This window comes from Miscanthus floridulus, chromosome 17, assembly GCF_019320115.1.
Source record: "Miscanthus floridulus cultivar M001 chromosome 17, ASM1932011v1, whole genome shotgun sequence".
Classification (NCBI taxonomy): domain Eukaryota; kingdom Viridiplantae; phylum Streptophyta; class Magnoliopsida; order Poales; family Poaceae; genus Miscanthus; species Miscanthus floridulus.
In genome coordinates, this window is record NC_089596.1 from 5,320,944 (window position 1) to 5,393,032 (window position 72,089).

Here is a 72,089-nt window from a genome sequence, read left to right on the forward strand (position 1 = left end):
GATCATTTCATCATATGAGTTGATTGAAAGGGACAAATATGTAAAGTTGCTTGCTATAAGTTGATTGAATGGATAATTGATTAGTAATCAAGGTTGGATTGATTTGAGTTGGATAAATTCATGAGATGATTTTTAGTAAGTGGTTTGAATGGATATATGTCTTATGGAAGTATTCAAACAAGTTAGTTTCAAGTTTGATTCATATTTGATGAAGTATAGCTCAATTATTGAAATCTGTCCTATAATTGAGAATCTGAGCTAGCTGTGATCTTAGACATGTTTGAGTAATCAACACTTATTGGATTGGCATAAAAATTGATGTACATGCTCTAGACTTATGGTATAATATGGTGTACCATTTTCATGAGAATTGGATAAGAAATACTTCAGTTTTGGAGTGGATCTTGTTAGCTATAGTGCAACAGTTTTTAGCATGTAGCAGTGGTTGAAGAATTGAAATCTAGTAGCAATTTAGAAGTCAAATGAAGCTCAAATTTTTACAGCTGCTAGATAACTTAGTTAATCACATCTCCACCAAATTTCATAGCATTTGGATTTGTACTTTGGGATATATGCATTTTTATTTGAAGAGTACAAAATCTGCTAGAAAAGTGACAATTATTGGATTTATTTGGAATCACTTTGATTGAAAGGTCCTCAAATTGGAAACATGTTTATAAGTAATTGAGGCACCTAAGTTTGGTTTTGAGGTGATCTAAAAGCATGACAAGCAAAGAGTACAATGCCATTTGATTGTGGAGTGTACTTTGCACACATTTGATACTCAAGATGAAGATCAAGATCAAACTCAAGTTGAAGATAAAGTTTAAGTTCTAGATATGATTGGAGATCATTTGGTAGAAAGAAAAGAACTTAAACAAGTAGAAAGAAAAGGACTTAAAGAAGGAATCAAGGTTACTCATCAAGTTAAGTCCATCACTTGGATCAATCAATCAAGCTATTTCAAGTGAGTATCAAGAATGGTTCTTTGGAGAGAGGTCACTTCTCCCTAGTGTAGGGGCTTGCCGCCTATGTGTAGGTGAACCAAGTGTGGTACTTGGAAGGCTAACATGGAAGTGGTGATCCGAGGAACATTTGAGATGCTTAGTTGAAGCAATCAAAATGGTTGATTAAGAAAAGCAAGCAACACCCAAAAGAGAGCTAATCATATTATTTCAAGTGATATTCCAAATAGCTCTCTCATGTAAGCATTGATCAAAAGATGAAGCAAGCCAACCACAACAAGAAAGTGCACTTGATCATAAGTGGTATTCATTTCATATGGATGAAGAATGGAATTCAAAATGGTATCTATTGGTCTTCTCCAAGCTTATAATTGGACTTCACATTGCTATTGGAGTAATGAATTGGAATCTATGTGACTATCCTCTACTTCAACATAGCAAAGATATCATTGTAATGTGCATGATCATTTCATCTCTTACTAGTATGCGGTTAGTGCATGTAGTACATGCCTCATAGGATCATGTATAGCAAATAAAATGTTTAAATTCATAACCTACCACTATTGCTTGAATGATTACTTGATCTAGTGGTTAGTATATGAATTTGTTCATGAGCTAGTGAACCCAAGTACTTGATTTAATTTAGATTGCCAACAAGTGACAAGTACAACATTGGCAAGATAACCCTTGCAAGAGGTGTGAAGAAGCTTGTCATTGGTTCAAACCGGACTTGGAAGCTTAGGCATATCAATCTAGTTCAAGTCAATTTAAAAGCTCATGATAAGTGATAAGAGTACAAGCACAAGACAACAATACAAATGGATATATAGTTTGTTTGTTCTAAGTGGTATCTAGACTCAAGTATTTCATCAAGAATTCACTAGTAATGTATAGATCAACTCACAAGTAATATCCTGTAAGTGGTACTCATGAAGATAGCAAATGTTCAAGAAATGGTCAAAATTGACAAATCCAACAAGTGGTTCCATGCTAGAAAATTCTTTCAAGTGGTATCACATCTACAGATGATGGTTCCACAAGTGATCCTCAACTTTAAGTGATCATCAAATAAAGAATGCATCCCTCACCTACAAGCTTGTATTATATTTCATGTACATTGTGCTTGTGTAGTTGCTCTTGTAATTAGTTAGCTTGTGTAGCTTACTAGTTACCTTCTTGCTTGTGTAGCATAGAAGTAGCTCCCTTGCGTGGCTAATTTGGTTTGTGTAACCTTATTAGTCACATTGCTTAGTTTGTGTAGCTAAGTAATTATGCTCTCTAATTTGGCATTGGTTGCCTTGTTATTGAGCATTGCTAGTGAGCTTAGATGGCTTTGTGCTTTTGCTTACTAGCTTGTGTAGGAGCTCCCTTGTTGCTTCAAGTACTAGTGGCATAGGTTTGTGTGACCTTGCTTCTAGAATTGGTTAGGTGAGCTCTAGCTAGCCCAGCACCTTTGTTGCTTAATTAGTATCTTTGAAAGGTGCTAGAGAACATAAATAAAGGGGTGTAGTCTTGGCTAGACTGATAGTTTTAATTCCACACTTGTTTCGATTAGCCGACGCGATTAATTTTAGAAAGGACTATTCACCCCCCTCTAGTCTGCCATCTCGACCTTACAACCCGCACATGGGCGGATGGCTTAAGACGGCCAACTCAGATCTCCTGCTGCGACACGAGCACGTGCACGTGACTGGCGGACAGGAGGCATTGGCGAGATGCGCTTAACTCAGAGTGACTGGACCTGAGCTAGGCTCTCCATGGTGGCTAGCAGGACAAGGTAGGGCAGGGGAGCATCCCATCGCTTCTATAGTCGGGCCACTGATTTGACACGGCGGTAGGGCTCCAACACATGGACTACATGATAGGTAGAACAAGGGGTGGAGCGAGCCCCACGTCGACCACACACTGTAGCCACAACCATGGCGCGGACCAACGGCCAGCAACGCGCCTGCACCACCCATAGCAGTGACTGCGCCCAGGCTGCCAGCCAAACGGGACGGCGCACATGCAACAACGGACTAGCCGCAACTAGCCGAGACCGGCCCATGACCGCCGCTCTAGCCATGGCACGAGCTCGACACCCATAGCGCCTACGCGCGTGGTGACCGCGGCCATGGAAGCCAATTGCCAAAACAGTGATGAACACACTTTTTAAAGCATCACAAAGACCGCTAACGACTCCGGATGCAGTTCGACTAATTTCCCTAACCTAAAGCCAATAGTATCAACTTCTAGGCGAAGCAGTCACCAAGGTCAAGGAGCAACTCAAGGAGGAGATGCCTACATGCCAGCATGGGCTCATCACGCTGAACTCTAGTTCATGAATAGGGCACTGGAACATGATTCACCGCATGTTCTAAGGAGTTTTGGGAAATTTTTAAGGGTTCAAGTTGACATCCAACTCAACTACGACCTACACCTCACCCAAGTGCTAAGTTAGAAGCAACCAATGATACAAGAACATGATTTTAGTGCTTAACCATTTTTGTCGGAATTCAAATACCAAAATGGCATTGCCTAAGGCCATTTTAGACTTAGAAAATTTAAAGGCTTGGTTAGAACTAGCAACCACTGGCACTCTTGTCATGATTTTTAAAAGGTCTAAACTTTATTAACCTTAACCAACACCAACTTCACGCAATAGTCCATACTTTATACCAACCCGTAGGAGCAAGATATTTAAGCACTATTTAACTATTTTGCTCAATATAATTCATCAAAATGGTACTTTAAACATAAATTCAAGTGTTTGCCGACTTAACGAAAAGAGCTTATCTTATCGTCAAGTTTGATTTTAGAGCTCCCAAAACAATAGTTAACAACATCTATTTTCCAAAAGTTAAAGTTATATTGTCATCTACCAAGTTTATACTTCCAACTTTATTTAAGTGTCACATACATGTTCTATAGTATTTTGCTTAATAAAAATTGGTTCTAAACCCTAAGTGATATAACATGACTATTGAATCAACTTATGTTTAGCATTTCCGTTGATCGTCTTGAGCTACAGAAATTAATCTACACACTTTATCACATGCATTGACACATAAACATGATGCTCATGATATAGTTTAGCAAGTTGTTTAAGCGATAACACCGAGGGTGTTACAATTCTCCATCATCTACTATTTACCATAGCAGTAGGGCTCCTGGAGCTTCTCTTTGGGCTACCCCTCGTCTAGCATAGGTTCTACTACCTCATTCGTCATTCTTCCACCCCCATTGTAAGAACTTCAGAGCATTCAAGCGAGGAACACGCACTCGATCTTCTCTGAGACTGGACGTAGGGCTCCGGCCTAAACCAGTATAAATCCTCGTGTCTATTGGATGCTACCATCGTCTTCCTAGAGCAACACGGTAATCATATAAATTTACTAGTCTGGCTTACGAAACATCGACAATATGTGTACACAGTTTTTTAATTAAAAACTTCCTTTTTTCAATGTCAACCAAAAAATGTATTTTTTGGATGAACCAAAAAGATGTTGGAGTGTTGATAAAAAAGGAACGACTAGCACCTGTACGTCCGGCGCGAGGCTCGCTTCCAGACGTCGCTCCTCATAGCCCGCGCCTGCTCCATTCTACATGCCCACCTCGCTCGGATATGCGCTGGTCGAACGACTTGTCCCACCCATGCCGCCTCGTCCCCACTCGGTCCCACGTCACCCAAACATCACCAGCATCGAGAAGAGGAGACACCAAGGTGAGGTAGCAAAAGGTGAGGAGAGAGATGCAACACCCGATCTACTTTTGAAACATACATATGAAACATTTGCAATATTCATTCGAAAATAGTTGAAACACTTGCAACATACGTCTGAAACACTTGTAAAAACACCTTAAAATGCTTGAAAAAACTATTGCAAAATATATGCAACATTCAGATAAAACACATGCAACATATGTGTACAACCATTGCAACATTCAGGTAAACACACTTGCAACATGCGTTTGGAAAAACAACTGAAACATTGGGAACAAAAGCTTGCAACATACGTGTACAACAATTGCAACATATGCAACATCCAGATCTACTTTTGCACCATCCACATGAAACACTTGCAACATCTAGATGAAACATCTAAAACACTTGAAACATACTTTTGCAACACGTATTTCAATGTGCAATGTCACGTTGCTGCTTGGACGAATCATGGAGCTCGACATCGTCGCAGCACATGGAGCTCATCGGTGAGCCTCTGGGCGAGGGCCTGCTCGGTGGCCTAGGTGAGCACTTGTACGAGGCACGCGAGCACCCCTAGATGAGCACCTGCTCCATGCCCTGGGCCAGTGTACCCTAGGCATGGCATAGGATGGGCTTGGCGCAGCGAGGGATGTTCCCCACACCCTTTCGTCCTCTCTTTGTCTTCTCCATATCCGGTGCCGAGCGAGCGAGGTCGAGTGCGGGATGGTAGCTGCACCGAGTCAGCCGCTACATTGCTAGATAAGCACGCAGGTGGGGTGGCCTAGCCATGCCACCGTCGCCCAAGCGCTAGCGGGCAACAGTGTCAAGCCAACCGTGTCGCCGATCGAGCATGTGGGTGGGCGACCGCGTCGAGCCAACCATGCTATTGCCGGCCAAGCACGTGGGCGGCCGTCCACGACTAGCCAGCCTTGCTGCCGCCGGCGAGCGCGTAGGTGGGCTGCATAGGGGGAACTTGGCACGGTGCTCAGGCAGGGAACAAAGCTCCGGCCAGCTGGACCGGGGTAGGCGGCCTACAGGTGACGGCACGGCGTGCTGTGCGCAACGAGGCTGCGCTGACCTAGCAAGATATGGGTCCAGGGTGGGTATGGGGTATGACCCCCGGTACCCATATGATAAGACATGGGCCACACCATCAGTGGTGGCCTAGCCCACAAGATCAAGGCATGCGGCATATGGCACTGGTTGCGCGTGCACCGCAATGCTACAAGAAGATGCGATTTATTAGATATTGTATAATACCAAATAGGATATTTCTCTTGATATTGTATAATACCAAATAGGATATTTTTCTTGTAACCATACCCCTCCAGAGCATATAAGAAGGGGTAGGGGTCCCCTAGTCGACATCCCCATATGGATCCTAGGCTTAGCCTAAGGCATCTGATCATACACAATACAATCCACAAAGACACAGGACGTAGGGTATTACGTCAAGCTGATGGTCCGAACCTGTCTAATCGCTGTCTCTTGTGTTCTATGTCACCATCCGGCTCCCTCACACGCACCTCCACCGATTCATCTACTACCTTGGACATACCCCTTGATAGACTGTCGGACGTATTTTGTCGACAGTGGCATGCCAGGTAGGGGGTGTGCGTGCTGATCTTCTGCGAACCAGATGGGAATTTCTTTGCCAACAAACGTGGGTGTCCTCATGCTCGATGGATGATTCAGCCGCAACACGCAACGCTCCTGAATCACGCATAGCATGTTGGCGATGGCAGACCACCATGATGTTACGCTTCAAGCGGCGGCCAGGTACCTACTCTTTGATTGACTTAGCGGCAGGATGCAGAGGAACCATCTCAAAGACCTCCCAAGATTCAGTTGTAACACGACATGTCAGGCCCATGATCTACAGTAACATGCAAGGCTAATTTGCATGTATGGGTGTATGCATGTATACAACATATGCATGCATGAAGGATGTAAGCCCACACGCGCCAAGCTGCTTGATAACAAGCTAAGTCGTGTTTCTATTTTTAGATTAATCTTTCTATTGTATGTATGCTTCTACATCTGCCCTCATGATTATCCACAGCTTACACAGCGACATGACGTCTTGGTGCAACTCATCACAACCTCACGACAACATATCACGACATCGCTTGTACGGCATGTGAGTAGCCAATTCGGCCAGCCTATCGTGAAGGCTATATGAAGTTAGTAGCTACGGCGTGAGGCGTCAACTAGGAACCGCAAGGAATTCACCGACATGGCCTCGCAAACTACCAGGAACTGCAAGGAATTCACCGACATGGCCTTGCAAACTAATCAAGATGTGGCTCCATGTGGGCATGCACCACGATCGGTCGGATGTCGCCACACGGACTTCGCCTCCCCACGCAGATGGACTCCGTCAAGGCTCCGATTATGCCCGTTTGACTACGACTTTATGTAGCCGTCCGAGCTGTCAAGCGAGCCGTCCGAGCCACCAAACGAGACGCTAAGTGAGCCGCCCGAGCCATTCGAGCTGTTAAGCGGGCTGCCTGAGTCATAAGCAAGCCACCTACTCGAACATCGCGACACGCTACGTCAACGATCTCTCTGAATCTGATCGGCCAAAGGCCGACCAACAGCATGAGGACGACGTCGTTTGAACTACTCAATCCAACCACCTACCGCATCACAATGATTATCGCCGCGAAGAACGGTGTTGTGACAACCGTGACCGCCGCCATGACAATAGGCCAGAAAGCTCGAGGGCTGGGCAATTTCATCGACACCGACTAGACGTTCTGTCTAAAGCTAAGTCACGCTTTAATATTTTTCTAAATATTTCCCAACCTTCATATATCACCATGATATTTCTCTGAGCTATTTTCTCCATGTTTATTCTCCAAACGATTTTCTTTCATGTATACCATCTTAAAGATGGCATACAGCTAAGGCTAAGGCAAATACCCAAACAATCATGTTGGTGCTCGGATGTTCTCAGAGACGGTCCTATCTTCGACTTCTCCCTACACGTGCACGAGCGCCTGCCCTCTATGTTAGGGGTGGTCGACAGCGGTTCCCTAGCGACACCCTACTCTTCCTACACGCACACGGGCTCTGTCCTCCGCGTTATGGTTAACAGGCTAGCTAGGGCTGGAGACTCAGCTGCACACTAACTGGTTGGACGGTTTATATTATATATAAACACATCTTCAGAATAACACTAAGTATTAACACCAACTAATCATCGAGCTGCATACGCTATTTAATCACCATTGCTGATTCTTCTCCAGAGTTCATATATTTTATTTTTGCATCATGTACTACCCATTCTACACATTTGTTTCGCAGGGGCACGGTTCGATCAACGAGCTTACACTCAGGGACCGGACAAGATGATCATCGTCCGAGTGGTCGGACCACCTAATAGACGGACTTCACCGCTAACCAACTAGTTGGACTGCTCGGCACTCACTCTTGCTCGGCGTTCACTTCACCGTCGACTAGTAGGATGGACTGCTCATCGCATGGGCTTCATCGTCAGCTACGCTGGGGCTCGCCAGCTACGCTGGAGACTCCTTGGTGTTCAGATTCTTCGTGCAAGCATCGCCAGCTAAGCTGGGGGTTCCTTTGGTGATCGGATCTTGCTACGTCTCATCAATGTGCTATCAAGTTGCTCCATATTGTTCGGATCAGGGTGCTGATCTTGGACAGCATGTCCGAGGTCTTGTGAAGTACATGGCAGAAGATGTTGGCAAGCTTTCATTAAAATTCTTTGACCCTGCTACAAGATATCTTCAAAATCTTTCAGCAGGCTGGGGGACTACGTGTGTACACGTCATCTGGCGATGACTGTATTTATTTCTACACTAGTTTCCAGCGACATTGGGGACTGGGCCAGCACCTGAAGACTACTACTTTAAACCCTGGCACCACGTGACTACTTCACCTACTGCCAGGCTCGGGGACTAAGTGGGCACACTTCACCTCGCGGTGAATGCGCTTATTTTTTGACTTAATCTTTTACAAAGTGACTAAGTTCCTCCGCGCTGACTAAGTCAAGAACGCTAAGCATCTAACTTCGATGCCCGGAACCTAAGTGGGCACACTTCATCCAAGATGGAGACTTCAAAATTTTTATCATGAGCCCTTACATCCTTCGGGCAAACCTCAGCTTCGAGTAAGTCTAGGCTTGCTCACAGTTGAACTGTTCGGACGCCGTTCTGACTGCTCGGACAATAGCTCGGATGATAGTTCAACTGCTCGGACGCCTATTCAACAGCTCGAATACTCGCTTCAATAGCTCGGCTCCCAGTTAAACAGGTCAAACAGCTGTTGCTGATGATCAACAACAAGTTGGACAGCTCGGACAAGCTCAAGACGGTGTTACTCAGCGGATACAAGGAGCTCGGGGATTAGTTGTGGGGGTATGACCCCCGGTACCCATAGGAAAAGATATGGGCCGCACCATTAGAGGTGGCACAGCCCACAAGATCAAGGCGTGCGGCGCACGGCACTGGTCGACGTGCACCGTAAGACTACAAGAAGATGTGATTTATTAGATATTGTATGATACTTTTTTTTGTAACCCTATCTCTTCAGAACATATAAGGAGGGGCATGGGTCTCCTAGTCGACATCCCCGTACGGATCCTAGGCTTAGTCTAAGACATCTGATCGTACGCAATACAATCCACGAAGACACAGGACGTAGGGTATTACGTCAAGCTGACGGTCCGAATCTGCATAATCGTTGTCTCTTGCGTTCTGTCACCATCCAGCTCTCTCATACGCACCTCCACCGATTCATCTACTACTGTGGATATACCACTCGATAGACTGTCGGACGTATTTTGTCGAGCTAGAGTTGCCGCGAACGGGGAAGGAGAAAGAGAGAATGTCGGCGGGCACGTGTATGGCAGTGGCGGCATTGGAGCAGAGAGAGAGAGAGCTGCGCATCGTTGATGGGAGAAGGATGTCAAGTGGGCCCGATGCGTCATAGAGTAGATAGAGGGAGACTAGCATAGGCAAAAGTGTCCCTACGAAAATATGTTAGCCTTAAAGCGTTTAAAAGTGGGTTTAATATGCCTTCAGTATATAATGACGTATTTCAAAGTAGGAAACAATTGTAATGGCATTAGTATAGTTTTTAAAATAGTAATGGTGTGCTTAGATCTGATAAAAAAATGTTTGACGGCTAACAGTAACAAGAAGATCGATACCCGCGGCCGCTTCTCCTGGATCCCTCGGCCCTGGGCTTCTGGCAGCACGCCGTGCCGCGACACAACGACTTCACCCGTGCTCCTGCGCTGTGCCCCTCCCTTCCGCCTCCACGCTCCCGACGTCCACCACACAGCCCGGTCGAGTCAGCCGATCCCCCCATGGCGGCGGCAGTCGCGGCGGTCGCGGCTGCGACGACGGCGGAAGACGAGGCGCGCCTGCTGCGCCTGGAGGAGCAGGCGGAGCACGGCGGCGGCGGCGCCTGGGAGTACCTCTGCCTCGCCCGCCGTCTCCGCGCCCGCCGCCCCGCCCACGTCCTCCGCGTCGGCCTCGCCCTCCTCAACAACGCCTCCGCGCGCTCCGGCCTCGCCTCAGAACGTAACGCGCTCCGCCTTCTCTTCCCCTGACCCTCGCTGATCCGCCCCCGTTCCGATTGGTAGATGCATAGATCTCGCCCCCTGGTCTCGCATCCCGGCCGCCGGCACGATCTATCCGTCTCTCACGCGTGGTGGATTTGGATTGCCCTGCTCAGCCCTTCTCGATTCCGCCCCATAGATGCTTAGATCGCGTCATGCCTCTGCTGGATCTTTCGCATCCTCTGTGATTTTGCTAGTCGAAATTGCGAAAATATGGCCGCGAGCTTTGCAGCTTCCGACCCCTGGCCGTAAACGTGTGCCTGCTTTCTTTCGGTGCAGAGTGGACGCTCTACGAGCAGGTGGCCACGGCGGCCATGGATTGCCAGCGTCTCGATGTGGCAAAGGTGAGGTTTCTTCTGTAACCGTGTGACAGACACTGCTCTCAGGTTCAAGTTCCTGTTATCTGATGCCTGGCGGCATAACTTCAATCTAGTGGTCTTTTGATGGATTTGCAGGACTGTATTGGAGTCCTTTCAAAGCAATTTCCTGGCAGCACCCGGGTTGGTAAGTGTGGTTACTGAACTCAACTTTTAGAGAGACTATTATGGTTCCTAAACATACTATGCTCCAGATCAAGGAGGAATTTGTTTTAGTATAAATAAATATAGCTTGATCAAGAATTAAGCTGACTCGACATTAATCTTTGGAACATATATCATCTAGCATCGACCATAATTTTTGTAAAATACAGCTATCTGGGTTAGATTTACACCTGCACTGTATTGATATCATCATGATGGTTGTTTCATCCCCGGAAATACAGCCTGGCAAGTACAACTGAATGGGATCTAATGAACCTTATAGGTCTGGATGTTGGTTTATTTGAAGTTAAACAAGTATGTATCTATTCTACATTAATGTATTGTAACTAAGATTCCGGTAGAAAAGTGGGCAATTGGATAACATTGAAGGTGATGTGGCTCATCTAAGAGCATAATTTCTGATTTTCCGTTTCAAGTTCAAAAGACATGATATCTGCCGAGTTATGCTGCCATGCTGGGTACTTTGGTCAGTTCTCACCTTTCTTTATATATGCTAAACTAAACTCAGTGAAAGTGGAAGTGTGAATTTTTGAAGTTAAAGTGTTAAATAATTAGACTTGCATTCTATATTAATTATAAAGGCAAAGTGTTGATGTTTTAATTAAGAACATGGTAAGAAAAAGCAATTGGCTAGTTCAAGATTGTTGGTGATGTGATCTAATGATTGAGTTCTTAATCATAGTGCATACAAAAAAGGTTAAAAATAAATGTATACATCTAAGACTCAAATTCCTGATTTTTTATTTTTGTGCATGGAAGACTTGACATCTGTGAGTTCTATGGTGCTGGTACGATGGTCACCTCTCTGTATATGCTAAACTGGCTGTGCCCTAAAATGTAGCCCGGCTAGAAGCTCTTCTATTTGAAGCGAAAGGTGAATGGACTGAAGCTGAAAGAGCCTATGCGCTAATCCTGGAAAACAATCCATTTGACCAGGTATGCCATGCCGTGGTTCTGATGATGATTCTCGTTTTCCATGTTAAAGACTTGGTTTGCAGTAGTAGTGCAATCTGCCAATCTCCTCTGCCCGTTGAGCCTGTCAAATTCTAAGGTTCAAAGTTTTTTGAACTATATCTGATGCCATTTAACATTATTGTGAGTGCTTTCTGTGTTTGACAGATTGTCCACAAGAGGAAAATTGCTATTGCAAAAGCACAAGGTGATATGTTGATAGTGGTTGATTATCTCAATAAGTATCTGGAATTGTAAGTATCTGCATCCACTTTGTTTTAGGAGCAAGGTGTAGTTATCTGTAATTTCCTTTTGGTATAAAACATCAACTCTTTTCTTGTATTAGATTTATGGCAGATCATGATGCCTGGAGAGAACTTGCTGAAACATACGTTTCTTTACAAATGTAAGGTGTTTGATATCAATTCACTCTACATAATCTGCTAGATATGGATGCCACAATACTAAATTGTTCCCATTTCTTATCAGGTACAAGCAAGCTGCCTTTTGTTATGAGGAGCTAATATTAGCCCAACCAACTATTCCACTCTATCATATAGCCTATGCTGAGGTAATCTGAACAACTCAACGGCTCAAAGCAGCCCCTCTGCAAAAAGAAAGAATGAAAAAAAAAAGATTTTGCAATTATGCTTTCAAGCAAAGGTCTTAACATTATAACATGATGTGAAACATCCAAAATCAACTAAAGCATGCCAAGATATTGATGATGTCCAGACGGGTCTGGACGGAGGATTGGTTTATTCAAAGAGAATTATAATTTAGTAAATAGTGATATGTTGAAATAAAAGAAGGATTTGATATAATATATCTATTTCTTTCATGTGATTATGTTTCACAGTGACGACTTCCTTTAGATATGGACTGTAATTTTCAATAGATACAATGCATTGCATCTTTGTAACAACTGCGAGGCATACAATTAACCTTAACTAGTGAACTAACTTTGGATCCACCATACAGTTAATCACTTAATCTTACGTAGTAATTTTTGACACGCTTAGTTGTATTTCACAGTTTGTTTTTGTTGTCCCTCTGACTTGGAATTTAGAGTCAATCCCACTGTCCACATTACTTAGTTACACTCAACATTTCGCCTAACAAACCATAGGCGTTTCTTGGTTCAATGGGAAGCATAATTGATTTTGTGCTGCACCTGTATGTGGTTCTGCCGGTTTTTAAAAACTTTATCATACTGATTATTGAGTATATATATACTTTTGTTGTGAAGGTTCTGTACACTATGGGTGGCTTGGAAAATCTTCAGACAGCTAAGAAGTACTATGCATCAACAATCCAGTTGACTGGAGGCAAGAATACAAGAGCCCTCTTTGGTGTATGTCTGGTAAGGCCATACTAGTGTAGGAAAAACTTGAACTCTTAGTTGATTCTTTCTGTGTGATCCATTATTGATTCTCTCGCATATCTTAAACACCCAGTGTACTTCGGCAATCAATCAGTTAACCAAAGGAAGGAACAAGGAGGAAGAGGGATCGGAGCTGCAGAGCTTGGCTGCAGAAGTTCTGTTGAAGAATTACAAACAACAGGCTCCATCAAAGGTGCCCCTTATCAGCAGCATGTTGAAGAACATGAAACTCAGCTAATACCAACTAGCTTCGCACATTCACAGTGGCCCGGTTGATAGATAGTTAAATTAAATTGATGTGGCATAATGCTTGTTTTTTTTATGGCACCAACATTGCAAGGCTTAAAAATAGATGCTCCCAAGGCCATGGGTTGTACTTGTACAACACCTGTTTGCTTACCTAGAAATATGCATGGCTTCTTTTTCATTGGATGTCCTACTATAGATCAAGAAACCTCCGATTGTATTTCAGCACAAACAAAATTTTGAATCAGTCACTGATGAAGGTGTACTTGTTGGTTTTGATTGTTATCTGACTATTTGTTTTGTATATGAATCCTGACTCGGAGCATTTTATCTTTTTCCGTCACGTGTATTCTTGGTTCTTTGTTTGCACCCTGCAATGTGTTTTCGGAGATACATATTCCTAACATGGTCATCACATGTTTAGTCCTTTCAACCACTAAACTTCAAGTTTAATAACTGACTAATGTCACCCCTTGTATTTTTCGCCTAATGATGGTAAATCTGAGCCAGGAGTTCCTGAGTCTTAGCTTGTCTAGTCCGTCTCTGGTGTAACCTCTGTCAAAACTTGTTACACGCTGTATTTTCCTTGCATAAGAACCACTTGGCAGGTTGGCATCATGAATTCATGATTCATGACAAACATCAGACTTTTTCTTGAAAATTGTCTTAAGGTACAATAAGTACTTCGAGCTTGTAGAACCAAAACTACCGGCAAAGGGAGTATATAACTAACTAACAACAAAGCCTTTTGGAATTTCATAGAAATTCCATAGGAATTCCATAGTGTCCAGTTCATTTTTCGCAGGAAAAAACGCGAGAACCAGAAAAAAAAAATCCCGCTAAAGCGGGCCTGAAGGTGGACCGTGACGTCTAAGAGGGGGAGGGTGAATTAGACAACTTAAAAATCTAACTCTAAACTATGGTCTCTTTTTCTACTCCTAGCGAAATATATGCAATAGATAAACTATCTAAGTGTGCAACTACGGTTTTGCTAGTGTGTTGCTATCTCTACCGCAAAAAGGAGTAATACAATGAATGTAAATGCGGAAGCTAAAGAGCAAGGTAGAAATATGCAAACTCCCGTCGACGACTCCGGTATTTTTACCGATGTATCGAGAAGCACGCAAGCTTCCCCCTAGTCCTCGTTGGAGCCCCTCGCAAGGAATCCCTCGCAAGGGCCAAGCTCCCAGTCGGGTAACTCCGTGGATAGCCTCGGGCCTTTCCCACACGCAAGTGGGTCTCCGACGTGCCTTCCGGCAAGCCTCTCCTAGATGCTCCCCGCCGTCTTCACTATCAAGCTTCCGGCCAAAACGCCGCGGACCTTGTTCCCTCCGGTATATGGTGGCGGCCACACCACAAACGCGGTTGGTGTGATCTCGCAAGACTACAAGCCCCTCCGATGTACAACAATGGTGCGCGCAAGCACCGAGTGGTAAGAGGTATGCAAACCTCACTAAACACTAGGCCTAAATCTAGAGCAAGTGCATAAGCGGTGGTCTAATCAACCTAAACACTTCGCAAAGCACCTACGCTAATCACCTAATGAATCACTAAGCACTATGCAAGTGGAGATCACTAAAATCATGCATCAACACCCTTGATATGTTTCCTCAGCTCCACGCTTCTCAAATGGCTGGTTGGGGGTCTATTTATAAGCCCCACTGAGAAAGTAGTCGTTGGGGACGAAATCCTGCTTTTCTGCTACTGATCGGACGCTGATCACGTCCTGACCGGACACGTCCGGTCGTCCCGACCGTTGGAGCCGCGATCCACTGATCGGACGCTACCAGCGTCCGGTCGCATTTTCGCCGCTTTAGAACCTCTCTGTACTCGACCGGACTCTGTTGTCCTACGTCCGGTCGATCTGCCGCCAGCGTCCGGTCGCGCCTGTTGCCAAGCCTCTTGATCAGAGTGTCCGGTCACTTTCCTCCAGCGTCCGTTCATTTCTGTGAGCTCGTTTCTTTATGATCTTGCATACGGCTTAGTTCCTATCTTCATGCTTGGACTTTGCTTGATATCTTGGGTCTTCTCTTGTGCTTCTAAGGTCTTGCTTTATGGTGTTGATCATCGGATCATCACGTTGCCTTCGTCCAAGTCACGTCTTGCATCCTATTGAACTATAAAACAATCACTTGCAAATGTATTAGTCCAATTTGGTTGTGTTGGTTATCAAACACCAAAATTCAAAGTAAATGGGCCTAGGGTCCATTTTCCTTACAATCTCCCCCTTTTTGGTGATTGATGACAACACGACCAAAACAAGCAAATAATAAAAATTTGCAATTTAAAATCTATCTACTTGCTAGGATGCAATGCAAGGGGCAAGGTTATATGATGCTAAAAGATACTACTTGTAAAACTAAAAGATACTACATAAAAACTTATCTTGCCCTTGCAAAATGTCCCCATGTGGCATTATGAATTTAAGCCTTGCTTCCTACAAATTCTCCTCATTACATAGACTAATTCATAATCCACTATCCTCCCTTTTTCGGACCATTACTTATTAATGCTTGCTTTTGGTCCTTTAAATTCTCCCCCTTTGGAATCAAACACCGAAAAGGAAGACATTAGTAGCACAAGGGAGGGTCAAACTTTGTGAACCTTTATGTGTAGAGTGGAATAGGTCACAGAATTTGACTATCACATTATATATATTAAGCTCCCCCTAAATATATGCATACATATGGTAGAAAGCAAGGCATATGCATATTTGGTAAATTATTGCTCAAGGGAATTTAATCTATATAATGCTTGGAGAAAGCATATAAATATCAAAAGGAAATCAACATAATGATATCGGTTTAGAAATACCACATGTGGAAACCAATTTGATTTCTACCACTTGTAATAGGTGGTGGATATTTAAAGTATGATGCTTAACTCCGGGGACTCCATTTTTCTTGCAATGAGACTACTACACACATGATAAGCTTGAAAATATGTTAGTCTCAAAGCATCCAACTTATAGAGTAACCTCTCCCTAAATCTGTGCACACAAGTGTGGGATACTTGTAGAAGTCATGCACATTGATTTTAGAATCAATAATACCACTTGAAAGATGACATCTCATGAATGTGAGAATCATTTTCGAAGATGATATTCAGGAGAAATTATCTACAATTTGGACTTTGGCACATGAAATGAACAATCAAAAGACAAGCTATGTGCCGTGCTCCTAAACAATTTTAAACCATGTAGGTTTGCTCCAAGGGTTAAGAATGAAACCAAGCAAGCCTACCATAAGATATACCTAGTGTATGCATGACAAAAGATATAAGCATGCAAATACAAACATAGGCATGAAAAAGTAACTAGATGCTTAAAGATACTAATTTGTAAGTAACATTACTTAAAAGAAATGCAAATTGATACTACTTGAAGAAAATTGAATCTAGTTACCTAACATGGGAAGGGGAATTTGGGTCCATAGTATTCACTAACCCACTTGGCAATGATTTTGTCCATCATGATGCACCCCATGAAATGCATCCATACTTTGCCAAGTCTCCAAATTCCCTAAGTCCATTGGACTTCTCACTTCCCTTTCGGGATCCAAACCTTCTTGGTGCTCTTCATGTTGGAAATAATTTCCTTTGGCACCCAAAAATGTTTGACCTCATTGTTGGCTTACTTGTTCACCTTTATGGCCACCACCTTGTCATTTTTCTTCTTCTTTAATAAGTATGGTGTGGAGGCCTTCTTGTCCACCTTGTTGGTGTAGGTGTTGGAGAGCTTGCTTGTTTGCTTTTTCTCTTTCTTCTTTGCTCCTCCCCTATACTTCATCTTGTACTCATAGGACTTGTGGCCCTCCTTGTGGCACACATAGCAAACCACGGTTTGTCCTTTATCAAGCTTCTTCACTCCCTTGACGGTGTTATCTTGATAAAGTTGGGCTTGCTTCGCCTTGCCTTTCACTTGAGTCAAGTCCTTGGTGAGGCAAGCTACTTCTTGCTTGAGTTGCTCATTCTCCTTTGCAACCTCTTGTGTGCATGTATCTACAATAACTTTCTTAACACAAACTTGGTTGCACAAGGATGAGTCTAAACATAAATCATTACAAGAAGTAGAGGCATCCTTTTTAGACAAGTTAAAGATAGAACTTTTATTTTTAGATGCCTTGGAGGGGGTTGTACTGACGGCTTCAAGATTAGCAACTTTATTAGTTAGCTCATCACAATGTTTGCATATAGTTTCTATTTTAGCAAGCAAACTTTTATAAGCATCTTGTGAGCCAGCTAACTTTTCTTTTAATTTTTCATTTTTCTTTACAAGTTGTTCATCATTGATTGTGCATGTATTTGTTGTTGCACTAGCTTGAAGTTGCTCAATTTTAGTAGATAGTTCAACATTGAGATTAACAAAGTTCTCATATTGTTCAAGCAAAGTTTTATATGCTTCTTGTGAACTATCTAGCTTTTCTTTTAATTTATCGAGCTTTTTTTGTTGACTAGTGCAAACTTTAGCATAATTAAGATTTTGTTGCACAAGTTTATCATAAGAAGGCATTTTATCATCACTATCACTCTCACTAGAGGATGAGCTTTCGTTACCTCGTGCCATAAGGCACATACGAGAAGAGCTTGATGATGAGTGCTTGCGCCCTCGCCTCTTGTGATGGTGTTCTTCTTCACTTGAAGAATCATCCCATGACCTTATTGATGTGAGGGCTTGGTTTTTGTATGCCTTCTTCTTTGTCTTGGGTGTGGGCTTGTTTGGACAAACTTCCACAAAGTGCCCCAACTTGCCGTATCCATAGCATCCTCTCTTTCTTTGCTCATTTATTTGATTGGTGAAAATAAGATCTTGAATTTGGATGGGCACACCCTTAACATTGAGCCTTTGGATCATCTTCTCCACCTTGTTGATTAGTTTGATTGGTTCTTCATCAAGGTCGGAGGTGGAGGAGGAAGATTGATCATCATCACTTGATTCTTCTTCATCATCAGTCTCATCTTCTTCTTCATCTTCACATGAGGAGCTTGAGCTTGAGCTTGTCTCAACTTGCTTGCCCTTCATCTTCTTTTTCTCGCTACATGCGAGAGCTTTGCCTTTGTTTAGTGAAGAGGCTTCTTCTTGACCCATCTTATGTGACATTTCAAATACCACTATCTTGCCAATGACTATGCCCGGGGTCATGGTGCTCAAGTCCTCCATGTTGTGAAGGATGGTGATGATGCTTGCATATTTCTTTTGTGGTAGCACGGAGATGATCTTCCTCACGATGTCCGCATCATCTAGCTTTGTTAGCCCTATTAAATAGAGCTCATTGATAATTAGATTCAAATGAGAATACATATCATAAACAAGCTAATCATCATTCATTGTAAAGGAATCATAATTTTGTTTAGCTAGACAATGTTTTTGCTTATGGACATTTGATGTGCCGTCATAGAGCTCTTGAAGTTTTAACCAAATTTCATGTGCCGTATTTAAAGTGAACACTTGGTTAAACACATCCATACTAAAAGATTCAAACAAGCAATTTTTAGCTCTAGCATTGAAATGAATTTCCTTTTCTTCACTCTTCGTGGGTTTATCCAGATTCTTAATGGGTTTCATCCCGTCATGAGTGACTCTCCAAACTCCTAAATCAACCGCCTCAAGGTAGCAAGCCATTCTAGCTTTATAATAGGGAAAGTTAGTGCCGTCAAAGTGCAGAGGCCTAGAGGTATCCATCCTAACACTCTAAATGGCGTCGGCTCAACGACGGTTAAGCCAAAGGTCCAAATTGAGCCAACCTGGCTCTGATACCAATTGAAGGTGGACTGTGACGCCTAAGAGGGGGGTGAATTATGCATCTTAAAAATCTAACTCTAAACTATGACCTCTTTTTCTACCCCTAGCAAAACATCTGCAATAGATAAACTATCTAAGTGTGCAACTACGATTTCGCTAGTGTATTGCTATCTCTACCGCAAAAAGGAGTAATACAATGAATGTAAATGCAGAAGCTAAAGAGCAAGGTAGAGATATGCAAACTCCCGTCGATGACTCCGGTATTTTTACCAATGTATCAAGAAGCACGCAAGCTTCTCCCTAGTCCTCGTTAGAGCCCCTCGCAAGGAATCTCTCGCAAGGGCCAAGCTCCCAGTCAGGTAACTCCGTGGATAGCCTCGGGCCTTTCCCACGCGCAAGTGGGTCTCCGACGTGTCTTCCGGCAAGCTCTCCCAGATGCTCCTCGCCGTCTTTACTATCAAGCTTCCGGCCAAAACGCCGCGGGCCTTGTTCCCTCCGGTACATGGTGGCGGCCACACCACAAACGCGGTTGGTGTGATCTCGCAAGACTACAAGCCCCTCTAATGTACAACAATGGTGCGCGCAAGCACCGAGTGGTAAGAGGTATGCAAACCTCACTAAACACTAGACCTAAATCTAGAGCAAGTGCATAAGCGGTGGCCTAATCAACCTAAACACTTCGCAAAGCACCTACGCTGATCACCTAATGAATCACTAAGCACTATGCAAGTGGAGATCACTAAAATGATGCATCAACACCCTTGATATGTTTCCTCAGCTCCACGCTTCTCAAATGGCCGGTTGGGGGTCTATTTATAAGCCCCACTGAGAAAATAGTCGTTGGGGACGAAATCCTGCTTTTCTGCTACTGACCGGACGCTGATCACGTCCTGACCGGACGCGTCCGGTCGTCCCGACCGTTGGAGCCGCGATCCACTGATCGGACGCTGCCAGCGTCCGGTCGCATTTTCACCGCTCTAGAACCTCTCTGTACTCGACCGGACTCTGCTGTCCTGCGTCCGGTCGATCTGCTGCCAACATCCGGTCCAGCGTCTGGTCGCGCCTGTTGCCGAGCCTCTTGATCGGAGTGTCCGGTCACTTTCCTCCAGCGTCCGGTCATTTCTGTGAGCTCGTTTCTTTGTGATCTTGCGTACGACTTGATTCCTATCTTCATGCTTGAACTTTGCTTGATATCTTGGGTCTTCTCTTGTGCTTCTAAGGTCTTGCTTTATGGTATTGATCATTGGATCATCACGTTGCCTTCGTCCAAGTCATGTCTTGCATCCTATTGAACTACAAAACAATCACTTGCAAATGTATTAGTCCAATTTGGTTGTGTTGGTTATCAAACACCAAAATCCAAAGTAAATGGGCCTAGGATCCATTTTCCTTACAGGGCCTAAAGTTGGATCTATACCAGAGTTATAATTTCCGCCCAACGTGTAATGCAGATGGTACCTGTAATTAGGCACTAAATTATTTCTGCTCATGTAAAAAAACTGACATGAACAAAGCAAGCTTGTCCTCTCCCTGTCCATGAAAGAGCACTTCTTGTAATTGGAGATGGATGCTCATCGTAAGATACCGACCCAAGAAGTCAAACAAATTCAACTTTAACCAAATATATGTAATAAAGTTAATATTTAGTACATAATTAGTACTATCTCTATCCACAAAAGAATAAAACTATATGTTACGTGCCACATAAAGTGGTTCACGTTTGATCAAGTTTCTAGTTATGATATTCATATTTATGGCTCCAAATTAATTTATTACAAATACATTTCATAATTAATCTAATAGTATTTATTTGGCATCATAATATTGATATTTTTTCATCTATAATTGGTCAGACTTAAGGTACCAAAACTTGACACTGTGTTTGAATTGCATTCTTTCAGGGACGAAAGGAGTATCATTAGATAGATCATCAAATCTATTTTTATAATAAAGTTGTTTGGAGATACAAATGTTGCAAATATTTTATATAAATCTAGTCAAAGTTGAGAAAGTTTGACCTACAGTTTTCCGTAGCGACAAATCCAAGGGACCGAGGGAGTAGTTGCCAACCACCGAATATGATAACATACTTTCCACATTTTATGTCCATATTCTAAAATGAACATTAATATGGATTTAAATATCTTTAGATGTTACAAATCAGATCTGTGATCTAAATCTGAACTTGAATATCATGCGGTTGAATAATAAAAGCATATAGGGAACTTCAAATCACTATTATTTTCACAAATTTTTGATCTTGAATACTGTGGTATAGTGGTGGCTTGATTGGCTTGAGGTTGATACATGGCTTGGCATGCATGTCATATTGGCATGTATAACCAAGGTTACACATGCTTCTATCATGTCACATCACCATCCTCTCTCTTGCTAGAGACATGTGAGCAAGAGGCACACCTTTTCAAAAGGTAGGTCAACAATGAATACTCCCTCCGCTCCAAAATAAATGACATTTTTTAGCTTTAGACATTGTCGGTGTAGAAAGTGACCAACACGTAAATATTTATAGTTTTGTCGTACGTTGTGATCGGAGATGGCCTAGCACTCAAGGACATCCTTGGGGGGAAAGGACTCGCCATGGAGTTCGATCTCGCCAATCTGTCGGTGAAGCTCGAGGACGCCCAGGAGCGCGTTAAGTGCGTCCAACAGTTGGTCAAGGTCGACCTATAGCTCACCGCGGAGGTGAGTTCCCCGTGTTTGTTCTTGAGCTCTTAGTCTCTTGTTGGTAGCCTCAGCATGCTTGCTTCTCATTTTCGTAGGTTCTACAGGAGATGTCGTCCCGCAAGTCCCGTTTCCTCCAGATGGAGCATGCCCGGATGGCCGAGCTTGAGCGTCAGCTAGAGTCCGCCCGCCGCGAGTCCTAGGACCAGGCGGCCAAGGTGACCGCGGTGTGGGCGGAGGAGCAGCGTGTGGCGGAACGGGCGACCACCGCCGAGCGGGGGCTTGAGGCGGCGAAGGCCCGCCAGGCGGAGACTGAGGCGGGGCTGCAGAAATCCCTGGCGGACACCGAGGCGGCGCTCCAAAAATCCCTGGACTTTGATTGATTGCATTTGATATGTGCATATTCATGTGCTTGCTTGCATTGCATCCATTGCATAAGCTTTCAAATTTAGTATGCATGCTTGTGTGGTGTATGCTAGTTGTAGAACTTGAATGATGATTTGATAACTAGCATGCATAGGATGATAGCTAGACACTTGGTATGCTTTTCAAGTAATGCTAGTACCTTGCTTTTAATGTTGATCTCATAAGGTATCTAGTGCTTTTATTTTCAAGTGATATCTAGCTAACCATGGTGTTAAGGATGAACTTAAAGGTGCAACTCCGATTGGTACACGCTTCAAAGATTTATTCTATACACCTTAGTATCATTTAGTAGTAATTACTCTCCCACAATTTCAATCTATGCATATGTGCGAGCTTCAAATCAAACACTCTAGCACATATGTAGGGGAAGCTAATACTACCATCTCGGGTTTGTGGTACTTGTCCAAAATCATTTTCACATGGTAAAATCGCTTGGGCAAGCAACATGAATTCAAAAAAGCTTAATTTTCATATCTTTGTAGAGTTGTCATCAATTATCAAAAATGGGGAGATTGAAAGGTCCTTGTGTGGTTTTGGTAATTGAGTGACAACCCTAGGTGGACTAATTGTGTTTATGTGAGATACACATATGATTAGTCCACAAGTACATGTGTGTGAGCAACATATGCTGTGAAAGTGAAAATGGCTTGGAGATGTTGCAAAGCTCACACATGTGATGATGAAGGAGCTCATTGCAAATGAGACATGACATTGAGTCATGTGATCAAGGTGGAGAAGATCAAGACATGACTTGGCTTGATGGACCGGTCACAAGCGTGAAGGGCAAGTTGAAGGCTTTGGAGCGATGGACCGCGTGGCGGTGAAGCTTGAGCAAGACTTGGCGCCGATGGACGAACGCAACAGTGAAAAGCAAGTGAGGTCAAGATCGATGAACCAACAAGATCACGTGATGATATGAAGTGGATCATATCATTGTTGATCGTGTTGGTGCATGTGTTGCATCGACAATGGAGGAGATGAAATAGAATGCGCAAGGCAATGTTATAACCTAGGGCATTTCATTTCACCGGTCATATGTGTGTAGAGAAGTTGATGACCGGGTTTAGGATAGATGGCCATACTATCAAGAGGGGCAAACTTGTTTGCATATCGGTCATCTAGCACCACTCGAGTGATCTAACTTTGCATCGTCGCTAGGATTAAGTGGCGTGGCAAGTTGAGTGGCTAATCCTTTGGAAAATATTTTGTGAAAATGCTAACACACATACACATGGTGGTGTATACTTGGTGGTGTTGGCACATTTACAAAGGAGACGAAGTTGCAGTTGATGTGGATCAACTCGGTGAAGGAACGAAGGCAAGGGTTCGAAACTCCACAGGCGGAGTGTCCGCCCGTAGAGTGCAGACAGTTTGACGGTGCCACCGGCGCCCTATTCAGAGAAGATAGGGTCTCACAGAGTGGAGCGGATGCCGGTCACATGGTGACCGGACGCTGGGGTCCAGTGTCCGGTCAGTGGCGGCCGAGAGCGTGCAGGCATTGGTCTTCGACCGGATGCTGGCACTAGAAGTGACCGAACATTGGCAGGGTGTGTCTGGTCAGGCTGACGTACGGTGACATAGGCGACACATAAAAGTTAGAGAAGGACCGGACGCTGATGCTACGTCCGATCATGACCGACCGGACGCGTTCGGTCGCAACTGGTACCTTATTGGAAACGACCGGACGCTAGGGTTGCTACGTCCGGTCAGTTTAAGCAGCTGCGTCCGGTCATCACTTGACCGTTGAGATCAAGTGACTGAGGTTGAATGGAGGTGACACGTGGCGAGCATCCGTTGATTGGACGCTGAGGTCCTACGCCCGGTCGATACGACCGGAGCGTCCGGTCGTCCCGAGTTTTGCCCAGTAAAGGGGTAACGGCTAGTTTAGCCCGTGTGGCTATAAATAGAAGGTGGCCTCGACCATAGCTGGTGCTGAGCACCTCGAGGGACTTTGTGTCCATGCTTGTGAGTGCTTAGGAGCCCTCTATCTCACATATACTTGATAGTGATCATTCGATTGTGTGAGAGAGCGATTTTAGTGCGATTGCATCATGAGGTTGCATTGAGTGGCACTAGGTGATCGAGTTACAAGCCGGTGATGCTTGTTACTCTTGGAGGTTGCCACCTCCTATACGGCTTGGTGGTGGTCTCCGTCGAAGCCCGCAAGAAGCTTCTGCGGTGCTCCGGAGAAGAGCTTTATGAGGGGCATTGTGCTCACCCCGTGGGAGCCGCGAAGAGCAACTCTAGTTGAGCGTGTCATTGAGCTACCCTCACTTTCGGGGTAGGTTCTTACGGTGCCCGATGTGCGGGCTTGGCGGGTGATGCCAATTAGCCGCCGAACCACCAAGTGAGCGGTCGATACAACGGGGACTAGCGTGTTGGCAAGCACGTGAACCTCGGGAGAAAAATCACCGTGTCAACTTTGTTCTTCCCGTTGGTTTGCATCCTCGTTACACAAGCTTATAATTACTTTCATATACATTATGTTTGTGTAGTTGCTCTTGTAATTAGTTAGCTTGTGTAGCTTACTAGTTACCTTCTTGCTTGTGTAGCATAGAAGTAGCTCCTTTGCGTGGCTAATTTGGTTTGTGTAACCTTGTTAGTCACTTTGCTTAGTTTGTGTAGCTAAGTATTTGAGCTCTGTAATTTGGCATTGGTTGCCTTGTTATTGAGCATTGTTAGTGAGTATTAGGTGGCTTTGTGCTTTTGCTTACTAGCATGTGTATGAGCTCCCTTGTTACTTAAAGTACTAGTGGCATAGGTTTATGTGACTTTGCTTCTAGAATGGGTTAGGTGAGCTCTAGCTAGCTCGACACCTTTGTTTCTTAATTAGTATCTTTGGAAGGTGCTAGAGAACATAGATATAGGGGTGTAATATTGACTAGACCGATAGTTTTAATTCCGCACTTGTTTCGACTAGCCGACGCGATTAATTTTAGAAATGACTATTCACCCTCCTCTAGTCCGCCATCTCAACCTTACAGCCGGCCCAAGAGCTACGCATTCGTTCGGAGCATTCGTCTGCTGGGCCGAACCTTTGCAGGGAAGCCAGTCCATGAGGGCCCCCGTGTTTATGAACCCAACAGACATATTCTTTAACCGTTCGTATTATTTAAATTTTTATATAAGTATTATCTATTTTATAATAACTTTTTTTTATTATTGATGATACTTTAATAATAATTTATTTATTTTATAATTCATAAAAAATACAGCTGCAGCCTTTTGATCATAAGGTACTTCCTCTGTTTCTAAATAATTGTTGTTTTCGCTTCCTGAGAAACAACTTTGGCTAAATATATATAAAAATATTAATATTGATGATTCAAAATTAATATCATTAGATAGATCATTGAATTTATTTTCATAATAAATTTATTTAGAGATACAACTGTCGATGCGTAAAGTGACCAACTAGTAAATATTTATCGTTTTGCCGTACGTTGTGATCGGATGTGATCTAGCACTCAATGACACAGGGTTTAGACTGGTTCACGCAATGTGCCCTACGTCCAGTTTGAGTCGGTCGGTGACTTTATTCCTAAGTCCAGGTGATTGAAGTTTGCTGTGGGGTTACAAACGAGAGGGAGTAAGATAGATGTGTAAGAGGTCCGGTCGGACTTTGAACCGAAGGGCCGAGAGTGACGGGAGCTCCTACGTGCGCTAAGTATTCGAGCGTATGCTCTGTGCGGCTTTGGAATGTCCAAAGCCAGCAGAGAGTGAGTTAGAATAATCCGTCTGTTGTTCGTTGGGTTGTTTATGTGAATCGATCCTCTGAATCCATCGTCCTCCTTTTGGAGAGAGCGCATCCTCTTTTATAGATAAATGTGACGGCTTTGCAGGAGAGACTGTGAGAGAAAGAGTGTGTGTGCGTACCTAGTCTTTTTGCCCACGTCGTCGGGTACAAGGTGGTTTGTCGGTGCCCACAATACTGTTGATGGCTGGATGCATGTGGTTGGTTCCACTGCATTCTTCTGGTATGGCAAATGTCGACGCCTACTATACCGTAGGATAAATGTCAGCGTCCATAACACTGTTCGTGGTCTGACACATCTGGAAGGTTGCAGAGCACCCTTCTGACATGACCCGACAGTACTGTCCTACAGGTGTACAGGGTACGGTCCTCGTTATTGCGGTGGACTTGAGAGCCCTGCCTTACTTATTCCGCCTAATTCTTTGGGTTCTTACCGAGCGGGCGTCCCCGTTCGGTTGTTTTCCAGTCGGCTCCGACCGCGTTGGTCGGAGAAGAGCTGTAAGCAGAGGTTCGGTGTAGGCGGGCTAGAGGCGGACCGGAGTCGGAAGCAAGCGTCGCCCTCTCCTTGGCCAGGCCTTCCGGTCGGTGAGGCGGGCCGGAGTCGGAAGCGGGCGCTGTTCCTCCTTAGCCAGGCCTTCCGATCGGAGAGGCGGGCCGGAGTCGGAAGCGAGCGTCGTCCTCTCCTTGGCCAGGCCTTCCGGTCGGTGAGGTGGGCCGGAGTCGGAAGCGAGCGTTGTTCCTCCTTAGCCAGTCCTTCCGATCGGAGAGGCAGGCCGAAGTCGGAAGCGAGCGTCGTCCTCTCCTCGGCCAGGTCTTCTGGTCGGAGAGGCGGGCCGGAGTCGGAAAGCGGGCGCCGTTCCTCTCCTCGGCCAGGCCTTCCGATCGGAGAGACGGGCCAGAGTTGAAAGCGAGCACCGTTCCTCTTTGGCTAAGCCTTCCGGTCGGAGAGGCGGGCCGGAGTTGGAAGCGAGCGCCGTTCCTCCTTAGCCAGGCCTTCCGATCGGAGAGACGGGCCAGAGTTGAAAGCGAGCACCGTTCCTCTTTGGCTAAGCCTTCCGGTCGGAGAGGCGGGCCGGAGTTGGAAGCGAGCGCCGTTCCTCCTTAGCCAGGCCTTCCAGTCGGAGACTGGATCGCCCTTCTGGCCTGTCGTTAGGTTTTTTGGTCCGGCCCAGGAGTTGCGTGTCATTCGCAACGTCGTATGATGGGCCGAGCTTTTATTGGGAAGCAGGTCCATGAGGAACCCCGGGTTTATGAATCCGACAACAACCGTTGCATATTTTTTTTATAAATCCAGTCAAATTTATAGTACGTAAACCAAAATCAATATTTATTTAGGTACGGAGGAGTAGCTGCACCCTTTTTGACTAGAAGGCTCCTCTCCTCACAAATTCAATTTAAAGAGTTTTACCTGGGTCACGGTAGCCTGTTCGGAACTTATTTGTCCTCTACGTCGGCATTCTGTTTTGATCCTCACGGTTCGGAAGCCTGACACGTGGGGCTAGTCAATAAAAATGTCCAGAATAACCCCACTTGAACAGGCCACTCGTAACAGACGCTGCATCCAGCCATCCAGGTTCCAGGTGACAGACGCTTGTATCCAGTTGACTCCATTCCAATTCCAATTTCTCCAGCGCAGGGTGGGCGGGAAGACGAAAACCCCAACGCCGCCGCCTGCCGGAGTGGAAAGGGGTAAACCCGCCGCCATCGCATCCCACCCCACCCATCCGGTTTCGATTCGATTCGCTGGTGGTGCCCGCAGCGGAGGGGATGGCGAGCTCCTACTCCTTCCCCCTGTTTAAGCCGGGGGAGATCGTGCCGGCGCTGCCACAGCTACGGCATCGCGCCCAGCCCCAACCTCTGCGCCGAGGACGTCGTCCACCCTCAGCCCGGCTTCGTCGCCAAGGTCCTCTCCCTCTTCCTCGCCAACGTCGTCGAGTACGCCCCCGCCGCTCTCCGCCCCCCCCCCCGACCTGTCCCGCCTCACCTGGATCCGGCCTCATCTCTGCGTTTGCTTGCTTTGGTTTTTGGGAAGGAATTGCAAAAATGAAACTCGAAAGACTGACTCTTGATTACGATGATACTCGGGTGGATGACAAGTGGGTCTATGAATTAGGGTACTGTCAAATCTGCAAATGACACTTCTATTTTTGCAAATCGCGCTTTTTTTTGGGGTGGTGGGGTGGGGGGGGGGGGGGGGGGGGGGCATTTTGCTTGTTGCAGCGACGAGCCCGACGAGCAGGTACAGTTCCAGGCGCTGCAGGTGCTCGACAACCCGGAACACCACATGCGTGCCCTACGGTACTTGCAGATCTACAAGAGGGCCAACGCCTTCCTCTAGTCCATCCAGTTCCGGGACCTCAATCTCCGCGACCTCCTCCGCACCGACGGCCCCCGTGTCGTCGACATCCTCAGCGCCCTCATCAACTATCTCCTCTTCAGGCAGGAGAAGCTCACCTTGCTTCAGCCCATCGTCCAAGAGTACGGCGCGCCTGATGAACAGCACACGGAGCTCCTAATTTTTTACTATTTTACCCTTTTTTTAAATAAAATTCACATTTGGCCTCGTGATAGAATTAAACTCATCTTTGGACCTTAGGGGTCGGCGCCATGAGTTCTGGCGCCGAGGTAACACGTCTCAACGCCACAGATCTTGGCGCCGAGGTGCCTGACCATGCACAGAAGAAAATCCTACGTAGCCGGTACCTCAGCGCCAGAATACATGGCGCCAAGCCGCTGAGCTTGGCGCTGAGGTACCGGCTTCCAAGCATACGGCCAAGTGAAGAGAGAGAGAGGTGGGCCCCGGACAAAGGCGACCTCGGGCGGGAGACCAGGCGCGTGCGGCGCGCGCCACATGCGCGCATAGCCTACCAAGCGCGTGCGGCGCGCCCCATCAGCTAGAGCCCGGCGCCCGAGCCAACCAGCAGCCTGCAGCGCCGGTTCCCCTGCTCCGTTTCCCGCGCCGGTTTGCAAAAATCACCGGCTGCATCCCACCGTCTTGTGAAACCACTGACACGTGGAAAAGAACCAAAACCGGAGGTCACGTCTCTCCTCACTGAAATGACGTTCTCATTTTTTCTTTAATTTACCATATATATCACGCCTTCTGATGTGGATGGATGGATGCATCCAAGCGAAGCTGAAAGCAAGCGCATCTGATATGAATAGTGCAGCCTGCTGCAGCTAGCAGGTCGTAGCTGCCTAGCTAAAGTTTAGGCTGGGTAGGGCAGGCAGGCGCGCACGGTCATCTTCTGACAACGGGTGCTACAGTACTACTCCTAGTTGCGTTGCATGTCTGGGTCTGTGCCGTCTGGCTAGGCTCTGCTGCTTTATGGTAGATAAAAGAAGAATACGTACGTGTTGTGTGTGCACTTTACTGTATATATACTAATATATATTATCTATTATATATGAATTAATTAAATATGAGTAATGAGCCATACATCCATTTAATCTTTAATATATCCGTTTCAAAAAGAATAGCACACGTGGCAGCCAACATGCACCAGCTAATCGTGCCTGCACACCTAGGAGGTCACGTGCCTGCGAACCTGTGCATGGGAGGCCATGCTCCTGCGAAGTCAGGAAGCAGGACCTCTGGATAATTTCCAAAATTTGCGAAGAATTTGACATATTTAACTAGTATTTTTCTGATATATGCAATACATTCATAGAAATAATTTATAAATCATCCTTCAGCGTGTTCGGCTTGGCTTGTCTTAGCTTGTTTCAGCTTATTCTCTCTCACAGAACACTATTGAATCAGCCAAAACTAGCCGGAACACTTTAGATAATATATATTAGTATATATACAGTAAAGTGTGTACACACAACACGTACGTATTCTTCTTTTATCTACCATAAAGCAGCAGCGCCCGGCCAGACGGCATAGACCCAGACATGCAACGCAACTAGGAGTAGTACTGTAGCACCCGTTGTCAGAAGATGACCGTGCGCGCTTGCCTGCCCTGCCTAGCCTAAACTTTAGCTAGGCAGCTACGACCTGCTAGCTGCAGTAGGCTGCACTATTCACATCAGATGCGCTTGCTTTCAGCTTGCGCTTGCATGCATCCATCCATCCACATCAGAAGGCGTGATATATATGGTAAATTAAAGAAAAAATGGGGACGTCATTTCAGTGAGGAGAGACGTGACCTCCGGTTTTGGTTCTTTTCCACGTGTCGGTGGTTTCGCAAGACGGTGGGATGCAACCGGTGGTTTTTGCAAACCGGCACGGGAAACGGAGCAGGGGAACCGGCGCTGCAGGCTGCTGGTTGGCTCGGGCGCCGGGCTCTAGCTGATGGGGCGCTCCGCACGCGCCTGGTAGGCTGTGCGCGCATGTGGCACGCGCCTGGTCTCCCGCCCGAGGTCGCCTTTGTCCGGGGCCCACCTCTCTCTCTCTTCACTTGGCCGCACGCTTGGAAGCCGGTACCTCGACGCCAAGATCTGTGGCGTTGAGCTCGGCGCCATGTATTCTGGCGCCGAGGTACCGGCCATGTAGGATTTTCTTCTGTGCACGGCTAGGCATCTCGGCGCCAAGATCTATGGCGCCGAGACGTGTTACCTCGGCGTCAGAACTCATGGCGCCGACCCCCAGGGTCCAAAGATGAGTTTAAGTCTCTCGGAGAGCCAAATGTAAATTTTATTCAAAAAAAGGGTTAAATAGTAAAAAATTAGGCACAGAGCTCAGGGCTAAGATCGCCGAGGTCTCCTTCCCGTACTCCTCCTTTACATTTTTCTGCCTTCTGTCCGGGGAAATACTTAGATTTTCTCTCCCTGTGTGTGTTTTCTTTTCTGCATTTTTTTCCCTTCCATTTTCAACCTTATACAGCTTACGAAGGCGAAAGAGGACCATCTGCTTAAGGAGCAGATGGAGGCACCCATGGTCCAGCAGCTTGAAAAGGAGGTCAATGCCCTCAAGCAGAGGCTTCTGATTACAACAGAGAGCAGCTGTCGCTGCGCGTTGCATCAAAAGCCTTGGACGAAAAGAAAGAGGAGACACTAAGGAAGGTGCTGATTCCTGTCTTGTGTTGCATTTTTCCTTCCTTTTGATTAGAATGGTGCTTGGGCTTTTCCTTGGTACGTCTTTATTCTTATGTTCTGTGTGATCGATCAAAAACAGAGGTTTACAATGTGGACATGTGTTTACATATGTCAACTTTGAACCTGCTGCATATTTTGGCTGCTGTCAATCTTGGCACTACTACCTTGCTGCCTTAAGCTACAATGCCGAGTAGCTTTCTTATTTGGCGTATTGCTGATACCTTCTGTCAATAAATGAATAAATTGTTGTCCATGAAAACTAAGAGGTATGTATAATCTGGTTGTTGCTCAAGTGTCCACCATGTTATGCTACCAGCATATGAAAAGAGCAAGTTTCCGATGCATGTATCATGCATGTTATATTTGAGAATGTGCCTACAGCATGGACACTATTGGAATTTAGAAGTAGTACGGACTAACATTGAAATTAGTTGAAAAGTCATATGCTTAAGCATTCTGTTCAATGCCAACAAGATAACAAATTGTGTTGAAGTCAGTAGGTTTTGTTTGGCGTATATTCAGTTCCAGGCTTCTTGGTTGAAGCTAGCACAGGTAGTTTTGGATTACATGGAGTCTGGATGAAGCCATAGGTGATAGTGAGCTGCCTTTTGGTAGGTTCATTGGTTCAGTCAGTTGCAAATATTTCACCTGATTCACGTCAACAGATCATGTAACTTGCCACTGGTTTTGGTTATACATACGTTGAAAATCTCATTAGACTTAAAAGCGGAGAAGCTGGAGTTGTTAGGCCAGACATGAGACACCCCCTCTTACTCTGGCTTTTTACTCCGAGGAGCCAAAGCTCCATAGACTGCCACCTTCTGTATGTTATAGGTGCTCCAGGCCAAATCAGTCTTAAAGCACTGGAAGTATGCTTACTTGTTTAAGAAAGCGATCTTTTAGCATAATTGGAAGACATTTAGTGGAGAAGCTGGAGTTGTTAGGCCAGACATGAGACACCCCTCTTACTCTGGCTTTTTACTCCGAGGAGCCAAAGCTCCATAGACTGCCACCTTCTGTATGTTATAGGTGCTCCAGGCCAAATCAGTCTTAAAGCACTGGAAGTATGCTTACTTGTTTAAGAAAGCGATCTTTTAGCATAATTGGAAGACATTTAGTTATTTAATCAGCCACTGAATGCTGACATTTTTTTCTTCCTAACTAATATCTGGTATTTATTAGCATCGGCTTTGCTTTGTATTTATGGACATTGACCAGCAGAACTGCTCTTGTTAAGTTAAACTGGATTTTTTTTGTACTCTATTCAAAGCAATACTTCATAATATTACATTCGCTGCTTGTTTTTTTTCCTGGCAGAACAACCAGGCTGATTTTGAGTTGGTGAAAGCTATGCAAGAAAAGGAAAAGCTATCAGCCAAAATTGTTCATTCCCCTGAAAAGCTCCAGGTAGGCTGTATGTTGTTTGTTTTAAACTGATACAGGCATAAAGTTCATCAGGAATTGAATGTGTTGGAATGCCTAAGCTACAAAAACCGAAAGCCATTCATACAAGCAACTCTGTAGGTTCTAGAATTACTTTCCATGGTAGAACAGCAAGCCATAGTTTACCTAACTGTCTTACTCAATGCAACTAGGACTTGCAAGTATGCTGTCATCCTTTCAACTGTCGGAATGACTTTATCTCTTCACAGTTCAGCATAACTATGAATGAATTATTCACTCATATCATTGCAATTGTCACTGGGTGCTCTATCTAAGATTGCGTTCTTTTTTAAAAAAAGTGTCCATTTTCCCAGAATCATTAGTGCTTGCTTCTTTATGTGCTATGAGTATATTTTTTTATGTGCTTACATTGTCAAATTGCTTCAATCAGAATTATGAGCTTCAATCAGATAATCATCATCTTGTGCTAGCTTCCATAATAACTATGGATTTTATTTTCTATATCGAAGAGGAACCTTGAGGAGAAGAAAGCAGTCCGTGATGAGTTAAAGAACTTAGAGAAGATGGCAATGCAGAAAGTCCAAGAGAAAACCGATACTCTTGAGATGTATACTAAGGTACTCTTTATGATGCGCTCTTCGTGATGCTGATTGGCGCAACAATTTCACACTTGTTGCTATAAATTTGTTGTAAACAATACAGATCATGTGCTAACGAACAGTGTTTTCTTTCTGGTAATCTTGAGTTCCCATTTAGTTCTCCCCACAACCTCAGATCATTCTTTTCTTACTACAGCTGATGGGGCAATTGCTCAAATCATCAAATCACAAGAACCATTTGACATTTATTGTTGTTTCTTGTGAGGCTTGACCTTTCTTATTTCCGTATACTCCATTTATGTAGTTGCATGATAAGCATCTTTATTTTGCAGGTTTCTGAGAAACTAGCAAAGCATCTCTCTAAAATTTCTGCTGTACTTGAAAAAGTATGAATAGCGGCAAGCTTTCCTTCATGCAAGATTTTTTTCCCCTTTGGCTGATTGCACCCTTGAGCCTTGAGTCAAATTGGTATGACAATGACTGTACAAATATATTATTCATGCTAGAGCGCTGCTGCTAAAGCTTCTGAGAAGGATGTTAAAGCACACAAAGAGAAGACCAGTGAGCAAAATTTGGAGATAAAGGCACTTCGCAATAAAGCTGCTGAATGGGAAATGAAAGGTTAGTATATTTTTAGCATTGCTCAAGTATTATCAAGTCAGTTCTTAGTTCAAATGTTATCATCACATTACTGTGCATGGACATCTTTCAATTACTACTCGAGAACGAGGCCAAACTGAAAGCAAAGGAGAAACAAAGGGATCAAAGAGTTGGAGAGAACAATCGGAAGATGACTGCATTGAAATATGAAGTTGAATCGGAGCACAAGTGCCTTGAGGAGAAACAAAGAAAAATAAAGGAAAAGATTGACAAGGTGATGTTCTTATCCTGGATGTTCTGCTGTTGAAAAGAATCCTTTCGAAATTGCACTGCATGAGTTGCCACATCCCGTCTATTGCTTTGCATGTTACCTTTGAATTTGATTGATACCTTCGAGCCTGATTAGTAGCTGTGGCTGTATAAATCTAGAAGGACAAACATAGGCTATGCATCCAGTACTTCATTTCTGGAAGTCTGGTAGGCTGTTGTCATCTTTTTTCTTTATTGTGCGTACCTAGCTGGAACAAAGAAAATAGAGGAAAATCTATGGGAAGTATGATCAAGTTTGTGAGGCGGTATGTCCTAGCTAGAAGCCTATTTGATTTCCGGTACGTCCTAGCTAGAAGCCTATTTGATTTCCTAAAAGGACACTAGTCCATAAAGAACATTGGTTTCCTTGAGGTTGTTTGCTGATAACAGCCTTTTCTCCAGCCTAAGATGTACATGGATGGCTTGGATCAATCCTTCGACGAGACTGATGAAGCTGCAGTGATGTTGAACACTATATAGCCCAGAGTGGCGCTTGATGTGGTGAATTGACCATCGGGCAACGGATCGTGGACAATTAGCATAGTAATAATTGTGCTAGTGTCCGGCTTTGTGTATATATACCTGCACTGGACCGTGTCGTGTGTGGTCACTTTTGCATCTCGTTTCATGTTGTTGCTCTGATCGTGTGTGGTCAGTCAAACGCGTTTGTATGTGCTCTTTGCACCTCTATTTTTATTTAATTAGTACTAGCTTGCCACTGAAAATGGCGGTAATTAGGCTTGGTTGCAAGTCCAAGTCGTGGAGGACAAATCAAAAGCACCACAAGTACTGTCGAATCTCGACAGTGGGTAGGCTCAACTTTAGTCACCTAAGTTGAGACAAGAGTGCAAAGTTTGCATCTACTGTATTAGTGTAAATGGAGGTTAGATTCTGACTTACTAGTGTCTCTCTTACTAGGAATACGTATTTATTTTGTAGGATCTAAATCAATGAAAAAAATTGTTGGTCAATAAATTAGGAGTCTAAAAATTGTTTGGAGCAACCATGTCACACTCACACCAGACAGGGCAAAGAAGCTCGATGAATATATGGCGCGCTGCAAGGGTCTGGACCTTCGTTTCGCTGAAATTTGACTTATGCTGATTTATTATGAGAAGAAAACATTGTTTGTTTGTTGAAAAATACTGTTGAAGTAGTTCAAGCGTACAGGGCATATCGGCTACGTCTGCGTGATTTAGCTTGCTACTGCTGCTGCTTCTTGTCTTGTTACCTATCCCTCACTACGATTATTTACCTGACAAGTGACACCTCTAATTCTCAAGTCAGTTGTTACGTGGTTTGTTCCTCACATGCATCTACCTCTATTTTAAGACAAACTCTATCTGTGGAATAGATTGAGTTGATCCTTAACCGTTTCATTCCTAATTAGTATTAGTAGGAGTGATGAGGTCAATCAACACAATTTAAGAAACAGACTCACCATGCATCACTCCATAACTCAAATCAAACACACCGTCACTCCAAATGATGGCGACCAGAGGGCTAAGAAATGGCAACCAGACTGTCATGCGGTTGGTTCGGGAGTGCTGACTTGTTGGGCCCCGCCCGTGCATGCCGCACTCCCGAGCGGATAAGGGAGGTGGGCCAAGATTACCAGGGATTTTTTTCAATTAATTTAATTTTCAACCATCTTCGTTATGTTCGTTTGGGCTTGTTTGACTGATAAGACTAATTTAATGTGAGAGAAAAATATTATTTGTGGATTGAAAAAGTACGTCTTATAAGTCAAATAAGCCAAAACAAACATGACGCTTATCTGTCTCAAAGAAAATCAACTTCTGAGGGGTGTTCGGTTGGTAAGGTTTGGGATGATTTTAAATAATTCAATAGTATTATACGAGAGAGAATAAGCTCAAACAATATGAAATAAAAGCTATAAATGATGAGCCAAAACGCCTTGTTTCTGCGAGAGGTCGCACTGCTAGGATCCCTGAATCCTCCGTCCTTGTTGCCTTGTTGGGGATCATCCTAGTCCCAGAAATGGCCGCCGCGCACACGAGTGGTCACAGAAGCACGCGGCGCAGAAGATGTCGCAGTCGCTGCTCCTCGATGCCTCCGCTGCTCCACCACGTTCCGACGAAGCCCACGAGGCCGAGCCCGCACGACGCGACACGGCCACCTCACCAATGCCTGCGCCGGGCGTCGTCTCGTCGCTGTCCCGGGGGCTCCCTATATACTCGAACGCGAGCGAGGCAAACCAGATGAGCCCATGCCCTCCGCCCCCGCTGGCCGTGCCGTGCGTTCACGCCAGTACGCCACGCCGCCCACGGCACTCCGGGCCCGGCGACTTCAGACAGACTCCATCTTCTCTCTGGAGTAGAGCACTCGTCGGGCGGGCCGACCGGCGCGATGCTCGCCTCCTCCGCCTCCGCATCGTCCGGTCAGATGGCCGGGCTCTGCGTCCCGCGCCGCTCGCCCACTCCTCTCCTCCCCCGCCGCGGCCGCCTGCTCCCTCGGCGCCCGGCCGCGCTGCCCCCCCCGCGCCCGCGCCCCGGCCCTCCGCCCCGTCGCTGCCGCCGCGTCTCCGCCGCCCCCGTCCGCCGACTCCGCGGTTAGTCCTCCAGTTTGTTTGTTGCCCGGTGATTTTGTTGTGATCCCTCGACCGCGGGTGTGGCCAGCCGGAACGCGCGTGCTTGCTCCTCCATTTCGTCAGGTTTTTCTCCCGACTAGTGATATAACGGATTCCGGTGAACGGTGGGCGCCCGCGGTTCAGTCTCCCCGGCGATCTCTGCCTGGCAGCGCACAGATACCCCTTTCTGCCTCCGGGAAAGCAATCGGCGCTTTGCTTGTGGAGGACCCGCCAAATTTCGGCCCACCATTAATCGGTTCTCGCTTTCCGTACATCAAGTGTTGAGGTCATTATCCAAATTGGCTAATCGACTGTGATGTGTGATGGAGCTAAGCAATTCCACCCGTGTCAATTAAGGGGGACGGTGAGGTGGTAGTGGTACAGCTAGCTGTTCCTATCACCCTGTTCCTGTCGTATCCCTTTGATATCTAGATTCCTTTTTACCGTCGTCGGAGTATTATTTCGACCCCCTTTCATGTGTATATGCCTTTTTAGCCACGTGGGGGACTTGATTTCGTCACAGACATGCCATTGTGGATTTGTTTCCCATCATTGTCCAGGGAATTGTAGAATTGTAGGCAGGTGCGTCAAATTGTGATACTGTAGCATTCTTTGAAGTATTGTGCTGCAAATAGTAGTTCTGTGAAGGATGAATAATTTATTATATGAGTTACTGCATTGGTGTCTTGAGTTATCACTTATTCTCGTTAAAAATCTAAGCTGTTCGGCAATGTTTTCAAGTCGTCCAGTCGAACCTAGTCGCCATGGGACCGACTAGGAGACTAATCGCGATTAGTCGTCGACCAGGCCGATTAGTCGAGCCTAGTCGACCCCTGGTCGTCCTATATATCAGGACATATATACCTACTATATATATACCTATATATGTAGCCTACCCCAACTTGTTTGAGACTTAAAGGCTTTGTTGTTGTTGTTGTTGTTGTATATATACCTATATATACTATATAGTATACACAATAAAGCAAGCATCAAGACTACATTAGTGTTTAGCTGGTGACTTACTTGTGGGAGTTGTTTTCTTCTCTTTTCTGCCATGTCCAGAGGTCCATATTCTTGTCCCAAACTCCATTTCTTTGCTGACTTGCTGCTGGAAGCCTAAAATACCAAAGAAGACCATAATTAGCAACACTAATATAGTCTTGATCTTGACACAGCGTAACAGCAGCACTGCTGCAGTAGCAAATAACTAGCATTTAGCAGTTAGCACATAGCAGACCATAGCAGCCACACAGCTAGCATATTACATAACCAAACAAGTTCAGTACACATAAGCTAAAGTGTTCAACACAGAGTCACAAACATTGACATTTAACAGTCCAACAAAAGTAGGCAACTAGCCATCTAATTAAGCAAATCAACATTAAAATTGAAGCCTCCATCTCCATCTCCAGTTGGTCCATCTCCAGTTTCAGTTGGTGCAGATTCTTCATCCTCCTCCATTGCTATTGCTGAATCTACATGCTGATCTTGGTCTTCATCATCAACTTCATCAATATCTTGAGTCACTGTGTTCCTTGGACGCTTTCTGTTCCTAGCATAAGTACGTCTCACAGGGGCAGCAACAGCAGCACGAGTAGCAGCAGCCCTAGGCAAGTTACGTCCCTCTAGACCCTGAGTTGCACCAATAACCTCATCCACAACAGCCCAAGTCATAGCATCGCCACCACCTTCCTGAACTGGTTCTGGTTCACAATTTTCATTGACCCATTCATTTTCCCAATGAAATTCATCAAGCAAGAGTGGATTGCATCTCTTTCCTTTGGAACCCAGCTCTCTAATTTTTTTAAATCTGTTTTCCATCTTGCGGTTGTAACTGACATATACCAACTTATTTAACATTTAGTGCTCTAATCGGTTTCTCTTTTTTGTATGGACCTACACAAAATATAATGCAGAATCACATATCAATATTACTACCATACTTAATTACTCAGCAGTAGTACACTAGCACTTACAACAGAAAATTCACTCCTACTACGCTCGCATCCAGATGCAACGCAACAAAGGCTAACAATCCTTTTTGCTAAACATTCTAACCCTAACAGGCCAAACTGCAAGCCCAGTAGCCCACATGTCCGCCCAGTTAAACATGCCCAAAAACAGAGTAACCAAACTGGTCGTCCCTGTCCTAGTCGGACGACTAATCGCGATTTCTCGTCGACTAATCGGACGACCAGCTTTCTGGTCGAGCTAATCGAGTCGGACCTCCTAATCGAACACCAGGGACCGATTAGGACGATTAATCGGACGACTTGAAAACATTGCTGTTCGGTCTCAAACTTGCACTAATCCACTTTACAGCTAGAACATCAAGTACGTAGAAAGTGCTCACCTCTACTGGAGAGTGTTCTGTTGCCTGGTGGAAGTGATTCGACAGTGCATGAATGGAAGGCGGTTCCAGATATTTGGAGGACAGCAGCAGAAAAATACTCTGACCTCGTAGCTGTGATAGATCCTTACCATGAACCGCCGACGGAATGGACGTATACACAGGTACATCTTTGACTTCAATGGCCATGCATAAATGTTACTTTTCTACCATACTGAATAATCACCTTAAAAGGAAAGGAGCATGAGCTTGAAAGCCATCATGAATACTTAGAACAAGCGAGGCTATCTACATGATTTCATGGTAATGCACACAAATGGCAACAATAAAGGATACTGCTCTATTTGAGTCTTTAGATGAATAATACTGCTCTATTTAAGTCATAAGTTCTCGTCAATTAAACATATTCATCTTCCCTACCACATTTAGAATACACAATTGCATTTATTTCAGAGCTTTAATGTCAACAAATCTGCAGTACCTAATTGCTGATTTATCTTCTTATCAGCTTGAGCAAGAAATATTGGATTTTTCTCAAGGTCTAAGGGCCATTGGCGTTGCTCCGGATGAAAAGCTAGCACTTTTTGCTGATAACTCATGTCGCTGGCTAGTTGCAGATCAAGGTAACTTATTCCTCTGTTTTGTGATGACACCATGCATTGTGATTCCCAATGTTGACATTCCCCTTTCTTGTTACTTTCCTGGTGATAATTCTGTGGTTCCTTATCCTTTCTGATATTTGCTGCTGGAGCACTGGAATGTTAGCAACAGCATTTGGCTGTTACAGATACTAGACAACAAGTATCAGCTTGGCCTTGATTTCTCAGTAATAGATAGTGATGTGTTCTAAAGCCATACAGTACAATGCTAGATATACATGTTTTGTGAATTTATATGCATAATTCTCTGTTTATTGTTCTATGGCTGTTATCTAGAGGCTTCCTCTACATTGACGATTTCAGTATTTCACACAAATAAATGACATACAGGAATCATGGCAACTGGTGCTATCAATGTTGTTAGGGGAACAAGATCATCTGATGAAGAATTGTTTCAAATATACACTCATTCAGAAAGGTGAGTTTATCAAATTATTTGTTAACATGGATTCAAGTGAAGTTCCGGTATTTTATCTCCTTCAACCCATATAGCCTTATGAGACTTTAACCCTCAAATTCTCTTATACCTGTAATAAATGGAAAATAAAAGGAGATATAGTTTCTGCTAAAAACAGTCAAGCCAGGCCCCCTATAGATGACCATTTTCATTTCAAAAAGGCTAATAATTGAATTCTTCCGTTGATTCTGCTTTGTGGAATATTAAGGTGGGAACTGAGATGCTTTGTGGGGATATGCACTGTGGGTGCACACTTGGCTTTTTGTTTGCCAGCTACAGTTAACATAAGAACTGGAACTGCAGTATCCTCATGAATAGAAGGATCAAATAGTCAACCCTATATCAAAACATATTCCAGCTTGTGGCTCTGCTTGCCTTTTGATATCTGTGGCAGGCAAAAATATTTGTAATGCGATATTGGTATCATATGCTGGTTGCTAGAAACTTGACCCCAAGAAATATGCATGCCAGACATGTTAAATGGATTGTTTTGTCTTGAACAGTTGAACCTAACAATGGAATACAGCATCACATTTTCAGTATAAGATTGGCTGTTGGCTGAATCAAAATATCATTGTATTGCACAGCTTATAATTATGCAAAGCACATACATTCATCAAACTTGATAAACTTATGTATCACATGAACTCCGGAAAAGTAGGCAGATAGATTATACTACTATCAGTGGTTTATGCGTCTGCATAATATTTATTTAGTACTTATATTTGTTTATGTTTTACTTTCATGTTGTGATTATGGATTTATTGTTTTTCCCCATCACAGCATTGCACTTGTTGTGGACAGTCCTCAATTCTTTAACCGGCTTGCAGAATCGTTCATATCAAGGATTAATACAAGATTCATTGTTCTACTTTGGGGTGACAAATCATGCATAGATAGCCAAGCTGTGAAGGATATACCACTTTATGGCTACAAGGATATCACCGAACTTGGTCGAGAAAGCCGTAATGCACTGTTTCTTTCTGGCCAGCAAGGTACCTTCTGTGTGATATCATAATGTGGTACATATCATAATTAACAATAATCTGACAGTGCAACTTCTTAAGAACTGTTGTTTTATTTTTTTTATGGGCACATTTTTCTGTTATGTCACTGTTTCTAATGGTAAAGGATAATAAATTCATACGCTATGTTTCCTGTAGTATTTCTCATCATGTTTGATGGCTTCATACCTGCATAACATGAGCATCCAAGCTTGTACCACCAACAGCTGATTTATGTGCCTGTGATATTAAAAAAGAAAATTCAACCAATATAGGAGGAATTAGGTGACATTGTAAATGACAACAAAATAGGCACCTAAATTCAAGTCGAAGAGGACTTGGTAGTAGTAGTTCATGCCCTGTTATATTTAGGATGTATATGGTCCTTTCCAAATCTCTGATTTAAATCTTGACCTGATCGATTAGTTATATGAAAAGCTTAACACTTAATTTCTTTCTTGCTAAGCAGCGCTCATTTGGAATCTGTGAACAACACTAACATTTTTTTCTTATTGTTTCAAGATTATAGGAATAGGTGAAGAATCTCAGACATCTTTTTTTTTTTAGAAAATTATTATTCCTTTCTTCAATGACATACACTGCTGTATCATGCAACAGGGACTGCGTCCTTCATTAATTCTTTTTCCCTTCAGTGATACTGTCATATCATGCAGTAGATTGATTATGTCTGTAGTCCTGTAGGAAAATCATGGAAATTTAATGTTCAATTTTCTGGTAGTCAACTTGCATAGACAGTTGCTTTTTTCAAAACTGTGTTATAGTCAATAGAACTGTTGTTTTTCATTTGTCAGGTCAGCAAGATGTCTTCGAAACTATTAGTCCTGAAGATGTGGCCACACTAATATATACTAGTGGAACAAGTGGCACACCAAAAGGTGTTATGCTTACCCACCGAAATCTCTTGCATCAGGTGAAGATAGAAACATTACACTTTTAGCCAAGGTTGTTGAGCGATGCTATGCCATGTGTATTAGTTACTATTTTATTTCCTTATCTTGATGTGATTTCCTAATCTCTATAATATGAGCATAAGCATTCATGCTAATTAATATTATGTTTTTTCCTGGAATGTCTTGTAAACATTTCAATCACCCTGCTAAAAAACCCGAGCCAAATTGTTTTCTGTTCATACGCATTTTATGCTGTTCTGTTCCACAGATAAATAATCTGTGGGAGATTGTGCCGGCAGAACCTGGTGATAGGTTCCTAAGCATGCTTCCACCATGGCATGCATATGAGCGTGCTTGTGAGTACTTCATCTTCTCGTACGGGATCCAGCAAGTTTACACTACTGTGAAGTACCTGAAGGTAGGGTTTTTATATGTTTCAACTTAAATTACCTTACTGTAGTTTTGTTTGAGGGAAATTACCTTACTATAGTTAGTTAGTTTCTGCATTAAGCACCTTGTAATGTTATCAAGGATGCTTTCTCTGCATAAAGCACCTAGTGTGCTATTGAGCAATTCATGTGGTCTCGTAGTGTATTTGCGTGCTCTGCTGTATGAATATGCTGTATTATTTTTTATCAGCTTACTAAAAGCTGCAAAATGGGCCAGATCTCGTATTAGCATGCAGTGATCTGCAGAACTCGTTTCTACAGTCCTATCTGTGTTGTTGTTCACTAGTTTTATTTTCTATCTGTTGCAGAAGATGCTGAAGTTCCTTAGGGCATTTTGACATCTTCTTCTATCTTCTTTGATAGGAAGATTTGCAGCGTTACCAGCCTCACTATATTATATCAGTACCACTGGTCTATGAAACCTTGTACAGGTTAGTGTTCTTCTGCTCCTTCAGTTTCATTTGATGCTTTGTAGTTGTCTCTGTCTGGAGAAACTTACTAAAACTTGCCCACCAGTATATTAAAATATATCAATGTTTGAAATATCTCTACATTTGTCATTATTAAACCTGTAGCATTAGAATTATTAATTCCTATAACAACAAACAAAAAAAAAGTTCAGTTACATTTTGGAACTGTTTAACTCAATAACATCAATAAAAAGGAATGGAGGCGGTGTAGTGATAAACCACTTATGTACTACAGTAAATGATTGTTCACTTAATAGGGACACTTCAGTTCACTAATGCATTGGTGCCCATGCAGAGGCTACATGTGTGTAGCTCCCCCCCCCCCCCGTTGAATGGTCAAGTAGTGAGTAGTGACACTTTATGGAAAGTCTTTTGCCCATTTCCTAATTCTCTTCTTGACTTTCTGCAGTTCAATTCAAAAGCAGATTTCATCCAGTTCAGCTGCTCGAAAAATTATTGCTCTTTCACTTATCAAGATAAGTTTACTATATATGGAGGCAAAGAAGATCTATGAGGTCCGGACACTGAATTGTCATAAGCTACTTGCTTTAATTAGCTTCAAGGAATTACTTCAAAGATGCTATACTTTGTTTCCTTATTCTTTAATAACCAGACGTTCTAGAAGTTGAAGTTCCTTTCTTTATTATCTACTTGTGGCCTCTTTCTTTGCTTGACTCAGTTTCCTTTTCCTGTTTTTCTCCTCCATTGAAAAGGGAACAGTTTTATCAAACAATCTTGTCAAACCATCATTTATCGCCTATATGATGAAGTGGCTGTGGGCAAGATTGATTGCTGCATTTCTCTGGCCTTTACATAATCTGGCGAAGATTCTAGTATACAAGAAAATTCATTCAGCAATCGGGATTTCAAAGGTATATTAATTTTGCTTATATTCTTATTTCTGTGTTGCATCAATGATCCTTGCAATTTTAAGTGTAACCTGAACTTTATGAACACCCACTTAACAAATACTTAATAAATCACCTAGTTTCCGTGATAACTTGCAGGCTGGTATTAGTGGCGGTGGAAGTCTTCCGATGCATGTTGATAAATTTTTTGAGGTAAGGGTTATCAATAAACTTCTTATTTAAATGTCAGTAGCTTTATCAATGTTCTGCTCTTTCAGGCCATTGGCATTAAAGTACAAAACGGCTATGGTCTTACTGAGACTTCTCCTGTTGTTGCTGCTAGACGACCATTCTGTAATGTAAGATGAGGAAATGCTTGTTTTATTTACTAATTGGATATAGTCTTGCATACTGTTTCCTATTTGTTACATGCGATAAGTCGACAATGCTAAACATTAACTGCGTATGTCGCTTGAAGGTTCTTGGGACAATTGGCCACCCAATAAAGCATACTGAAATCAAGGTTTTCGACATAGAGACTGGTGAGGTGCTCCCAGATGGTTCAAAGGGGATTGTGAAAATTAAAGGACCGCAAGTAATGAAGGGATACTATAAGGTTCTACTTCTTTCTTTGCTGATACAAATCAATTGCCAAATCTAAATTAGAATGCTGATGTTCCATTAACATGTTGCTCGTCGAATTAATTAGTTCTCTGTGGAACACTATTTTAGATTCTCTGTACTTAAAGTCAGCTAAGAATATTCCAGAGGTATTAACAGCCTGATATCTTTGCTACAATAGTTGACAAAATGAGGAGCTGTAGTATTCTTATAATTTCATGTTTTACTTAATATATTAATCCTTCCGTATGGTGTTGATAGACATTGCCGAAAGTGAAATGCACATTAAGAACCAAGCATCTAAATCTTAGAATCCATGTCTCGGCCCCATGCACAGATTAATGATATTATTTGAGTGTTCAGCTTTCTGGAGGACTCATTTCATGATTTTTTTGTTTGTCATTAGAATCCATCGGCTACAAATGAAGCTTTTGACCAAGAGGGTTGGTTCAGCACTGGAGATATAGGTTGGATTGTACGTCACCATGCCATAGGGCCAAGTCGCAAGTGTGGAGGGATGCTTGTTCTTGAAGGGCGTGCAAAGGATACAATAGTCCTCTCTACAGGTTCAGATTATAATTAGTCTCTCCTTTTTCAGAATGTGTACTTTTTTTATATTTATAATATAAAAAATGTGTACTTTTTTTATATTATAAATATATTCTTTGTCATTTTTTTTATGATTCTGTTAGGAAACTTACTGTTTGGTCTTTGATGTTGCACACAGAAAATTTAGTTGATATCATGTAACTTTTTTACTGACCTTGACCATCTCATTTGTAGGTGAAAATGTTGAACCTGCTGAGATCGAGGAAGCAGCCGGCAGGAGTAACTTGATTAATCAGATAGTTGTGATCGGCCAGGTAAGAGATATGCCCAGCTATAATTATCACTACACTCAATTCAGACTCCTTTATGTGTGGGCACATATCTTTTTCTTGATGCAACTAAACTAGGGGAAATATTCTGAAGAAAAAACCCATGTCATTATCTGAAACTGTGGTGTTATGGCTACTGCATTGCTCATGCGTTAACAATTTTATTTCCCGGCGATGAGATTAGATTTGAACATAGCAATGGTAATTAGATTAGTGCCACTGATGTCATGAAGTTCCTGCCACTGTTCTCTGAATAGGATCAACGGCGTCTTGGTGCCATAATTGTTCCCAACAATGATGAAGTTCTAGCAGAAGCAAAAAGGAAGTCCATCCTTGGTGAGAATGGCGAACTAGCGAAAGATAAGGTCATGAACATGCTATATGATGAATTGAAAACCTGGTGAGAGTTGCCCGCCCTTCTGTTGTTTCTCTCTCTCCCTGTCTCACTCTTCTTGCTGTTGGAAATACTAAGACATGGGTGAAAAGAATTGAAAAGAGGCACATGTGACACTATTTCATGATTTTGATTGATAGAGTGATGATTCATATGATGATTACAAACAAACATGGGTTTTTGGGACGATGTCCTTCTCTGTGTGCACGTGACACTATTTCATGACTTTGACTTTTTGATTGATGACATCTATCATCAGAGGAAGCATTTAATTATTTTGTTAATAAATTTCAGGACCGCGCATTGCTCTTTCCGTGTCGGGCCAATTACGATTGTCGACGAACCATTTACGGTGGGTTTTCATTCATATTTATAATCAAGAAGCTATCTTTGCATGGAACCTGACAATATTTTTTTTTTCTTCAGATTGACAATGGTCTGATGACACCCACCATGAAAATAAGAAGGGACAAAGTGACAGACAAGTACAGAAGGGAAATCGAAGCGTTGTTCAAGTGAGATGCGGAGCGCGTGCGTGTGCTCTAATAGCAGATCTATCTAATAAGAAAATCGAGAGGGATGCATCCATCTGATTGAAACAAATTCTTTTTGGATAAACGATGAATAAGCAGGTTACTACACTATTAGATGTATGTGTGTACATGCAATAAGTGATTGGTCAAACTCAAAACGCATTGCTAACCCTCCGACTTTACAGCGATCTATTGAGGTAGTACAGTAATAATCTGCTATGAACTATGGTCATGTTGCGGTGTGAGCCGGCGCAGCAGCATGCACCCAGAAGGCTATGAGGACCGCCGCCACCGCCGCACGCAGCAGCCTGCCTACCACCGTCCGGCAGCAGCTGGTACTCTCCTCCTCGCCGTCAGACTCGTCACTGCCGACAGCCGTGGCCTCCTCTGCCTGTACGACGACGGCTTTGTTAGCATCGCCATTGGCCACCGCTACCGGCTGCAGCTTCTTCCTCTGCTTCCTGCTCCGCTCGTTCCGCGCCTTCTTCTCGTTGCGACCGTACGTCCCGGCGGCGCTGCTCTGCGCGTTGCCGACGGCGGCCTCCGAGGCCGCCGTCGCCATCGTCTGCTGGTGCTTGTATTCCGTGGCTTCTCTGCCCTTGGTGTCCCTCTCAAGTCTCTTGGCTGCCTCGTTGTCGCCGGGATCCTCGTCGGCGAGCACGGCCCACATGTTGGCGCTCGCCTTGGTTCCGCCGCCCGCAGCCGCTGCCATGTCGCCGGCGGGTCGAGCGAGCGATCCAATCCAATCCATGGCAACGACGCGATCTACTCCTATATAGTACAGTAACGAACACAGCATCCATCAGAGTTTCCTTTTCGAGTACAAAACGGCAACCGTACGTGTCGATCGGAGTTTGTGTAGCCCAACGTTTTCTCTTCGATCGAACGGCGTGGCACAGATCTCCCAGCCCGGTCTGTACGGCGTATGCTTCGGATCCTGCCTGCGTACATACAGACACTTGCAAGCTCTGCAACGTGTCGATGTACGTGTACGTACGTATTTGCATACAGTCGGAATCCAATGCAAATACCAACCCGGACCGACTTGGAACTGGAACCGGAACTGGAAGAGAGGAGAGAGAAAGTCACGGTCACGGTCCTCACGGAAGGCTTCTTTTCTCTAACCCAGGCATGATTTTTTCATTGATTGCTGAATCAAAAAAAAAGTACTGGCCCCGTTCGCGGGCCCTTAAATCCGGCTTGATCCGCTTCTTTTTTTCATCCGGAACAGTATTTTTCTCTCATAAATTCCTCCAGCATTTCTCTAAACCATCCAAATTCCTCCAAGCGAATAGGCCGGTATCTTTTATTAATTATAAGAAAATCTATAAAATAGTATATATTAATATACGACGCTAACTCGAATTGATAAGTGAGCCGGAAACTTCTAGAAGACCCACACCAGGCGCGTATCTCTACTACAATGGATCAATCAAAATTATACTAGGTCCTTCCGGAAAATGTCCTCCGCTGAGAGCTTCCAACCATTATGCACCCAGAAAAATGCACACAGGAATTCATCTCCATTAAAATTAAGGGCTAATAAAACACCTAAATCAAATCCGATGGCCACGATTCGATGTGGGATGCCAGGCTTCTCACGCATCCACACCCCGCACGCCGACGCCGTGCCCTCGCTCCTCCCCGCATCCCACACGCCCGAGTTCGATTCCTACGCCCACTCGCATACTGCAGATTCCCACCGCAATGGCGACCGCGCTCTCCAAATCCGCCGTCAAATCCCACCCTAGGTCACCCACCATAGCGCAGCCGCCACCGTCCGCGTTGGTTGCGGTGGGGCGGCGCCTCTGCCACCGTTGTCGGCCGCCTCCGGTGTGGCGCCGTCGAAGAACGCGGCGATGGCGGAGCTCAAGTCGCGCGTGCTCACCGCGCTCGCCAAGCTCTCAGACTGCGACACGCACCACATCGCCGTCGAGGAGTTGGACCGCTTCATCCGCGCGCCACCGTCGACCGACGTCGTGCCCATGCTGCTCAACGCGCTGGCATCCGACTCCCCAGGGCTCACCTCCTTGGCCAGGCGCGAGTCACTGCGCCTCCTCGCCACGCTCTGCGCGTCGCATCTAGACGCGGACGCGCCTCACCTCCACAAGGTGCTCGCCCACCTTGCGTGGCGGCTCAAGGACCCGGCGTCCGACACCTCCGTGCGCGACGTGTGCCGAGACGTCGCGGGCCAGCTCGCGGCAGTGTACCTTCGCCCTCTGTCGGCTTCCGGCGTTGCCGAGGCGGGCAATGCGACCGTGACGCTGTTCGTGAAGCCGTTGTTCGAGGTGATGGGGGAGCAGAGCAAGGCGGTGTAGGGTGGGGCGGCCGCATGCTTGGCCAAAGCGGTGGAAGGGGCGGGGCCTGGGCCTGGTGCCATCGGGATGTTTGGGAAGCTCGGTCCTAGGATTTGCAAGTTGCTCGGTGGGTTGGGCAGACAACACGCAACTCATGGGCCGACCCAAATACCTGAGCGACAGGCTGGGGGAGTGATCCAATCTCTGACCGGAAGGCCCGGCCGAGGAGGAACAACGCCCGTTTTCGACTCCAGTCCACCTCTCCGACCGGAGCGCTCGCTTCGGTCTCCAGCCCGCCTCCGGACGACCTCTCCGACTGGAAGGCCTAGCCAAAAGCACCGCTTCTGACTTCGACCCCGTACTCTCCGACCGGGGATACGCCAATCCCCTGCTCACTACTCTTCTCCGACTGGCGCAACCAGAGCCGACTGCGATCAGCCGACCGGGGACGCCCACTCAGTAGAGACCAGGAAACATCCGAAGAAAAGTAAAGCAGGGCGCACAAGTCAAACCACAACACAGGGACCATACCCTGCGCACCTGCCAGGCAGTACCCTATGACCCTCCCTGACACAACAGTATTGTAGGTGTCGACATTTTCCCCTACAATATTATGGGCGCCATTGACTCCCATACGATAAGACACCCCCACATGCCTCTGGGCATCGACAGTGTTGTAGGCGTCGGCATTTACCGTACCAAGTGAACATGATAAAACTCCTCAACAAAGCCTCTAGGCATCAACAGTATAGCAGGTACCGACATCTGCCATACCCGAACAAGATGACGAAACCTCCCGTGTGCCTTCGACACTCAACAGTATTGTGGGCGCCTACCTTATCCCGTGCCCACCGGTGTGGGCAACAAGGCTCAGTAGTATACGTACTCTCTCCCTCTCACTTGTAAGGCCGCCCCCTTCATCTATAAAAGGTGATGCGCCCTCTCCCTAAAGGAGATAGTTCTCTTCAGTTAACCCAAGTCCATTTAAGTGATTCCAGATTCATTAGATCGATCAAGTTCACTAGTACACAACTATAGAACCGCTAGGTTCAAACCATGAGCACACGCTTGAACACTTAGCTCATAGCGGGGCTCCTTTCGCTTTTGGTCCCTCTGACCAGAGTCCGACCGGACCTCTTGTACCCCCATCTTTCTCCTTCTCGTTTATAACCCCACTGCGAACTTAGAGCACCTGGGCTCAGGAATAAAGTCATCGACCGACTCAAACTGGACGTAGGGCACGTTGCCTGAACCAGTATAAACTCTGTGTCATTGAGTGCTACGCCACCTCCGATCACAACGTACGGCAAAACTACAAATATTCACTTATTGGTCACTTTCTGCACCGATAGTTGGCGCCGTCCATGGGGAAGACGCGGTACATTCAACACTTTTTGGTCATCGGATGGCCCACTTTTCCACCACCCTCGCTGTGGCGGGCTTAGGTGATACAATTTGCTTTGGCTCACTGGAGTTTCCCGTGCTCCCACCTGTTGGGACGTGGGTTCCACCCATCTTTGAGCCATCCCAGGCCTTCCTCCTCAGAAGGCTGGACTTCGTTGTCGACCGGCTTGGCGTACTACACCTCCGCGAGGAGGCACTCGTTCTGGCACCCGTCGGAGGGGCGCCCTCCATCGACTTCGGGACGCATGACTTCGACGATGCGGCATCCGCGCTTCATTCCGAGCAAACTCTCTGCTCAAACCCTGCTATGAGTAATGTACATGCTATTATTTGCTATTTTCTATCTTTCGCCAATTACCCGGAGGGATGCCGTTGTCCCCGTCGCGGCCGCCTTATGGTCGGTTCCCCTATGGCCTCGTGTCTCCCACGGACGCATACGCTCGGGGGCTCCAAAAGATGCTGGCGCCGCCCCCTCTCGCGTCTGAATTCGTGGGGATGGCAAGCTATGCTCCCACCTATTTCCTCGACCTCATGGATGATGATGTCAGGAGTGACGGCTCCAGCATCGGCGACGTGGCACCTAGCCACCGTCCGTCCTAGGATTGCGCTATGGCGGACGCTCTGGGACAGCCACCGGGGGTAACGGAGTCCTTGTAGACTCACGCCCCTCTGGACCCTCATGCGGAGACCCCTGAGCTCACACATGAGCACAGGGAGGAACTACAAGAACAGTGGCTGCATCAGCCATCGACTACGCCAGCGCGCTCGGCGTACCACGCTGTGCCCCGTGCGCGTAGACTAGCGAGCGGCGCCCGGGGTCGTGCCCGTCGGGTCCAGCACAACACCATGGACATGGGGAATGATCCCCCACAGTTCGCTCGGGCTAATCAGAACATCGCCGCCGCGGTAATGCTTCTGCGTGGCCTATCCGAGCTGAACGACCCTCATGAATAGGCGATCCACCAGAACCTCCGGGCACTAGTGGAGACCGCCGCCATTCAACAAACGGAGACCTCCATATCGTGACGCCGACTCATGGCCTCACTCCCCATTAGGGGAATAGGGATGCAGCAGATGGGTCGCTCCACCCGATCACCGCTACAATCACCGAGCGTGGCACAGGAGGCCGCATTGGCACCTTGTCTTGACTTGACGACCGCTTCGCACCGACCGCCTGTATATGCGTGGCTCGAACCGAACCGAGACACACGCGCCAGCGACTGGAGTCCCAGCCCTAATGGCCCAAGACCACAGACCTTTGTCCAATGCCTCCAGCAAGCGCCGCTCCCGCCGTGCTCCAACGGAGGCCGAGGCAAAGGCAAGGCCAAGCGCTAGGATCAGGACGAGGGCCCCTCCACACAGAGGGGGAAAAAGAACAGAAAGGATCGTCGCCGACGGGCCAACTCCGCGTTGGGCGCCACGACTGATCATGCAGGCAGCAGCCCCAGTAGGACCCTCTGGGCCACTTTCATGAACTCATGGAGAGCCCTTGCACCAACCCCGACTACCCCGTCAAACACCTCTATAAGGACTACTAACTCCTCAAGCGCCTTCTGCAGTAGACCGGCGGGCCAAAGGAAGAAAACGGCGAAGAAGCAGAGACCGAGAAAGGGGACGTAGCGGGCAAGGATCCGGACAACTGAAGGTTGAAGTGATCCGACCAGACGCCTACCGACTGAAGGACAACAATGACGACATCCTCACCGAACACTTGGAACAGCTATGTCGTTTTTTCTTCTCCTAAATTTCAGTCTTACCATTGTTTACTTAGTGTTTGCTCCTATAAGAGCACCCCGACCCGAACACTTTTTCGGCTTGGGTCGCTCGGGGGGCTCCACAAGGATACACTACTACCTCGCTGTTTTGTTTACTATCATATGATGAAATTCCTTCCTACCTGATAAAAAGGGTAGTTCGTTCCTTTAATTTGCCTTACGTAGCTTTGCTTTAAAACATTCCGACCGATTGCACCCCGCCTTTTCCTACGGTTACGAGCAGTTGAGCCTCGCGGGCCATGCCCCAGGCTCCCAAGGTTGTAGCCTATGGGACAAATAGGTAGGTACGAGAAAGAAAGAATAAAAAACAAAATTATGCTAAGGGAAAACTAAGGAACAAAAGGAACAAGCTTCCCCGAACGGAGTGACTCCATCACCATAGAAAACAAAACCGACTGTAGTCATTAAGTACACAAGAACATTTATATGGGGGCTCCCCCACGAACTTAAACTTTCTACGTTTACTAAACTACTCATACTTTACAAGCTATTGGGTCGGATCGGCGGCATCTGCTGTCGGTACGGCCGGCGAAGGCACAGACTGCTCGCTCCTAGGCGGGACCACATTCGGCTCGGTCGAAGCTGGGGCGATGTCGACCTTCGACCCAGGCTCTATGCCATCCGCAGGCTGGGCAACGTCCTCCTGGGGCACGCTTCTAGCCATGTCTTCACTGTGGACGTCCATCACCCACTGAGCAGAGACTTGCTCTGCCACCAACCTTGTGTGCGGTAGCAAGCTCTCACTGATCGATTGGATGTCCTCCGTGCTCAAGCCATCAGCGTACCCATAGTAGATAGTGGCAAAGTCTAGGTTTGGATGGTGCGTCGCCACCAAAGTCAACACCCCCAATGCTTCATAGAATAGTCCACTTGTGATGAGGTCCCAAACCGCATCTAGGACCTCCGCTAGCTGGACGGCGGGCGTGCTAGTGCTTGGCGCCAACCCGAAGATCTCCGAGATGACCAGCTGGGCAACGTTGCGGATCTAGACAAGTTCCCCCTCGAGTGCACATCGCTCTTCATAGGACTTGGCCAGCTCCTCTGCATTTTGGCTGAAAGTCACCTTGACCATCTCCAGGTCCAGCTCCAGCATTTCACCTTTCCGCCCAGCTCTGAAAGAAGGGCAACAAGCTCAGAAACAGGCTGAAGGAAGAAACCAACACAACAAAAAATAGAAAAGGTACGTATCGATGCGGAAGTTCTCAAGGGTGGAGAATTCCTTCGCCTACGGGGCCACCTGCTCGTGTAGCCGGGTGCTCGCCTCCTCTGTCCCCATCACCTGGCCTCAAAGCATGAGCACTTCCTGGTTTACTTCTAACCGGGCCTTCCTCTCCGACTCCAGGGCTTTCCGCGCCAACTCCAGGGCGTTTCGCTCCAACTCAAGGGTCTCCAGGGATTTCTGGAGCGCCACCTTGGTGTCCGCCAGGGATGTCCGCAACTCTGCCTCGGTCATCGCCTGGCGGGCCTTCACCACCTCAAGCCCCCGCTCGGCGGCGGTCGCCGGCTCTGCTGCACATTGCCCCTCCGCTCGTGTTGCGGTCGTCTCGGCCGCCTGGTCCTAGGACTCACGGTGAGCGGACTCTAGCTGACGCTCAAGCTCAGCCATCCGGGCGTGCTCCATTCAGAGAAAGTGGGACTTGCGGGACGACATCCCCTTTAGACTCTATGAAAACAAGCATGCTAAGGCAACCAACAAAAAGATTCAGAGGTCAAGGACAAGTACACAAAACTCACCTAGGGGCCGCGAGGGTTACTTCTGATGCAACCTCCGCCGTCAGCACCGGGATTGCCGCTAATACTACCACCGCCGATGCCACCATACCAGCAGCCAACCCCCCCCCGGGGGGGGGCACCACCACTGGAAGGGAAGGGTTCACCACCGCCACCCTGTTCCCCCCATCGCTCACCGCAATACGCTGCAGGGTGGGCCTCCAAGTCTCCCGCATGGGAGTTGGGGCGATGCTCAACCCCGACATCACCCGGTCACTAACAAAAAGCTTAGATAAGTCACACTCCAAAAAGACTCAATAGCAAAAGATTGAAAAGAGACAAAGAAAAATGTACCAGGAGGTAAGCTGCATGACTCTGAAGGCAAGACCCGATGTCGATGGGCCTACAGGGTAAGGACCGCTCCTAGGCTGCGACCCCTGCCCCCTCACTTCAGCCGAGGCTGGAGTCATCCCAACCGGCTCCTGCCCAGCCTGTGGGTCGTCGTGACCCTCGGCTCGGGACTCCTCGACCAGAGCAGTGGGCGGGGCATCTTCTGGCTGTGAGTCCCACGACGCACGGGTGCTAGTCTGCTCCTCGGACCATCCAGCTTGCTCGTCCACGTCCATGGTAGGCTGAGCATCCTCCGGCTGTAGGTCACGCATTGGCACCGCTCCTCGGACCGCCCAGCTTTCTCGACCGCGTCCGCGATAGGTGGGGCATCCTTTGGCTATGGGTCACGCGCTGGCACTGCTCTGGCGACGCACTGGTGCCTGTCCACTCCTCAGACCACCCGGCTTGCTCGGACGCGTCCACGGCAGGCGGGGACAGGACCGGTGATGGGTGACCGCGTGCGCTTTGCCTCCCGTTCACCGATGTCATCCGCGCTCGCCGCACGCTTCCTTGGCACGAGAAATACCTCGCGCCTTTCCACCTCCTACTCATCACCAACGGATATCGCCGCAGGGTCGTGATGCACCGCCGAGGTCACAACGACCTCCCGGCTTTCCTCCACCTCGGAGAAAACCATGTCGTCCACCTCCATGGGATCCTCCGACTCGACGTCACTCTTTTTTTCCTAGCCTTCACATGCCGAGCGACCTCCTTCTCCTTCTTATACTTCCGCTGAGCCACCTCGGCTTTCTTTTTCTTCCTGGCATCTGCCATCTCCTTCTGGGCGGCCTACTGGGACACACCCTCCAGCCCTTTCGAAAGGTGCGGCCGGGACCTATAAGCATCAAGCCCCTACGCAACAGGTGACATAAGATAAAAAAGCGGGAAAACAAAGGGGGAAAAGAGCACGAAGTAAAGAAAGAGGAGCATACCAGTATGGACACCACCGAGGCATTGAGAGGTATGGGCTTCCCCTCAACCTTCTCTCTGGGCTTCAGCTATAGCACCCACCCGAGGTGACTCTAGACCTCGTCATCCGGTAGCTCCTCCGGCGACACACGATCAAGGTCCGACGCGCCGCTGTACCTCCACATCGGCCGTGCCCTCTCCGCCAACGGACCAACCCGGCGGTGGTAGAGGGTGTGGAACACCCATACCCCATCAAGACCGTGCCACATAAGCTTTTGGAGCTCCTCCTCGATGACCTCCACCTTTTTCTTCTCCTTACGGGCACAACCCCATGACCAACTTTCCTGCTTCTCCGACCTCTCGCCGGTGAACACCAGGAACGACGCCTCCACCAGATTCCTGATATAAAACCACTCCCCGTGCCACCCCCGGTTGGAGTCACAGGGCATGTTCACGGGATACAAGCCTCTTGCGCTTGGTTTCCTCTGCATGGCGAAACCCCCACCGGCACGGCCTTGGACGAATTCATTGCCATCAGGGCTCTCCCAGAGAATAGCCGCCCAAAGAAGTCCACATGTGGCTCCATCCCGAGGAAAGCCTTGCAGACGCTAATGAAGCCAGTGATGTGTAGCACCCCCGTCGGATTAAGGTGCTGCAGCTCCAGACCCCACTCATTGAGGAGCCCACATAGGAACTAGTGCGTGGGGTATCCTAACCCACGCTCGTGGAAGGTAAGAAAGGAAACCACCTCATCAGGCCAAGGTTGCGGGAACTCCTCCCTCCCGGGAGCCCTCCAGTGCGCCACCTCCTTCAGCGGCAGAAACCCCTTCACGATGAAGGCCTTCAACACCGACTCCCTCACAGTGGACGACCTCCAGTCCGACATTTTGCTTTGAGATCGCAAAAGGATTTGTGAGTTTTTCTCTTCTCCCTTGCTCTCTCCCTTTTCTCTCCTAGAAACCACCGTGGCTCTCAAGAACACTCTCGGTGAGGAGGAAAAGAAATGGAGGCGGCAGATGAGGAACAGACAAATGAATGGGGCAAAAGCCTTCTTCCTTCTCCTACTTAAGGAAAAGGGTACAACAACTAGGGGAGGGCGCGCCGATCGGGGAAGTCGAAACGACGGAGCAAACAACCCTCTCTCTTTCTGTCGGTGTTTCGAACAAACACCGGCTAGTAAATTTATAATTGATGCGCGTTAGGCCTGGATGGTGCGCTAATGGACACAAGGTTTATACTGGTTCGGACTGAATGTCCCTACGTCTAGTCTATTGCTTCTCATGTTATTAGCACCGAAAATGGTTCGTAGTAGGGGGTACAAATGGTCGAGAGAGGGACTGGTCCCAAGTCTCTGATGGAATGGTCAGAAGGATGCCAAGAGCCCCATGGCAGCTCGGCTGTGTGTGATGTGTGTTGTTGAGTTGTCTTTCGATCCCCTTAGTGGGGGGCCCTGCCCTCCCTTTTATAGACCAAGGGGGGAGCAGGGGTTACAGATGGGAGAAAGGAGAAAAACCAGAGGCCAAGAAGCCTCTCCAAAGGTGTTGAGTCCTCCTTTTCCGCTGAGCCAGCCTTGCTGAAATGGCCAGGTGGTGTCAGGGATTGGCACGTTCGCTGGGTGCCCGTGTCCTGGCGACGCCATGCCCTTACTGGATCAGCAAGTGGCCACGCCTCGTCCTGCCCCTCCGAGCGGCGTGTCGGACAAGGGTGTCGTCCTGTGGCCCTATGGGGAGCGGACGGCGCGGTGACAGTATATCCGTCACTATAGATGGCACGAGTCTCTTCCTGGACCATAGTGGTTGTCGTATGCCCATGTTAGTATCCACGCCCGAGGGCTGATGGCGGCGCCTACAACACTGTGGGACAAAAGTCGGTGCCTACAACACTATTCGAGCACTGTTAGGTCGGAAAGGGCTTAAAGCGCCTGTCCCATCGTATCCTGACGGTACCTTCCTATAGGCGTGCATGGTCCTTGGTATGGCGGTTGACTCGAATGTCCTGTCGTACCCTGTGCTTGTCAGCATGAAGGTGCAGGGTGTAGTCATCGGATGAGGTGGAGCCAGCCCTCAGCCATCAGGCATGACAGAGCCTGTCCTCAGTCGTCGAGTGAGGTGGAGCCTACCCCCGGACGCCGAGCGAGGCGGAGCCAACCCTTAGGGGTCGGGCGAGGCAGAGCTAGCCCTCGAGGGTTGGACGAGGTGGAGCCAATCTTCTATCGTTCGGGCAAGAAGCGTAGTAGCGTTCTTGTCCGACCGGAAGCATCAACGTTCGATGGTTATCGGTTCCACCTCATTTGGTACCCCGGTATTAGGTCCCCGACAGTAGCCCCCGAGCCCCCGGGTGATTTGGGTAGAATCACCTAGGGGGTGTTCTGGTTCGCCAGAGGGTGGGCGCGAGCGCACCCGATGGGTGTAGCCCCCGAGCCCCTGGGTGATTCGGGTAGAATCGCCCGAGGGGTGTTTTGTTTCGCCAGAGGGTGTGCGCGAGCGCACCCAATGGGTGTAGCCCCCGAGCCCCCGGGTGATTCGGGTAGAATCGCCCGGGGGGTGTTTTGTTTCGCCAAAGGGTGCGCGCGAGCGCACTCGATGGGTGTAGCCCCCGAGCCCCCGGGTGATTCGGGCAGAATCGCTCGGGGGGTGTTTCGGACCCTTCGCGGGTAAGGCTATGAGAATCGGTTCTTGTTATCTAGAAAGCTTTAAGGGAACCCTGGTGTCCCATCCGCGGGGATTTTGTCTAGGGTCAGCCTGGCTGGGGCTCGACTTCAGATCGAGGCCCTACTGACGCTCGTGTACCTAGGTCCTAGTTGCTTACGGGCCCATCCCCTATTGGGTTGGTCGTCGGGACCGTTGGGCTGATCCCTAGACGTTCTAGGCCCAGGTGGGCCAGAGAAGAAGCATTCTGACCCATATCCCCTCTGTGGGAAAAGAGTCCGGTCCGCTTGGGAAGGTGAACCATCCAGCACGGTTTTGGTGGAAAAGGATAGGGATCGCGGGCGCATATCCCATGAGGTGACATGGCGGTGTGTGTGGTAGGCTCGGAGATCGAGGCGGACAATTGCTCTTCTCGCACTCGTCGCCCCCTATAAAACCACGGGGCTCACCCCTAGGGTTCTATATTCCGCCTCCTCGCCTTCGCATCTAAATCTTCTGCCATCAATCGCCTTAGTCTCCTGCTCCTGTACTACTGCCATTGTTAGGCTCGCATCCACGTCGTAGCCGCTGTCAAGCTCACACCCGCGTCGCAGCCGCTGTCGAGCTCGCACCCACCTTTTTTCTCGATGCCTCAATGGAGCTGTGGGGCAGATCCGGCATTACCTCTCAGTGTTTGGAGGGCCTCCTCCGTCGTGGCCTCCTCCGCCCATTGGTCGCTGCCGAGGGGTGGCTGCTGCCTGGTGATGAGGACAAGCCGTCACCGCCCGAAGGGTATGTCATGTTTTTTGCTATCTTCCATGAGCGGGGATTCGCCGTACCTACGCATAGATTTCTTTGAGGGCTGTTGGATTACTACCAGGTCACTCGTGGCTTGTACCGTGGGTATCATGGCGCGGGTGGGCCAACTTGAGGAGGCCGCCTTTCACGCCGGGATCACCCAAGCCTTCGCCGTTGCCCGTTCTCATTATGATCAGGAGATCAACTTGGAGGTAATGAGGCATGGCTTCACGCCTGTCTATGAAGACCCCGAACTGGACGAGATTGAGAAGGCGGTGGCTCCCCTTGCACGAAACCTGGTGAACAGGTTGAAAGAAGAGGTTCTCCCTTCGTGGAAGTTGTTAGTTGAATAAGTTTGATAAACACTTATCTGTAATATGTGAACAAGTGTTGGTACTTTTGTGTCCTAGAAATGGTTTTGTGGATTTCGTTTCGTAATTTTTGTTTTGTTTGTTTGGTCTTATCTTCTTCCCTTTTTTGTGACGAAAAGAATTTTATGTGATCCGACTCTTCTGCTCGTTTAGACCGTAAGGCCTGAGGTGTTTAGGGGAAATTTTGATTGTGCTGGTGAGCAAAATTACCATAGCTGTCTAGGCGTGGGCCTTTTGCGGTCTTACCAATCTGTTCCCCCGAACCTTGCCGTCAGTCTTGATGCGAGGAGGAGGTCTGATGTAATGATTTTTTTGAAAAAAGAAAGGAGGTACCCGTACCTTTATCAGCCCCCGAGTGAGATCTGACCCCTTGCGGTTGCTGGGGTCGGATGTTACTAGAGACCGGAGCAAGGGAAGTGAACTTATGTTTGTATTTGCTAGTACTCCTTACCTAGGACTTTGGTGATCACTGCGTGACCGTGCGTTTGGTCTTATCGCTGGTCTGGCCTTCCCCGAGCCCCCGCGCATGGTGGGGATTCGGTCAAGGGCCGGCTCGTTGTCGCCCCATCAATGGTTTTTCACAACCGGAGGGGTTAAGGCGACATCACTTGCCTCGATGGCTCGAGTGACGTGCTTTATGAGCTCGCTAACGGGGATGTTCGGATGGAATCCAATCCCGTTTGCTTCGCGACAGGGTCGGCAAAAGCCCTCGGGTGGCGTCCCATTGCTCCTTGGCCCGCCTTCCAACAGATTCCCCCTCAATAGGGTTTCTATGGGCTCGGCTAGAGGCTAGATTGAACAAGAAGGTTGAGATAACCCTATTCACCTTAATGCAGGTTGGGCAAAGGCTATTGACGCTCATCTGTGTTTTCTCCCCTGGCTCTTGTTCGACGCGAGGCGGCCTCGGACCCTTCATTGGTCAGCCTTCGAACCTCGGTCTCTTGATCTTGGATCGAGCGGCTCGAGCCCCCGAGCCCTTTAGGGTCTGCTAGGGGTCGACCGTGTTTTCGCGCGTTACCCCATCCTCGGTTTCCGTAACCGGAGGGGCTGAGTTGACGACACTTGCCTCGATGGCTCGAGTGTCACGCTCAATGAGCTCGCTAATGGGTATGTTCGTGTAGAATCCGGGTCCATCATTCATTGATGGGGTCGGCAGGGCCCGCATGTGACATTCCCCTACTTCTTAACCCACCTTCCGGCAGATGCCCGAGCCCTTCGTTAGGCTCGGGTGGCCCATTGCCCTCTCCTCGATGGAGATTCTGTGGGTTAGACTCGAGGTTAGAATCGAACGAGAAAGGTCAAGATGTCCCTGTCCGCTTCTGAGTGGGGTCGGGCAAGGCCGCTGAGGCTCATTTCGGTTTTTCTCCCTTGGCTCTGTTTGACGCGAGGCAGCCTCGAGGCCTTCGTGGGCCGGCCTTCGAACCTCGGTCAGGCGCCGCTCACATTGAATGAGGCGGCTGCCGCTTCGTGACGTGACACGAAGCGTTGAGATGCAAGGATTTGCATATGCAACGTTTGGATGTATGGATTTAGCGTATAGCTTAATCGAAACGAAAGCGGTCGGTAACGTTTGCGACGAGGTCGGCATAACCTGCATAAGCATCGCTATTTTTTGTTTTCGTCTCTCGGCGGCGATCCGAGCCGCACGATTGATTCTTAAGCGATCTGGCCGCTTCCCCCCGAAGGGGGCTCTGCAGGCGGACCCCTCCAAACTCCTCTCAGGGAGGAGGGAGCTTAGGCTTGTGATGTGGGGAACTGTGAATGCGATTATGCTGTTGAACAAAAACTCCGTAGCCATCGGGGCGTAGGGTCTGGTGGTTCGTCCAATTGTTATTCAATGTTTTATACCCACATGCCATGCTTTCGGCTTTTTTAAACGTAAGGAGGGGTCGAGCAAAGAGGATGTCTAAACAGGTAGACACTCTCGGCAGCCCCCGAGGGATGCCCGTGCCCCTGCCGTTGCTAGGGTCAGAAACTCGGTAATGAAATGAACATGCAAAGTAAGGAGGCAAGAGGTGCTTATCTCTCAGTGGTTTGTTCGTTCGTCGTTCTTCCTAGGCCATCCACTCGACCCAAGAGGCCCGTTGGGCTCCCCGAACGGGGGTTCGGTTGTCGGGTCATTCCGCGGTCTTGCTTGGGGAAGCGGAGAGTCACCTGTGTGCGGGCGCGCAGTGGTTTTCACGCCTGGTGTGTGGTGGTGGGCCATGCCTGGGCAACGTTCTACTTGACCAGGCGGTATCTCATCGACTAGGGTGCGTCCCGTCGATCCAGGTGCGCCCCCTCGGGTTCCTGTCAGCATTGATTTCCCACCTGCATTGAATAGGGGAAGGCAGAGAGTTTTTCGTCCCCATCTTTCGCCTTTCCTTAGCCGCCGCGCCTCTTCTTTAAATAGGAAGGGGGAGGGGAGTTCTCGTCCCACTTCTTAGCCTGCCTCTGAGCTGCTACCTCTTCTTCTTCTCCCTTTCCACTGAATGCATCCATGCGACGCGGCGGTTCCTGAGTGAGGGAGGGTAATGCCAGGGATAGAGAAACTCACTAATCCGCTCATGAATTCAGAGCATGATGTCGAGCTGGTGGTCATCCAATGTAGATGAGATGGTGTGGGTCATCTTTGCTGAGAAGGGGTCACTATCGTTGAAGGAGGAGGGGCACTGGAGGGTGTCGAGCGTTGTTGGCCTCGCCGTCGTTCGTTGCGGCCTTCCTTCAGTGGCAGGCGCCCCCCGTTCAGACACCGTTGTTGGGGTTGTGGCTGATGATGATGGCGTAGTCCCTGGATGCCACGACAGAGGGGCCATTGTCAGGGTTGTGGCTGATGATGATGGCGTAGTCCCTAGATGCCCTAGTGGAGGGGCACCATAGTCACCGGTGTGGTGCTCGACGTTGCAGATGATGGCGCCTTCGAGGATCCCGCGGAGTGGTGGGACGTCGCCGATGGAGAGCGTGGTGCGGCGGCCGTAGTAGATGAACTGACCCGTGTACATGCCCGGACATTACCGATGGAGAGCATGGCGTGGCGGCTATAGTAGTACTCATAGCAAAGGTAGGTAGAGACTATAATTGAATAAGTTTTGTGGGGGGAGCCCCCGAGTAAACAGTCCTTTGAATTTTAAGAGTACATTAGTCTTTTTCGTGATGAAATCACTTTTTAAGTGGTGAATTAGTGCAAAAATGAACAAATTTTCATCTTTTTTTACGGCAAACAGCTTTTCAGCTTCATATTTTTGTAGAAGAGGTTTCGATGCCCTCCAACCCTTCCCATGGCTCAAGTTGCAAAAAACTAGGAGTGCGGGTGAATTAGTTTTGATTACGCTGTTGAGCAAAGAGGTCGTAGCTGCTGGGGCGTGGGTCCCCCGCAGTCCTACCAGTTGTACTCAGAATTTGTTCCCGAAATCTTAGTCCTTAGGACTTGTTTATGAGAGGAACGAAAAACTTAGAGAATGTTTGCAAAGTTAACACAGGAAGTGTTTCAAAGATAAACATATTTGTATCATTTGTATCAGCCCCCGAGTGAGGTCCAGCCCCTCGCAAATTTGCTAGGGTCGGATGTCACTAAAGATCGGGGATTTGTAAAGACAAAAACTGATAAGAAAAAGCATGCGTTTATTTAAGGGTAAAAATGATGTAGCTGCTCAATGTTCTAGGCGTTGGTGAAGACCTCACCGTTGATGGTTTTCAACTTGTAGGTGCCTGGGCGGAGTACTTCCGCGATGACGTACGGCCCCTCCCAGGGTGGGGAGAGCTTGTGGCGGTACTTGTTGCTCTGCATGAGGCGGAGGACAAGGTCCCTGATGTTGAAGGCTCGGTCCCACACCCGTCGGCTGTGGTACCGTCGCAATACCTGCTGGTACTTGGCCGAACAAAGGAGGGCGATGTCGCGGGCTTTGTTTAGCTGGTCCATGGTGTCTTGGTGGGAGGCCTTGGCTCCCTATTCGTCGTATGCTCTGATTCTTGCGCTCCATAGTCAAGGTCCATTGGGAGAACAGCCTCGGAACCGTAGACCATGAAGAAAGGTGTGTAGCCGGTGGCCTGGCTGGGAGTTGTCCTTAGGCTCCAGAGCACCACCAGGAGCTCGGCGACCCAGTGCGCGTCGAACTTGTTCAATAGGTTGAAGATCCTAGGCTTGAGGCCCTACAGGAGCATGTTGTTTGTGTGCTCGACCTGCCTGTTCATCCGGGGGTGCGCGACGACCGCCCAATTGATCCGGATGTGTTGTTCATCACAGAATCGAATGAATTTCCTACCGGTGAACTGCGTGCCATTGTCTGTGATGATGGAGTTTGGTACTCCAAAGCGGTGGATGATGTCGAGGAAGAACAGCACAGCTTGCTCGGATTTTATCGTGGAGATCGGTCGAGCTTTGATCCATTTTGTAAACTTGTCTATGGTGACAAGCAGGTGGGTGAAGCCCCCGGGTGCCTTTTTGAGTGGCCCAACCAGGTCAAGCCCCCAGACCGCGAAGGGCCATGTGATGGGGATCATTTGGAGCGCCTGGGCCGAGAGGTGAGTCTATCGAGCGTAGTACTGACACCCTTCGCAGGCGCGTACAATTTGCTCGGCGTCGACTGTAGTGGGCCAGTAGAAGCCCTGTCGGAATGCATTTCCAACCAAGGTCCTTGGCACGGCATGGTGACCACAGACCCCACCATGGATGTCTCTCAGCAGAAGTCTTTTTTGTTCGCTAGGGATGCAGAGCTACAGGATCCCGGTGTGGCTCTGTTTGTAGAGTTCGCCCTCTACAAGAACGAAGGACTTGGCACGACACGCAAGCCGTTGAGCTTCCGTCTTGTCCGTCGGTAGTGTGTCGTAGAGGAGGTAGTCGAGGTAAAGCGTTCTCCAGTCGTTCAGAGGGTCGGGCTCTGCTGCTGGATCCTCTTCAAGATCCATGACCTCAGGGTCGGACGGAGCAGTCGGCGGGTCGGCCCTCGAGGCCAGATCAGATGGGCCATCGTCGGCCCGTTCTGACCCCTCATAGCGCACCGAGGGCTTGTGTTGATCATTGCGAAGACACCCGTCGGCACTGGCTCTCGGCCAGATGCTGCTTTCGTGAGCGCGTCGGCCGCTTCGTTGAGGCGCCTTGGGATGTGATTGAGCTTGAGGCCATCGAATCTGTACTCCAGCCATCGGACTTCTTGGCAGTACGCCGCCATCTTGGCATCATGGTAGCTCAACTCCTTCATGACTTGATTAACGACCAGCTGGGAGTCGCCCCTGATGTTGAGGCATCGGATGCCCAACTCGATGGTGATTCATAGGCCGTTGATGAGCACTTTGTATTCGGCGATATTATTTGATGAGGGGAAATGGAGCCAAACCATGTAGCTCATCCGGACCCCGAGGGGTGATACGAAGACCAGCCCCGTGCTAGCGCCCTTTTTCATCAGCGACCCATCGAAGTACATCGTCCAGTACTCTTGATCGATGACCGCCGGTGGCATCTGGACCTCGGTCCACTCCGCAATGAAGTTAGCCAGCACCTAGGACTTGATCGCCGTTCAGGGGGCATATGCGATGCCTTGATCCATCAGCTCAAGTGCCCATTTTGTGGTTCTTCCCATGGCATCTTGGCTATGGACGACCTCGCCGAGGGGGAACGATGTCATGACTGCCACAGGGTGTGACTCGAAGTAGTGGCGTAGCTTCCTCTTGGTGATGAGGACGGTGTATAGGAGTTTCTAGATTTGGGAGTAGCGGGTTTTGGAGTCGGACAGTACCTCGCTGATGAAATACACAGGGCGCTGCACCTTGAAGGTGTGCCCCTCTTCTTCCCGCTCTACTACTAAGGCAGCACTGACCACTTGCGTGGTGGCCGCTATGTAAAGTAGGAGGGATTCTCTGTCGCTTGGAGGAACTAGGACTGGGGGTTTTGTTAGTAGTAGCTTGACCATGTCAAGCGCCTCCTGGGCCTTGGCTGTCCACTCGAAGCGGTTGGCTTTCTTCAGGAGTCGATAAAGGGGGAGTCCTCATTTGCCGAGGCGCGAGATGAATCGGCTGAGGGCGGCGAGGCACCCTTCGATCTGTTGAACCCCCTTTATGTTCTGGATCGGGCCCATCCTTGTGATGGCCAAGATTTTCTTTGGGTTGGCTTCGATGCCACGCTCGGAGACGATGAAGCCGAGCAGCATGCCCCTTGGATCCCTGAAAACACACTTCTCAGGATTGAGTTTGATGCCATTTGCCCAGAGTTTCGCAAAGGTTTGTTCGAGATCGGCGACAAGGTGGTCAGCCTATTTGGACTTAACTACAATGTCGTCGACGTAGGCCTCAACGGTCCACCTGATGAGGTCCCCAAAGCAGTTGAGCATACAGCGCTGGTAAGTTGCCCCAGCGTTCTTCAGACCGAATGGCATTGAAATGTAGTAGAACGATCCGAAGGGGGTGATAAAAGACGTCGCGAGCTGGTCGGACTCTCTCATCGCGATTTGGTGGTAGCCGGAGTACGCGTCAAGGAAGCCGAGGGTTTTGCACCCTGAGGTAGAATCAACTATCTGGTCTATGCGTGGCAAAGGAAACGGGTCCTTTGGGCATGCCTTGTTGAGACCCGTGTAGTCAACACACATCCTCCATTTCCCGCTCTTCTTTCATACAAGAATGGGATTTGCTAACTACTCTGGGTGGTGTACTTCCCTGATGAACCCAGCGGCCAATAGTTTTGCTATCTCTTCACTGATGGCCCTGCGCTTTTCCTCGTCGAAGCAGCACAGGCGTTGCTTCACCGGCTTGGAGCCTGGGTGGATTTTCAAGGTATGCTCGGCGAGCTCCCTCGGGATGCCTGGCATATCCGAGGGTTTCCATGCAAAGATGTCTTTGTTGTCGTGGAGGAAGTCGACGAGCGTGCTTTCCTATTCGGAGGAGAGCACGGTACCAATGCGTACCTTTTTACCCTCGGAGCTGCTGGGGTCCACAAGGACCTCCTTGGAGCCCTCTGTCGATTCGAACGACCCGGTCGATTTCTTTGCGTCGAGCGCTTCTGTAACGTCCCGCCTCTCCGAGGCCGGGCCCGCTTACATCTGACAGCTTCTCTAGGATATAGACTGCCCTCACACACCAATACAGGTCTTTTCTGCGCACTTTGTCCTCACTCGTGTGCACCCGGGAAGAACTTCCCGGTCGGTCACCCATCGCTCCAGGCCAAGCACGCTTAACCTCAGAGTTATTTGCAGATGGGCTTCCGGAAAAGAAGTTGCAACTTATTGGTATGAGTATCCTATTAATCCTGTTAAGCCCTGGGCTGGGATGTTACATCCTCACCCCCTTAAGAGATCGACGTCCTCGTCGATCAATCCCAAGCCAGGAGCGTCCTCTCTTGGCCACGTCCGTGTGTCCAGAGCCAGCGCATGTGCCATGCTGTGTGACCACGCTGGATCCACACCAGCCATGCGCACCATGCCTGTGCAACTGCGACACACGTGCCCGTGAAACCGCGAGAGTCAGCTCTGATACCATTCTGTAACGTCCCACCTCTCCGAGGCCGGGCCCGCTTACATCTGACAGCTTCTCTAGGATATAGACTGCCCTCACACACCAATACAGGTCTTTTCTGCGCACTTTGTCCTCACTCGTGTGCACCCAGGAAGAACTTCCCGGTCGGTCACCCATCGCTCCAGGCCAAGCACGCTTAACCTCAGAGTTATTTGCAGATGGGCTTCCGGAAAAGAAGTTGCAACTTATTGGTATGAGTATCCTATTAATCCTGTTAAGCCCTGGGCCGGGATGTTACAGCTTCTTTGGCGACCTCTTCCCTAAGGGTGGCGAGCTCTCCGGAGGCGACGACTGCTGTGGTGTGGCCGCAGCATTTGACTTCGCACTCATAAGCGCGCTGGAAGGGGGTGCCGACAGTGATGACCCCGTGGGGACCCAACATCTTTAGCTTGAGGTATGTATAGTTGGGGACGGCCATGAACTTTGCATAACATGGACGTCCTAGGATGGCGTGGAAGGTTCTGGGGAACCCTACCATGTCGAAGGTGAGGGTCTCAGTCCTATAATTAGACTGATCCCTAAAGGTGACGGGCAGATTGATCTGTCCTAGTGGCACGGCCTAATTGCTAGGCACGACTCCGTGGAAAGGCACTCGGATGGGGCGGAGGTTCGTCTGGTCGATGCCCATCTCGTCGAGCGTCTTGGCGTACATGATGTTGAGGCTACTGCCTCCGTCCATCAGTACTTTCGTGAGTCACTTTGGGCCAACGATCGGGTCGACAACAAGCGGGTACCTTCCCGGGTGTGGGACGGCATCCGGATGGTCAGTCCTGTCAAAGGTTATGGTGGATTCTGACCACCGGAGGAAGGCAGGCGTGGCCGGTCTGATCGTATAGACCTCGTGGCGTGCGATCTTCTAGCGTCGTTTGGAGTCGTAAGCTATTGATCCTTTGAAGATCATGAGGGCGCTGTTTGGAGTTAGGAAGGCATCGTCCTTCTCCTTGGCGTTGTCTGTAGTGGGGGGCGGATACTTCCCTTGCTCCCCTTTGTTGGAGCTTCCGGACAAGAATTTGCACACGAGGCCACAATCCTTGTACAGATGCTTGGCCGAGAAAACATGGTTTGGGCATGGCCCCTCGAGCATTTTTTTCGAAGTGGTTCGGAGTGCCCTCCGTGGGCTTCCAGCCACCCTTGCGGTCGGCAGCGGCCGTGAGCGAGTCCTCGCGCCATTGCTTCTTGTTCTTCTTTTTAGCGAAACGACTAGAGGTGCCCTCGCCGGCACCCTCGTCCCATCTCGCCTTGCCCTCAGGACGGTCGAATATAGCTCCGACCGCTTCTTCTCCCAAGGCATGGCTGGTGGCGATGTCTAGGAGTTCCTTGGTGGTTCGCGGGCCCTTGCATCCCAGCTTATGAACCAAAGACTCGCAGGTAGTCCCGGATAGGAAGGCTCCTATCACGTCAGCGTCGACGACATTTAGGAGCTCGTTGCACTGCTGGGAGAAGCACCGGATGTACCCGCAGAGGGTTTCATTAGCTTTCTGGCGACAGTTCTTGAGGTCCCATGGGTTCCCAGGGCGCTTGTACGTGCCCTGGAAGTTCCCCACAAAGATTTCCCTCAGATCTGCCCAACTCTGGACGGCATTGGATGGTAGGTGTTCCAACGATGCTCGGGCTGAATCGGCCAAAAATAGTGGAAGGTTGTGGATGATGAAATCATCATCATCCGCACCACCGGATTGACATGCAAGCCGATAGTCTTCGAGCCAAAGCCCAGGGTTTGTCTCCCCAGAGTATTTAGGGATATTGGTAGGCGGTCGGTACCTTGGTGGGAAAGCAGCATTGAGGATGTGCCGACCGAAGGCCTGAGGGCCTGGCAGGCCGGGGCTCGGGCTTTGGTCCTCGCCGTTGTCGTAGCATCCACCATGTTGAGGGTGGTAGCCGCATTTGGCTCCCTCTCGTGAGTCATTGTAGGCATGTCTGCGGGCGTTGATGGTGCTGCGTGCGTCGCGGTTGTGGCCGAGACGTTGCTGCACCGAGACAGCGGTGTGCTGCCTGCCACCTGGTGGTGTCTGGTGTACCGATGCGTCCATGGCGGGATGCACCGAGGGCATACACTGACTGGTGTTGAGCTCGTGTCGCCGAGATAACGAGCTCTCCGCCTGCTGCGCCGCCACACGTTCGAGCAACGTGCGAATTTCTCGGTGGGCCCGGTGATCCTCGGGCGTCGCGGCCTCTATGAGGCCAAGAAGCAAGGCCGTTGCGGCGGCGATGTTCTGTCTCACCCGAGCGAAGTGAGGAAGGGCTCCATCATTGGTGATGATCCTCTAGTGTACGTTACTGGCCGTGGTGCGTGCGCGCCCGCCGTTTCCACGGTGTTCGATCTCGCGATCGATTTCCACATATTCCCTCATGAGCTCTTGTCCGGCCTCGTTGATCTCCAACTTTCGTGCTCTCAGCTGCTCCATCCTTACGCAAGATGGGGCAGCTGCTTCCCCTGCGGCCTTGCCGTCGGGGTCACCTGTTGGGGTGGCTTCCTCCCTAGAGACGCTTTTGACGTGCCCCTCGGGGGTTTCCGCCATGAAGCATTCCCGGGAAGGGTGATGGCTCCCCCTGCTGGAGTCAGAACTAGAGTCCGACCCCGGGCCCTCTGCGATGAGGCCATGGAGGGATTCTGTGACACTTTCGATCATTCCCACGAACTCGTTGTTCACAGGAAACGGGATCGCGCGCTGGGCCACAAGGTGGCTTACGGTTGCCGTGGTGTTGCGGAGGCCAAATGGAAACATTGTCGAGGCGCGCCGTGTGGAGCATTCCGGAGAGAGGGTGATGCAGCGCAAGACCTCCCTAGACGGCTGGGGTCCAAGGGAGACGCCAGGCTGGCCCTCAAGCCTCCGGTAGCTGAAGTTGACGGAGGGGAGAGACTGGATGGCCGCGTGGGCCAGCGCCAACTCTCCCCCTAGTGTGACAATGAAGTCTAGGTCACCAAAACACACATGTGCACCCAGGACCTAGCTGATTGCATGGTTAGCCATCTGAGGCCTGATTTGGAATGCACAAAGGCCCCTACCTGGAGCGCCAACTGTCGGTGTTTTGAACAAACACCGGCTAGTAAATTTATAATTGATGCTCGTTAGGCCCGGATGGTGCGCTAATGGACACAAGGTTTATACTGGTTCAGGTTGAATGTCCCTACGTCCAGTCTGCTGCTGCTCATGTTATTAGCACCGAAAATGGTTCGTAGTAGGGGGTACAAATGGTCGAGAGAGGGACTGATCCCAAGTCTCTGATGGAATGGTCAGAAGGATGCCAAGAGCCCGGTGGCAGCTCAGTTGTGTGTGATGTGTGTTGTTGAGTTGTCTTTTGATCCCCTTAGTGGGGGGCCCTGCCCTCCCTTTTATAGACCAAGGGGAGCAGAGGTTATAGATGGGAGAAAGGAGAAAAACCAGAGGCCAAGAAGCCCCTCTGAAGGTGTTGAGCCCTCCTTTTCCGCTGAGCTAGCCTTGCTGAAATGGCTAGGCGGTGTCAAGGATTGGCACGTTCACCGGTGCCCATGTCCTGGCGATGCCATGCCCTTACCGGATCAGCAAGTGGCCACGTCCCGTCCCGCCCCTCCGGGCGGCGTGTCGGACAAGGGTGTCGTCCTGTGGCCCTGTGGGGAGCGGATGGTGCGATGACAGTACGTCCGTCACTGTAGATGGCGCGAGTCTCTTCCTAGACCGTAGTGGTTGTCGTATGCCCGTGTTAGTATCCGCGCCCGAGGGCTGATGGCGGTGCCTACAACACTGTGGGATAAAAGTCGGTGCCTACAACACTATTCATGCACTGTTAGGTCAGAAAGGGCTTAAATCGTCCGTCCCATCGTATCCTGACGGTACCTTCCTACAGGCGTGCAGGGCATGGTCCTTGGTATGGCGGTTGACTCAAATGTCCTATCGTACCCTGTGCTTGTCAGCATGAAGGTGCACGGTGCAGTCATCGGACGAGGCGGAGGTAGCCCTCAGCCATCGGGCGGGATGGAGCCTGTCCTCAGTCGTCGGGTGAGGCGGAGCCTATCCCTAGACGCCGGGCGAGGCGGAGCCAGCCCTCGGGGGTCGGGCGAGGTGGAGCCAGCCCTCGGGGGTCGGACGAGGCGGAGCCAATCTTCCGTCGTTCGGGCAAGAAACGTAGTAGCGTTCTTGTCCGACCGAAAGCGTCAACGTTCGATGGTTATCGGTTCCACCACATTTGGTACCCCGGTATTAGGTCCCCGACACTTTCCCATTTAATGCAGATGAGACATGTCCTGACCGATGAGACGTGCCCTGCTCGATGGAACGGCTCCTGATCAGACAGAACATGGCTTGGGTATGGCCCACCACTACCACACGCCAGCCACTACCGTACGCCAGGCACAAGAACCAAAGCGCCACCGCACACGGGCGGCTCTCCGCATCCCCAGGTGGGACTTAAAAAAACCCAAAGCAAGATCTCCGCCAGGAGAGACCGTCGGGCATCTTAAGTTGATCAAACGGCTCAGGAAAAATACCGAAAGATGGGTAAGGAGCAAAGGGACGCCCCATGTAGGCCATGCCGACTCCGTCATGAACGACGAGCACGGGTACCGGTCGAATATTTTCGACTGGAGCTCTTCAAAACCCGTCACTCGAGTCATCAAGGTAACACTACTGACCCCCGCTATTTTCTTTATTTAAATCATTTCATACATCCATGCGTGCATTCATTTCATACGCCCGTGCCCCCCGGATGATTCGGGCCCTGAACCGCCCGGGGGCTCGGGAACTAAGCATCGCACGTGCAGCGAGATGCATAACAACGCTCCGTGTTGCGTCACAAAACAGTAGTTGCCTCATTCGACATGAGCAACGACAGAGCCAGGGGAGAAAAACACAGATGAGCCCCGTGCGGCCCTCGCCCAGTCTGGCAGACATGGTCATCTCAACCTTCTTGTTCGATCCTAAGCCTTAGCCAAGCCCACAGAATCTCCATCGAGGGGAGGCCATTAGGCCACCCGGGTCAGTCTCCGGAACGACCTTGGCATATGTCGGGTTGCAGGTAAAGGAGTAGTGCAATGACACAAGAGGGCTATGCCGACCCCCTCACGAACGACGGACCTAGATTCCACTCGATCATACCCATTAGCGAACTCACCGAGCGCGTCACTCGAGCCCGAGCAATCGGGACAAGCGACAAAACTCAGCCCCTCCGGTTATGAGGAACCGAGGACGGGGTAACGCACGCAACTCACACCGACCCCTACTAAGGCCCAACAGGGCTCGGGGGCTCAAGACACAAAACGCCTGGGTCTGCGACCCCGAACTCGCCCCATTCGGCTATGCTCCGACTACGCTTCAAAAAAAACCTGGGTCTGCGACTCCGAACTCGCCCCATCCAGCTACGTTTCGACTAAACTAACAAACTAACTGCCTTGGCTGCGCGGGCTGCACCGAGGTTAGGATCCGCGAGCACCGCCTTGTCGCCTCGCCTGATCTCTAAACTAACAAACTAACTGCCTCGCTCGATCCCACGGCGCGCATCGACGCCAGGATCCACGGGCTCTGTCTCACCTGACCCAAAAACAACTAACCGCCTTGGCTGCACAACGACGCCCTGGTTGACAACTCCATCTCGACTGAAAAACATGCACAAACACGCCCGCTGGCAAACACCTCCAGCCGGTTCTGCCCGAACCGTCCGGGGGCTCGGGGGCTACACCCGCGGGTGCGCTCGTGCGCACCCGCCGACAAAACAAAAACCTCCCCCGCTGACAATATGAAAAAAAACCCAGACAGTTCTGCCCGAACCGCCCGGGGGCTCGAGGGCTACACCATGAATATAAGAAGGGACAAAGTGACAGACAAGTACAGAAGGGAAATCGAAGCGTTGTTCAAGTGAGACGCGGAGCGCGTGCGTGTGCTCTAATAGCAGATCTATCTAATAAGAAAATCGAGAGGGATGCATCCATCTGATTGAAACAAGTTCTTTTTGGATAAATGATGAATAAGCAGGTTACTACACTATTAGATGTATGTGTGTACATGCAATAAGTGACCGGTCAAACTCAAAACGCATTGCTAACCCTCCGACTTTACAGCGATCTTGCTCTTCGATTAAAAACTGATGCTGTCTATTGAGGTAGTACAGTAATAATCTGCTATGAACTATATAATCGTTATACAGCTATGGTCATGTTGAGGTGTGAGCCGGCGCAGCAGCATGCACCCAGAAGGCGATGAGGACCGCCGCCACTGCCGCACGCAGCAGCCTGCCTATCACCGTCCGGCAGCAGCTGGTACTCTCCTCCTCGC

General features: G+C 48.1%; 1 protein-coding gene and 2 pseudogenes across 1 annotated transcript; all 3 read left to right on the plus strand.

Moving 5' to 3' along the window:
* Positions 1 to 9,847: 9,847 nt before the first annotated feature.
* Positions 9,848 to 13,651, plus strand: LOC136516439 (uncharacterized). The gene is made up of 9 exons (XM_066509833.1): positions 9,848 to 10,205; positions 10,523 to 10,587; positions 10,699 to 10,747; positions 11,627 to 11,721; positions 11,905 to 11,990; positions 12,083 to 12,142; positions 12,226 to 12,307; positions 12,986 to 13,099; positions 13,194 to 13,651. Exons 1-9 carry the CDS (start codon positions 9,989 to 9,991, stop codon positions 13,356 to 13,358), a joined length of 933 nt encoding a protein of 310 aa, XP_066365930.1. The 5' UTR covers positions 9,848 to 9,988; the 3' UTR covers positions 13,359 to 13,651.
* A 13,913-nt stretch (positions 13,652 to 27,564) lies between these two features.
* On the plus strand, positions 27,565 to 34,630 carry LOC136515124 (kinetochore protein NUF2 homolog; annotated as a pseudogene).
* Positions 34,631 to 35,970: 1,340 nt separating this feature from the next.
* On the plus strand, positions 35,971 to 46,204 carry LOC136517006 (probable acyl-activating enzyme 16, chloroplastic; annotated as a pseudogene).
* The last annotated feature ends 25,885 nt before the right edge of the window (positions 46,205 to 72,089 follow it).

Coding starts and splice junctions, on each gene's coding strand:
- LOC136516439 (XM_066509833.1), top strand. CDS start 9,989: ATGGCGGCGGCAGTCGCGGCGGTCGCGGCTGCGACGACGGCGGAAGAC. Junction 10,588..10,698: donor AGCGTCTCGATGTGGCAAAG/GTGAGGTTTCTT, acceptor ATGGATTTGCAG/GACTGTATTGGAGTCCTTTC. Junction 11,991..12,082: donor CTCAATAAGTATCTGGAATT/GTAAGTATCTGC, acceptor TTCTTGTATTAG/ATTTATGGCAGATCATGATG.